Genomic DNA, 70,118 nt, shown 5'->3' on the forward strand with positions numbered 1-70,118 from the left:
AGTGATAAGATTGCTGGGCGATGGTGAAAGGGCATGCAAGGCAGGAAGGGATGGTGACAGCAAAGAGATCAGGGAAGCAGGACCTGATCCACCTGGGCTAAGGGTCCTGCCAAGGGGCTTGACCCAAGCAGTGACAGGAAGGTATTTTTGGAAGGTTCCAAGCAGGAGTGGCATAATCAGAGAGTCACAAGCCCCAGAATTAAAGATGGGATGGAATGGAGTAAGACACGGGGCCAGGACACGTAGGAGGCTCTTGGAATAGACTAGGCAAAAAATGAAGAAGAGGGCATGAGTCAAGGCAACAGCAGAGGAAGAGGAAAAGTCATATTGGAGAGATTTTAAGATGTAGCAATGACTGGTGAGTCACCATTTGGACATAGGGTTGAAGGAAAGGGAGGAATCTAGACTGCCCCCCAGGTTTCTAGCTTAGGTAACTAGGTGAATATAAAGGTGAGTTCAAGGCACAGGATGCCCAGGTGGAGGGACCATAGGTAGGTGGAAACAGCAGTTAGGAAAGAGGCCGGAGGGGGAGATAAAAATGTGACAGCATTACTAGCTGGTAATTGAAGCCATGGGTTGGGACACAGTCACCTGGTGGAAGTGAGAATAAGACCAGAGAGCGCCACCTCCACCCCACTATATTACAGAAAACTAGGAGAAATCTTAATGGTACTCTCGCTCCCTTCTATCTATAGAAAGGAACCAAGGCTTGGGGCCCCTGGTATTTCCCAGGACAAGGAGAGCACAGGAGTGATGCTCCCACCAGTGGCTCATTCTTCTAGATAAATCCCTCTGGTTTGTTCCTTTACCACCTGGACCAGAAAACCAGTGTCCCAAAAGGCTGAGGAAGGACCAGAATCTGCCTGACCTCAGGCTGGGCTGCCAGGTCAGTATGAGGAGAGGCCACTCAGCAGCCATGTCAGGAGAGCCATGTAAACATAGGCAAAGCAGAAGTTCCCTGGGTTGAGGGTCACAAACTGGTCAGCAAAGAGAGCTGCAGATCCCTTTGAGTTCCAAACAGCAAGGTTGCCTGCCTTCTCCCTTGAACTCCAGGGCTTGGAGCCCATGTGGTCAGGCAGGATGTTCCAAGTGATGAGGAGGGGCTGACAGTGTCCCCTACAAAGCACTCAGTATCTTTCAAGGTGCCCGTGGCATTCCTTGAGTTGTCTGTTCTTTTATGGGGATGCTAAGGGAAAGAGACAGTGAAAGCCACCTGCCCCCATCTTACCTTCCCACTAGCCTGGAACCCTGGGGATTTATCTGTCAGGGTATTAGAGATAATCAGTTCTGCCCCCTCACTCAGCCTTGCTCAGAGACCTGAATGGCCCTGAAGGACCAAAAGCCTGCTACCCAGGCCCACACAGCATCAGGCAGGTAGAAGGCAGCTCCTGGAGCTTTTTTCTTATTTTATTTTAAAACCCTAGGGTGTGTCCCCTCCCTCACCACACCCATCCCCTACCCTCACCCCAGGACATGACGATGCCACACACACACACAAGGCTGTGAGCTGCACACAGGAACACAGGGGCTGCGCTCACGACAACATTGAAAAAATATACATTATATATAATACACCCGGGGCCCTCACTCTCTCTCCCATCCCCACAACCTAGCCACAAGCAGGTCATGAAGGAAGGGGCAGGAGCTGCAGGACCTCAGGACTGCAAAGGCAGGAGGAAAGAGGACAATGAAGGAAGGAAATCAGGAGAGGTGGAGGAGCAGGGATCCCCAGAGTGAAATGGAAATAGAAGAGGGGATCAGAAGAGAGCCAGAGAAGGCCTGGCCTTCCTCCCCCACAGAGCCCAGGGGAGGAGGGCATCCCTTGGACAGGATCGAGTAGAGAAGGACAGAGTAGAGGATCTCCCTCAATCCCGCCCTGTCCCAGCCATGGCTAATGCCACCCTCTCCCCAGCTCAGTGCATGACTGTTTGGGAGAGACAAAGACATGGTGAACTAAGGGCAGCTGCCACAGGAGGCAGAAAGGACAGGCAGAGTCATCCAGCCCAGATGCCACAGGGAGTGACCGCCCAGAGGCAGGAGGAGCAGGAGGGAGGAGAAAGGGTCGGGGTGACTCCAGTGGGGTCCACTGGGGTTTTGAGACTAAAGGACAGCTCTTTTAGAGAGAGCTCTCTCCCTCTTGGTCTCTCTTCTCTCAGAATGTCCTTCTTCCTTTCTTTCCTGGGCGTCTCTGTTCCACCAGGGCAGAATTCTTTCTTTCTCTGGTCCGGGATGTAGGCCTTAGTAGCGGTGTGGTGGGCTCTCGATGATGCGTCTCTCATCACTGCTAGGGGAGTCAGCTGCCTCTGAGTCACTGCTGTCCTCATCTTCCTGCTGGCCACCAGCAGCCCCTGCCACACAGGCCTGCCGACTCTGATAGGACTGGAGAGGGTGGGAACACAGAGGACAAGGATCACACCCCAGAGTCTCTCCTTTAGGAGCCACGCCTCCCTCAGTCCCTTTACCCCCTCCCCACCTCATCCCAGTCAGAACTTTCTTCCTCCCTGCTCATTATAGCTCTGCCAAGAGCTTTCACATGGGACCCAGGGGTCTTTACTGGGCATGTTCCAGGAGTGTCTTGACTCCCTAGACTGCCCTCGTTCCTCAGAGCCACTCACCTCCATAGGATTCACAATAATGGTGAGAGCAGAGTCATCCCAGAAGAGGTCCGGGTCCTTGGGGTCACTGGAGGCCCCTGGGGGCCCGCCAGTCCCTGAGACGCGGCGGTGAAGGGAGTGGATACGCACGAGGCCCAGGATGACCATGAGCACCAGGAAGCCCACACACACCACAATGATGAGGGTCGCGGCACTGGGGACCACTGTGGGGAGAGTAGGGAGAGTGGGGAGGTCAGCAGAACTGACACATGAGGGAGGAGTGGGGGGAGGTCTGGGGGAAGAGGCTTCCCAGCAGAGGAAGTTCCTGAGTTAGGACAAGACAGCATCCATGGTGGCCCAGAAGAAGAAACTGAGAAACTGGAAGAGAAACAGAGCCCACTAGATAGGGCAAGAAACAGGAGAGGGCAGGAAGCTGAATGGCTACTGCAAGAGCCAAAGGGAGCCATGGACAGTGGACTGGTGGGAAAAGGGAGGCAAGGGCAGGGGAAAAGAAGGCTCCTGATCCTGAACTGCCATGAACAACCCTACCATCAGCACAGACAGGGGACAAGGACTGGAATCTGCCTGGTCTTTCTGCCTGTGCCTTACACAGAGATCACTCAATCTAGAAAGGGATGGCCTAGTACCCAGAGGGGACAGAGAGGAGCACTACAGGAGCTTGATGGGCAGAGGGGAAGCTTAGCCTAGCTGCTTGAAAGGAGGTTTAGGCCCCAAGACTGGGGACAGGTCCCAGGGACAAGGAGTGGCCCCTTCTCTTACCCACCTGGACTGGGCTCACTTCTGCCAGGTGACAGCTCCCGTCTTCTTGAGGGCTGGAGGCTCCTGGAGGTATGGGGCTTCTTCTTCTCCCCAACCATCTCCCCCTGAGGCTTCACTGCCTCCTCCTTGGCCCTCCCATGCCTCTGGCCCTGCAGCCTCACTTTAATGCCCAGGTCCAGAGGGACACGGAGCCTAACAGGCAGTGAGAAACAGAAGGGCGCAAGCACTTTCACGTGGACCCTTGAGCTGAAGGTAGCAAAGAAGATGTGCATGCATAGGTACATGCCCATGAAGAGTGTGTGGGCACACAGCAGGACAAGGGTTGCCATGCCCCTCAACTGAGCCAGGCTTCTGCAGGCCTGCACACTCGCCCTCACCAGCCACCTGGCAGACTGGTCACACAGCGGGATTAATGGAATGTGTCTCAGAGTCTCCAGCAAGGCATACAAGAGCCATATGTGCAGTGTCACCCAGCTCCCTGCCAGCTGAGCAGACCAAGCAAGACCCTGAAGAAAGATATAAACAGTACAGACTTGGACCAGAAGGACTGCGGAGCAAACAGCCCTGTACACAACTCTGCCTCCTTTCTGCACACACACACACAGCACTTGGAGAAGCATGAGGAAGAAAAGAGGGAGAGCCCACAGTCCCAGGGACAGCAAGTGGAGGTAGAGACCCCACAGATGCAATACCAGGCCCAAGACCCTTGCGGGCATCTGGGTCACCACACGCCACATGGATTCCCACAGCTGCACGGCAGCTCAACCCTGGGCTTAGTCCATGTGTGTCTCACACACACACACACACACACACACACACACACACACACACACAATTAGCAGTCACATAAGCAAGCCCCTAGAGGTGCATGGGCTCACACATACACAATTATATTCCAGCATAGTTTCAAATTTACCCACATAACATGTCAAGAGAAGGAACAGAGCATAGAAAAGCATGTGGCACCAGAGCCCCCCACCACTACCACATCCTGCTGCAGACCCCTCCTCACCAGCAGTCAAACTCTCCTGCTGCCACCTGCTTTAGGGCCAACCAGGTGAGTGGAAACACACTGCCTAGGCAGGCCTGCCACCCACAGACCTCCCTGAGGCAACCCTGATGGCTCTCTACCAAGTTGATCCCCATCCTGACCCGACCCATAGCCTACTTGGGGCCACTTGCAAAATACAGCTGGCTCTGCAGGGGCAGAGCTAGTAGGTGCTGGCTCCAAGGCAAAGATCAGCCTGGCTGGATCAGCATTCCACCTGGCAGGGATCAGGAGGAGGGGAAAGGGGAAAGAGCTGCCCCAAATAGTCCCTCGAAGGTCTCCAAGTCAAAGAAAAAGACCTATTGGCAGGTGACCCCACCAGCAGATGCCCACTGTGGCTGAGCCCAGGCTCTAGAAGGAATGGCAACCCTATCCTCAAAGTGGGGCCACAGCAGGTCAACTAGCACTATGGCCACAACAAGAACAAGCCACAGTTTCTGGTGAGCACCTTAATCAAAAGCTTTTGTCCTGTAATCCCAGAGGCTCAGGAGGCTGAGGCAGGAATATCACAAATTCAAAGCCAGCTTCAGCAATTTAGTGAAAACCTAAGCAACATAGTAAGATCCTGTCTCTAAATAAAAAATAAAAAGGGCTGGGGATGTGGCTCACTGGTTAAATGCCCCTGGGTTCAATCCCCAGTACCAAAAAATAAAAATAAATAGATAAATAGATTGATAGATAAAATTTATCCCTCTGAGCTCCTGGCCTAGTAAAGGAAATGACAAGTTAATTACTAGAAGTAAGAAATGACCACCAGAAAGAAAATGTAGATACTTTTCTCTGTAGGCAGACAAGTCTGATTAATTAGGTTAGGATAAACCAGGAGACCAGGAAGATGGGAGGATTTTTAGCTACAGATAAAAATTAGCATTTAAGAAGTCCAACCAACCTTTCTTGCTGCATTAGATCCTAGAAGATTCTGCCCTTGAATGGCCTCTGTGGCTGACCTTAAGGGGTATTTTAGCAAACGGCCCATGTCATCAGAATGGCACTGTTGAAAGCCCTGTCCACAGCCCCACATGGTACCTTCTATGAAGAAAAAGCCTCAGTAAAGAATTCTTCTGATCTCAATCCCAGGATTTCTCTTGCAATACCAATTGGTCCCTGTTCTATGACTTCCAAAACTCCTCAAGTTTCCTTTTGCTTTAGCCCCAAGGAAGTTCAGAATCAAAATTCTGCCCTACCCTTACAATTGTGCTGTTTCTCATAGTATGTATTTTATGAACTGACTTTATTCTTATTTCATCTTATTCTTCTTTCATCATTATCCTTTCCTGTTTATTGCCTAATTCGTATCCTTTTTATTACATATTGTTTTTGTTTGTTTTTGTTTTGCAGTACTGGGAATCAAACCTAGGACCTCATATATATTAGGCAAATGCTATACCACTGAGCTACAGCCCAAACCCTTTTTATTTTATTTTTATACAGGGTCTCACTAAGTTGCCTAGGTTAGTTGAAATCCTCCTGCCTCTACCTCCCTAGGAGCTGGTATTACAGGAATGTCACCACACCCGTTGTGTTGTTGTTGTTTGTTGGTTGGTTGGTTGGTTTGGTTAGTTGGTATTATTTGTTTTTTGAAATATGGTCTTACTTTGCTGCCAGGCTGGCCTTGAACTCCTGGATTCAAGTGATCCTTCTGCCTCAGCTGCCTGAGGAGCTAGAACTATAGCCAATGCCACTGTGCTGGCTCATTTTCTTTTTCATCCTATTTCTTCATGGGTCTTTCAGCAAACTTTCAGATACTTGAGGAAACAAAGTAGAATAATTCCAGACTTTGCTGCACACTGGACTCAAGTGGGGATCTTTAAATCCACTGATACCTGGTGCTCTTAGTCCTAGACACTCTGATCTCATCAGTTGGATGCCACTTAAACACCAGAAGTTTTTAAAGCTCCCCAGTTGACTCTGATGTACATCAAAGTTTGGGACAACTACATAAATAATGTCTTCATCATCTTGTCTCAGACAACCTTGCTCTTCCTAACCATAAACCCTCATAATCACCCTCCCAAATTCTCAAATTTGCATTCTCTCTCATGCTTCTCTAGTTCGGAGACCTTCTTCTTCCTGTGGTCCAAGTGCAAACTTTACATATGCCATAAAACCTTCCCTGACTATCTCAATACACACCAATCTTAGGAGCTGCAGAGAAATGAGCCTTAAGATCACATGTCTAACTGCTTCTGCATGTTTATAGTTTGATATTGTGAAACCACAGTTCTGCAACACACTTTTGGACTTGGGAGGTAAAAGGGAGGGAACACCTTGGGGAGTCAGAAAAGGCATGTGAAAAGGTCACCTGAGGAGCCAGGCAATGTCCTCAGGGAAACTATGAACCCTGTGCCCATTCAGGTGGAAATAAGGGAAGAAGGAAAGGCAGGCTGCTACGCTATTTAAAATCTTAGAGGAGCCAGGTGTGGTGGCGCATACCTGTAATCCCAGCTACTCACTCACAAGGCTGAGGCAGAAGGATTGAAAGTTCAAAGCCAGCCTCAGCAATTTAGTAAGACCCCAAGCAACTTAGTGAGAACCTGTCTAAAATAAAAAAGGACTGGTGATGTGGTTCAGTGGTCGAGCACCCCTGGGTTCAATCCCTGGTACCAAAAAATAAAATAGAATAATTAATTAAATAAATAAAATGAGCTGGATATGTGGCCGAGAGATAAAATGCCTCTAGGTTCAATCCCCAGTATCTCCGCACCCCAAATCTCCAGCAGAAAGCTCAGCTGACCTAGACACTGGCTCAAAACAAAAGACAGGAAGCCTAAGCTTTGTCATGAGGAGAAGGAGTTAACATCTATAAACATCAGTCCCACCCCTGGCAGCTCTGGGGTATGGTGGGTGAGAAAAGCTGCTTATGGGACCAGTCACTGCAGGGCAACTGGACACCCTGGGGAGGAAGCTCTGTAACATTAAGAACAAGGATTGGGATAGTGGGGGGTTGTGGCTCAGTGCTAGAACGCTCACCATGCATACAAGGCCCTGGGTTCGATCCTCAGCACCAAATAAAAATAAATAGATAAAATAAAGGTACTGTGTCCAACTACAACTAACAAAAAGAACAAGGACTCCCTCATCTGGGCCTTCCTACCAAAGGAAAAAAAAAAAAAAAGATCAAGAACCTTATTAGGCCCAGAAGCATACCCAGATCTATCTTGAGCCTAATTGTAATAGCAGGATCCAATATGCAACCGGGAAAAGATTGAGTGGGATGATTCCAAGAAAAGAACTAGAGAAAGAACTAAGGAGACACAGGGAGATATATATGGCTATTCCCAAGTGTTTAAAAAAAAAAAAATCCTAAACACACACACACACACACACACACACAAAAAAAAAAAAAAAAAAAACAAGTTTCATTTGCTAATAAATCTAAAATACTATGTGAGGTAAGGAGTCACAGGGAGATATATATGGCTATCCCCAAGTGTTTAAAAAACAAAAAAAAAATCCTAAACACACACACTCACAAAAAAAAAAAAACAGGTTTCATTTGCTAATAAATCTAAAATACTATGTGAATTTGTCTTTGAACCTTTGCAACTTGATTATGCCTTATATCCCCTCCTCCCTTCTATTCCTATCTACTTTGCTGTAACAAATCATAGTAGAACTGACAGGAAGGACTCTGCAGTTGTTTGTGGAGACAACCAGAGACACAGAAACCGTGTAGGTGGTGGCCATTGCACAAGGAGAGGAAACCAGAATGAATCCCTGGGAGCACCAGGGTAGCTAGCCTTTGGTAGAGATTCTGGGAAGCCTGAGGAGAATGTTAAGGGCCATGGTTAGTGCACAGGCTCTGGAATCATGCTTCTTGAATTTGAATCTAGCTCCACCTTTTTTCTAGCAATGTGCCCTTGGGTAAGGTACCTGACCTCTTTGTGCCTCTGTTTCCTTACATTTAAAGGGAACAGTTAGAGCATCTATTTCGTTTTTTGTTTGTAATGGCTAAATGAGTTAATATATGTAAACCCAGTAACACAGTGAGAGCCCTATTTGTGGTATTACCATTACGAATACTGAGATGAGTGCTTACCTTCATGGTACTGTTCACTGACCCTGAATTTCCCTCCAGACGGCATTCATGGAACTCCCTAGGGAGTTGGTTTCAGAGCCTGTGATACAATCCTTTGACATTTTTCCAAAAGTGACAAGTCTGTGACCTTTGGTAGTGATTTTAATACTTAAAAAAATAGAATGATCTCCAGAGCCAACTCTGGCAAAAGTAGATGATGAAGTTAGATGATACTGAACCAGGCCAAAAGCAAAGTGTGCCCCAAAAGTGACAAAAATAAATGCACCTCCTGAGTGAGGTTTGAAAAAAATTCTAAAGAGGGATTCCAAACATTACTTTCAGCAATGTCGGCATCATTTTTCATTTTTCAGTAATGAAGACTTGTTTTATGGTATTAAGTATAGCCAGGTGCAGAGGCACACACCTGTAATCCCGGTATAAACATCAGATTACAAAATAGATCAATCTCAATTTTATAAAAAGAGAAAAATAGGCATAGAAAAAAGGACTAGAACATTATACACCATATTAACAGTGTTCTCCTCTCTCTGGGATGAAAGTAAGGAAGATTTTTCTTCTGTATATTGGTATTTTCTAGTTTTTCTACAGCTGAGCAATTTGTATTGGAAAGTAAAAATTATACCACTGGAAAGGTTCATGGCCAGGAACTGAGATTGCTTTAAAGGCAACATCCCATCTGGAGGTGATACGTTCCATATTTTGTTCTAGAAATATTCTTACTTCTTTACAGAAAGCATATAATGACACATGTAAAAGTACCAACTTATTCCTTGAAGACAGGAATTGTATCTGTCCTATAATATTTTATATCCCAAATAGCATCTTAGGACAGTGCGAATACCTTGTAGGCACTTAATAAATGCTTGACAGCTCCACTGCAGAGGATCTCTAAGCCCAGAGCTAATTTGGGAGAAGGTTGGTCAGCAGGAATAACAGACACCTATACCACACACTGACTTATGATTCCAGGCACAAATGTCCTTTCAGTGACTCAGGGCACACCTTGTCACAAGGGAGTTAATGATTCAGTGGGATAAAGGGATTAGTCCACAGCTGTCAACTAAAACAGGTACCACAGGAAACAGAATCAACTGTTCTTCCTTCTCCTTTCCTCCCAAGGATGGAAGAGATGCTAGTGCCCAACCCTCACTTGCCACCCACCACTCTCGCCTGGACCCACTTAGCCTTACTTACTGGAGTTCCGGTGGGAGCTGGCCAAGCTGTGTCCAGCCATCTCAGGAGGAGGCTGGTGACCACGGTGCAGGAACTGCTGTGAGCTGAGCACATGGCTTGGGTGGGCAACCCGGTTCATGCTGTGCAGGACATTGACCTAGGCAGAGGGAAGGCTCCATGGGCACCATGCTTCTCCCCAGACCCCTCCTCACCCCTTTAGAGCCCAGCTCCATCTCTGAACTGCTGTCCCACATCTCCTTCTCTACCCACTGCCAGGTCTAGAAGTCCTCATGCTGCCATGTCCTGCCCTTCAGGGCCCTTCACCACTATTGAGTCGATCCCACCCTGGCTCCTTGCCAGGAGATAGTAGCTGTGGAAGGAAAGAGACTTTCTGGGTACCTCCACGATGAATTCATTGCTGGAGTAGCGGCCATTCATTTCTGAGCAGGAGAGACGGAATTTCCTGGCGTAAAGGGCAGCTCCATGTCGTAGCCGATAATGAGCCTGCCTCAAGATCTCTTCATACACAGTGATACTCTCCACCCCTGGGGACAAGGAAGAGGCTCAGTGCAGGGCCTGGGGACATGGCCCCTCTCTTGGGACTCCCACCAGCTGACAAAGCCATAGAAGGGGTTCTCCCCATCCCTCAACCGGGAAGAAATTCTCCCCCACTTTCCACCCCACTTGGATGGACTTGGGTAAAGCAACCAAAGCTGTTTTCTGCTTTGCCCTTCTCAGCTAACTCAGTGGTTTCTGGATAAGAATGGAAAGGAGAAAATAAGGACATCCTGAAAAACAGAAGGGAGGAGGCCAACAGAAAATAAATGGGGAACACACAGCCTCCATGAGGCCCTGGGAGAGAATGACAATAGGAGGGAATTGGTATTGTATCTGTCCTATAATATGTTATATCCCAAATAGCATCTTAAGACAGTGCTAGTACCTTATAGGTGCTTAATAAATGCTTGATAGCTACTTTCTCCTGTTCTCCCTGAGGAGAGCCCTTCAGAGAATAGGAGATTTCTTTTGCAAATGACCAAATCATCACTTCCCACTACGAAACAGCTAGATGAGCAAGCTAGTCTGGGAAGACTGAGCCAGAGGAGGAGAGGGATGAAAGAGATCTGAAGGAGAACAGAAGTGGAAGCAGAAGTAGAGCTGACCCAGACTATGGAGAGGAGAAGGGGAGAGAAATTGCTAGAGCTCACACCCCAGCTCACTTTCCCTATGGGCAATCTGGAAGCCAAGAGATCTTCTAGCTGGGAAGGTACAAGCTGACACTGGTCACATCCCTGGGCCTGGAAAAAGGACCCTTTGGATTTCCTAAGTGCTTAATCACAGGGAGAGGCTCCCAGGCCCCACTGACCAGCAATGGTGAGGTAGGCTGACGTGTTGGTGAGCTCCAGCCCTCGCTGCTGCAAAGATGCCATGTCCAAGAGCAGGCTTTCCCGCTCAGGGTCCAGGTCATCCCCCACCAGGGAAATTTCACAGCCATCCAGGTTGTGCACGATCTCATCTGACATTCGCGTGTCTGTCACTGGGTAAAGAGAGTCAGAGTCTGGGTCAGAGCTGGGTCATCACCTTATGGCCACTGCCCCCACCCCAAGGGACATCCTTAAGGGTAGTCAACATTTGTTTTCACGATTATTCCACAATAGTTTCCTCATACTCATGGGCCTCCCACCACTCCATTTCTTTCCTTTTTTTTTAAATTTATTTTTTAGTTGTAGATGGACACAATATCTTTGTTTATTTTTATGTGGTGCTGAGGATCGAACCCAGTGCCTTGCATGTGGGAAGTAAGCACTCTACTGCTGAGCTATAGCCTCAGCCCCTCATCACTCTATTTCTTAAGGGTAAGTTGTTCTAGTCACAGAAACACAGAAGGAAGTCACTCTCCATTTCTAGCCCCAGACTTGTTTCCTTATTCTGGTTCCAGACATTGTCTTCTTCTCTGGATGATGTCACTCCCTGGATCATCCTCACCTGTGCCCTGCCAACTCTCGTCCTTCTTGGCTTGCACCTGGTGAGAAATGGAGCAAGTGATTTGAAGATCAGGGAACAAAGGGACCCCCTCAGGTCCCTCAAAATCCACAGCTGGGCGGGCAAAATGAGTGGTGCCACTCAGCAGGATCTGGGGTGCGTCGGGCTGAAGAACCACCACGTAGCCCTCCACTTCAGGGATGGAGACACAGGATTCTTCGCTGAAGCATCTATGTGAGAAAAGGGAAAGAGGCAGCTGGTGACCCCAATGCCCCCTCCTTTAAAAATCGATATTCTGTTTCGCCCCTCTGGGCCTCCTCCTCTACAGTGGAGCGCCCAAGTTAGAGAGGGGTTGGGGAGGGATTGTGTCTCTGCACCCCAATCCCCACATCAAAGCTGGAGGGAAGGTCTCCTTCCCTAATAGAATGTCACTGAAGGAAAAGGTCAGGGACAGAAGGGGAGATGGCCCCAACTTGTGGGCATGATCACATCATCAATTTGCCATGCCCCAAAACTATGGAATGTCTGTCAATTATATTTTAATGAAAAATAAAGTGAACTGATAAAAATGTGTATACACACACAGTTCTTTATCAGGGAGGTAAAATGTACATGGGTTCAGTATAATATCTGGCAGATATGTGCCCTGAAATATAAAACATGAGGAAAGGTGGAAAAATCTGTCAAGGGATGTCCTCTTCCTTGGTGTGTCTTCCATTCCCTGATATGAGAGAAACTGACAGGGAGGTGAAATAATCTGACCTTGGACCTAGATCCACCCCCTGCAGCCTGGGCTTCAGTCCTGTAGGACTCTGCTAAGCCAATTCAAACTACAGGACAGCTGCTCAGTAGCTATTCCCAGAGCACCTCCAACCCCTCCTTTTGCCAATATTAATGACACCTCACAATCACATAGCATTAGCCAGTTTCTAAGCGTTTTGCCCACAGTCTTTCATAACAAACTTGCTTCAATGCCATAAAATAGGGAGAAGGCACCAAAGCTCTTAGATCATGCATCTGGCCACACAAACTTGACAGTTTAAGAGTCAAGATTTTAAACTGAGGTCCACTGATCTTTCCACTAAACCGAAGCCACCATTTAGGGATCAAGTTTTCACCAACAAAATTTATTTATAAAGAAGTTCCATAATATAGTTTTCATATATTTCCAAAAGAGTATGTGTTGGAAACTTAATCCCCAGTACAACAGTGCTAGGAGGTGGGGTCTAACGGAAGGGGTTTAAATTTGGGGGGCTTCATCCTTATGAGCAAATTGATGCTGACTATAAAAGGTTTCATACTATAAATTTGATCTCTTCCTCTGTCTCTCACTCTTTCTTCCCTTCTGCCATAAGATGATGAAGCAAGACAGCCCTCACCAAATGCCAGTCCCTCAATCTAGGACTTCCCAGCCTCCTGGACTGTAAGAAACAAATCTCTACTATTTATAAATTCCCTGGTCTCAGTTGTTCCATTACAGCAGCACAGAACCAGCTAAGGAACTTAGTAACAGAAAAGTGGGGTACTGCTTAACCAATTCCTAAAAATATGGAAGCAGCTTTGGAACTAGCTAATGGGTGGAGGCTGAGACAGTTTTGAAGTGAATCCTGAAAAAAGGTCTTTATTGCTATGAATGGAGCATTAAGGGTGATTCTAGTGGGGGTTCAGAAAGAAGAACTATAGGGAAAGTATAGAACTTTTAGAGATTATTTAAGAGGACCTGATCAGAATGCTTGTAGGAATATGGAGAGTAAAGCCTTTTGGATGAGATTTCAGACTGAAATGAGGACTATCTTACTGGAAACTGGAGTAAAGGTAATCCTTATAGATTGGCAAAGAATTTGACTGAGCTGTATTCATGCCTGAGGTTTTGTGGAAAGAAGAATTTAAGCAATGAACTGGAATATCTGGCAGGAGAAATAGCTAAGTTAAATATTGAAAGAGTTGCATAACTATTTTTAACCACACAGAGTAAAATGAGAAAAGAAAGAAATTGTTTAGAGATGAATTTATAATCAGGTGCAGTGGTGCACATCTATAATCCCAGCAACTCTGGAGGAAGAGGCAGGAAGATCAAAAGTTCAGGGTCAGCCTCCTCAACTTAGCAGGGCTCTGTCTCAAAATAAAAATTTTAAATGGCTGGAGATGTAGCTCAGTAGTAAAGTATCCCTGGGTTTGATCCCTAGTACCAGAAAACAAATAAATAAAGATGGAATTTATAATCAAAAGGGAAAAAGAACTAAGGGATTTGAAGAATACACAGCCTGGCCAAGTAAATGAAAAAGCATGCAAAAGTATGACCAAGTAACCCTCTGAAAAAGGAATTAGCATGAATAGAAAGAAATAAGGTAACCAGGTGCTATGGCATAAACCTGTAATCCCAGCAGCTCAGGAGGCTAAGGCAGGAGAATTTCAAGTTCAAAGCCAGTTTCAGCAACTTAGCAAGGCCCTAAGCAACTCAGCAAGACCCTGTCTCTAAATAAAATATTTTTTTAAAAGGGCTGGGGATGTGGCTTAGTGGTTAAGTGTCCCTGGCGGGGGGGGGGGAGAGAAAAAAAAAACAAAAGTGTCCCTGGGTTCCATCCTCAGTACCAAAAAATAAATAAATAAAAGAAAGAAAGAAAGAAAGAAGGTGCTAGGCATCAAGACAATGAGAGAATGTCCCCAAAGGCATTTCAGAGATCTTGAGGCAGCCCCCAAGTGAGCAACCCAGGGTACTCAAGAGAAATCATCACCCTCAGCTCTGTGCCACCACATGTCTTTGCTCCCCACATGTTGGTGCAGCACCTTGGCCGTGGCTCAGCCATCCCAGACACAGCTCAGACCACTTCTCTAAAGGGCACAAGCAATAAGTCTTGGTGGCATCCACATGGTGCTGACTTTGCAGGGGTTCAAAATGCAAGAGCTTCGGGGGCATGGCTTCCTCTGCCTATATGTCAAAGCACGTCCCAGACAGCAGGGAACTCAGGAAGCTATAGAGCCACTACAAAGAGCTAAGTGGAATTGCAGCTCAACACCCCTACAAGGAGTCCCTACTAAGGTCATACCTAGTGAAGCCATGGAAATGAAATCACCATGGAGACCCCAGAACTACAGAGCTACCTGCCTCCAACACAACCTGGGAGAACACAGGCATGAAACTCCAAGCTGTAAGAGCTCCACATGGGCTGGACCCAGCAAAGCCCTGGGAGTGGGACTACTCAAGGCCTTGGGAACTGAATCCCCACCCTAGTGTGTTCAGGAGGCAGCACATGGAGTCAAGAAACTATTCTGGATTCTTAAAGGTTTAATGTTGTTTGTCCTGTTTGCTTTTGGACTTGTTTGAACCAGTTACCCTTTTTCCTTCTTGTTGCTCCCTTTTGGAATGGGAATGTCTATATTATGCTTGTCCCATCAGTGTATTTTGGAAATAGATAACTTGTTTAATTTCACAGGTTCACAGATGGAAGGGAATTTGCTGCAGATGAATCATGCCTTGAATCTCACCCATCTCTGATTTAGATGAAACTCTGGACTTTAGACTTTAGAATTGGTACTGGAATGAGATAAGACTTTGGGACTGTTGGGAAGGCATGAATATATTCTGCATGTGAGGAAAACAAATATGGGGGGCCAGAGACAGAATGCTATAGTTTAAACATGTCCTCCAAAACATATGTGTTGGAAACTTATTCCCCAAAGAAGCAGTGTCCAGAGGTGGGGCCTAATGGGAGGTCTTTAGGTCATGAGAGCTCCATTCTCATGAATGGATTAATGCTGATTATAAAAGGGTTTGAGGCTGTGAGTTTTATCCCTTGCTCGCTTGCTTGCCCTCCCACACACACACAACTGTCCTTCCAACATGGAATGATGCAGCAAGGAGCCCTAGCCAGATGATGGCCTTTCAATCTTGGACTTCCAAGCCTCTAAAACTATTAAAAAAAAAAACTCGATTCTTTATAAATTATCCAGTCTCAGGTATTTTGTTATAGCAGCACAAAATTAAGACATTCCCCTTTGAACAAGCAATCTTCACAAGGCAGTGTAGGGACTCCATATGCTTGTACTAATTGAAATGATTTTGCAGAGAGGTTGTAATTATCAGTATTACTGAGCATGCCCAGGTTGGCTGTTGGAGCCAAAATGAAAAAAGCATACTCTCAACAGGTATGATTAGCCCAGAGTCCCTGAAGTTACCAATGCCCAGAACTTACTGAGTTCCTATACCTGAAAAATAACTGCAGCAGGCATCTCCAATGCAGTGAGCAATCCTGTGGTACATTACTGCTCTGGGGCACCCAAATAAGAATAAGAGGCTGTCTCTGACCCAAAGGTACTCACAATCTGGTAAAGAGATTAGATCTGGCACACAAACCTTAGACCAAATGGACCAAAGGGGGAAAAAACCAACAGAGGAAAGGGAATGGAGTAGGGCACTTGAAAAAGAAAGGTAGGAATAAGTCAGGAAAATTAGTAGTTGAGCTAGCTTTAAAAGAAGGTTGGACTTTGCCAATGCAAAAGGTAGAGAGGATGGTGATGAGCACACCACCGGAGCAGAGGGACATGAGGCAAGGAAGGCAAATCAGAGCCAGATGGCTCGGAGCCTTAAATGCCATGATAAGAATTCAGTTTATAGCTTCATGTTATGGACAAAATGTCATTAATATCTTTTTCATCAGGAGAGCATGCTGATCAAAAATCAGATTTAAGATCACTTACCTAGCTTCAGGGTGCAAGGTGTACTAGAGCTAGTCAGTTAGGAGGCAATAGGCCAGGTGAGAGGTAAGGAGTGTTTCAGTGGGAGGGGTGACAACAGAATGGGGAAAAGATAAAACAGATTGCAAACACCAGCATGCTAGATGACTCTGGAAACTCCACCTGGCATGTGGAGGATAAAGACAGGGAGGAACCAAAGATGACTAAGGGGTTTCAAGCCTGGGTTATGTCAAGGACAGACGTCTTTAGAAAGAGAAGTTAGAGGGAGTAGCTACTTTGGGCAATGATTAATTAAAGTTAATTATTTCAGCACTAGCTCATTTGGGTAGAGGTGCTGGCAGATCATCTGGATAGAAGTTACAGAAAGCAGGTGTAAATTCTAAAAATATGGAAAGAAGACAAAGTTGGAGAAAAAGATCTGGTTTCCATCTGTTCCAGGGTTCAGGCCATGAATCGACAGGCCTCCTTAAGCAACAAAATTAAAAAAAAAAAAATTAAACTTAGAGGAAAGTTGCATTTAAGTATTAACCAGTCATACAAATCTGGTTTTAAATGGACAGAGATCCAAGAACTGAATACTAGAAGTTAGGGAAATCACATGGGCAAGGATAAGCATATGCATCTGAGAAAGGGAGGCACTGCTATGCTCTGTCTCTCCCTGTTACACACACACATACACAGATTTTTCTCCCACAAGGGAAGTATAAGGGTAGCACCAACCATGTGGTAGCCTTAGAAATGGAGAGAAAAGAACTCTCATTCTTAACCTCATAAAGAAAATGTCAAGGCCCCTTCCCTCTCCTGAAGAACCAAAGTCGAGATCAAAGCCCTTGGGTAAGCCTCTATCCTAGACATGAAAGAGGTGGAAGGAATTCAAATAAGACAGTCAACAAGAAGGATGTCAATTCTTCCCCCTGTGCTAGCAGAGCTCCACCCTGGATCAAAAAGACAGCCCCCCCCCCCTTCTGATGTGGCTCCTGAGCACAGTGAAGGGAATGGGACAATTCCTTGGTCTCTGATGGATTAAGCCCTTCATAATCAGATGGCAACTCTTAACAACTAGAGAGCTGACTAGGGCATGGTGGGGTACACACTCAGCTCTCTCATCTGTGCCACGTGACCTGTAACCTTCTCCTTCCATGACCACACCATGGACCAGCAGCCAAATTCCCCAAAGCCATTGACTCTGCCTTCTCTCTACAGCTCTAATTGTGAAGCCTGTTATAATCTTGCCCAGTCACTGCAGAATACGGAGCCCTCTCCCCTCCAGTCCCTACCAACATAAGGATACCTCAGAGATGTTGATCTTCAGACAGCTTATGGAGAAGCTGAGGGGCAGCTGTGAGAACACAGGAGTCCTGACTCCTAAATCCACACACTAAATGGCAGTATCTCCCCAAAACTGCCCCATAGACCATAAGGGGTAAAAACACCTTCATATAATAGTCAATATTTACAGAAGGCACTCTGCTAGGCTCTACTTGGCATTTGATCTGGGATTTATCATTTCATTCTCATAACAATCCCATGAATTAGATTCTATTAATATCCCCACTTTATAATATCTGTCAAATGCTAAAAAGCTAGTAACAAACCTTGTGTCCTTAACTATTATGTTTTCATTGCCTCTCAATCTTCATTTTCAAATTCCTAATAAGTATTTAAATCTTTAAATAATCTAATTCATTTAAGAAATTCAAAATAATTTACTTATAATTCAGAGGTCAGCAAAATTTTTCAATAAAGTACCAAATACTAAATATTCTCTTAGTTTTTAATCATATAGTCTCAATTCCAACTATTGTGAAATCAGCCATGGAAAATATGTCAATAAATGGGCATGGCTGTGTTCCATTAAAACTTTATTACAAAACAGACAATAGACCAGATTTGACCTGGGTCCAGAAGTTGCCAACCCCTAGCTTGGATCATCCTGTTTGACTTTGCAAGAGCTCAGTGAAGCAACTAGAGCTCACTATTTGCCCAAGGTCATCCAGTCAATTAGTGTTGAGTCATGATTAATGTCAGGTCCCCAGCTCCCAGTCTTCTTGCTCCTACTTAATGCATCTGCATAAAGGTATGGAGAAGAACAAAACCTAAAAATCCCGAGAGTGTGGCTTAGTGGAAAGAATAATGAATAGGTTGTGAATCTAGACCAGACTCTTTTACCAACACTACTATATGACCTTCAGCAGACCAAATGTCCTCTGGGGAGGTGGGGGCAGAGAGGGAGGTACTAACTCTAGGTGACATCTTAGGCCCAGGAGCTGAGAACTATCTGACTATGCTCCATGATTTGCCCCGCCCACCCAACACTCACTTGACAGCAGTGGTGAGGCGCAGGGGCCTGACGCCGGGCGTGGCAAAGCGCAGAGTGTTCATGTAAGCCACATGCTGCAGGGCATGGTTGAAGGTCTCCACATCATCCCCCTCCAGGGTGAGCAGGGACTGCGAGGGGTTCACGTGGACCTGGGCCCCAGACACAGACACAGCTAAGAGCGGGACCAGGAGGCAGGAGAGGTAGGGAGCAAAGGTAGAGAGGTGGGCAAGGGGAGGGGCAGGGGCATGCCGGGAAGGAAAGGATCGGGGGAAGGGGCTATACCTTCATGCCTTTGCCCAGGCTCTCGAAATCCCTATAGTCCAGCCCCTCCCGACATGCATAGAGGCACTCGATGACCTCGCGGCTCTCCAGGCGACCTGAGCGCACGCTGAAACCAGCCAGGTAGCCATGGAAGTAGTGGTGGATCGGCAAGGGGTCTCCTAGGGCAGGAACACAGGAGCAGGCCGGGCAGTGAGAGGAGGAAAAAAGAGGAGGGAATCAGGACAGGGGCTGAGAGAAAGGGGAAAGGGAGTGAGCAGAAGACTTGAGGAAGAAGATCAAAAGGAGAAATATGGAAATGGAAAAGAAGGAAAGAAAAGAGATGAGGAGAGAGGAGTGCAGATAAGGGGCAGGATGGAGAAGGGAGAGAGATGAGAGAAAAGACAGGAGGGGGGTGCGGCTCCGTGGTAGAGCTTGCCAGGCATGTGCCTGGCCCTGGGTTCCATCCCCAGCACCACAAGTATGAAGACAGGAGGAAGCTAGGGGAAAAAAGGGTAAAAAATAGAAGCAACTGGAAATGAGAAAAGCTTCTGAGAAGGAGAGAGAGAGAGAGAGAGAGAGAGAGAGAGAGAGAGAAGGAAACTAGGAGGAGGGGGTGACCGGTGGAAAAACCGAAAGGATAGAGGGAGACTGCAAGAGAGGGTGTGTTTACAGTGGCATGCAAGGAGACCAGGAGGGATGTGTGTGAACTTCACAGATGCCCAGCTCTTCCCCTTCTGCATGTCTGACTCCTGCCACCTCCTTTCTGCCATGTGAAAAACCAGCAAGAGAAACCCTTTCCTACATTCTGTGGGCAGGAAAAAAAACAGAATCCAGGCAGGCTACATCCAGCTTCATGGCTCCAGGGAGACCCTGCCTTGCTGAATTTCTCTGCGGCTCTGCCCCCTGGTGGCCGTCAAGCAGCAACTAGACAGGCTGGACAGGACTTGGGTGGAAAAGGGAACAGAGATCCGAAAGCTAAGATGAGAACTCCTGTTCCTACACACGGAGTACCTTGGGTGGTGTCTGTGCTGTTGTCTCCTCCCTTTTCCTTCTCTTTGTTCTTCTCCTCTGAGGACAAAAAAAAAAAAAAAAAGAGGTGACAGTGAGCTTAGGTTGTGAAGAGATTGATGAGAAGAATGAGAGTCTTCCTCTTCTTTTGTCATGTCTCAATTTCAGGCCTCTGTTATAGACCATCCCCCAAATACATTGCTGGGGAAACACAAGGGTCTTGGTCAGACACACATGTGTGCCCCCAGAAGAAAAAAAAAAGAAAAGGAAGAAATGGCTTAGAAGTTAGAAGGTTGATGAGGCTCTGAGGGGTAATACCCTCCAGCAGGGGCGTGGAAATCACTGTCAGTTCAATGGAACAAAGTGGGAACTGGCTGAAGTCACAAAAAGAGAGATTCTGGAGACACTCAGAAGGAAATTCCACCAAGTCAGAGGTAATGACCCATGGAACTAGAGGAGATGTGGAGGTCAAGATCTCCTCCAGCAGAGACCATTAAGAGTCATCATCCTGCCCAATCGCAAGGAGATGCAGGATATGGCCGTAGCTGCAGTGTCAGGCTGCTCTCTTGCTCCTCACCAGCCTATGTTCCCTCACCAACCCCAAACCACTGAGATGATCAGAGGGACCTACCAGTCCAGCAGGCACCAATCATGAGTGCAGGCTCCCTTCGGGGTGGGTGGATGAGGCCATTGTCATGAATGAGAGCAGGGTCAAAGGAGATGCCATCAGCATAGAGAGTGACTGTGGGGAATTCCAGGTTCAGAGCGTAGTGGTGCCACTCATCGTCACAGACCTGGGGGAGCAGGGGTGAGGGCAGGAACCTCTCAGTTACTTCCTTTTCAGGGAACTAACCTCAAGTACCACCTCATCTCCTGAGGAGGACAGTCCAGTATGTTCTTAGTTTTACCAACAGAGCTGCCTTCTCAGCCTTCCCTTCCGTCAAGGAATAATATTGACCAAAATCTTATCAGGTAGCCAACATAGTATGGAAAATTCCACTAAGTCAAGTAAATCTTTAAAACTATTGCGAGTGAAATACCGTGAGAACTGAGCTGGCTTTTGTTGGTTTTGAAGATGCAGGAAGAGGTCACACCAGGGAATGTAGGAAGCCTATAGGAACTGGAAAAGTCAGGGAAATGACTTTTTCCCTACATCCTCCAGAAAGAAGGCTCTGCTGACACTTGATTCTTTGCCTAGGGAGACTCTGTCAGATTTCTGACTCATGGAACAGTAAGATAATCAATTTGTGGGTTTGGGGGGGTACTAGGGATTGAACTCAGGGGCACTCAATCCCTGATCTACATCCCCATCCCATCTTGTATTTTATTTAGAGACAAGGTCTCACTGAGTTGCTTAGTGCCTCGCCATTGCTGAGGCTGGCTTTGAACTTGTGATCCTCCTGCCTCAGCCTCCCGAGCCAATGGGATTAAATAATGTGCCGCCACACCTGGCTCAATTTGTGTTTTCTTAAACTATTAAGTTTGTAGTAATTTGTTACAACAGCAACAAGTAACCGATAAAATTTCAATGAAGTGCAGTTAAATATATATGCATAGAACCAGAGTCCCAGAAGCTGAGGCAGGAGGAGCTCTCCTGAGCCCAGGAGTCAAGGCCAGCCTGACAACACAGGGAAATCTCATCTCAAAATACTATAAATATAAAACTACGTTGTGAATAAATTTTTCCAGAAAATATGTATGTATGTACGGCACTAGAATCTCTAGGGTAGTTTCTAATCCAACAGGAACTGCCGAGACCAATACTGCTCTCCTTTGCATTTTCTCCTGTGTCAGTCAGCTGCAGATGAGGATGGCAGAGGAAGAGCAGAGAGTTCTCTGCCTTATCAACTTCCAAAGTTCAGGTTCCCTCAAGGCTCAGACCTAGGCTCTCTCCCTCTTCCCAGGATTTACCTTGTCTATTCCCCATGGGTTCAGTACCATGTTTATGTTGATAATTCCCCAGTCTTCATCCCCATCCTAGGGTCTCCATTTGGCTGTCTCGAAGTTCTCGTGAATGTAACGTGGAGGATGGAAGTCCATGCCCCTTCCCCATTCCCTCAGTTTTCCCCAGGTGGTATAGACTCTGCCCTCCACATGGTTGCCCAAGTGGTAGCCTAGGAGACAGCTTCAACTTTCTTTTCCCTCACCTTCCCATCCAGTCCATCAGTAGCTACTGTGGATCTCAGGTCCAAACAGAACGGACAGCTGTGGATTCCTGTGCTGGTCTCTGTATCTCCATTATCATGTGCCAGTCAACTCCCCAGCCCCTTTGTGGGGACTGTTTGTTTACTCTCACTCTCCAGCATAATCCTCCCACCATTGCCAAAGGGATCTTGTTAAAATGTAAGTCTGATCAGGTGCCATTCCTCCTTTAAATCCTTCAAAAAAGTCTTCCTATCTCTCACAGGACAAAATCTACACTAACCCCAGTGGATGAACTGATTATTGCCCGTCTCTCTAGTCTTTCCCTCTTGTTCACTGTGCCCCAGCCTCACTGGTCTTGCTTCCAAGCTTGGAAAATGCTCATCTCTTTTCTGCCTCAAGACCTTTGTATCTGCTCCCCCCACTACCTGGAATACTTCCTATTATCTTCTCCAGTCAGCTAGTTCTCCTCTAGCATTAAACTAAAATTTCCCCTCAGTCAGGCCTTCTCTAGACATCCGATCTAAGTTCCTCACACTTATCTTCCCCTACATTCTATCCCAGGTCCTTGTCTGTTAATTTTACAGCACCTATCATAATTGATGGGTTTTTATGGCTTTAGATTTGTGGGTTTTGTTTATTTGGTGCTGAGGATTAAATCCAGGGCCTTCGGCGTACTAAGTACATACATACCCTATCACTGAGCTAACACAGCCCCATTTAGTTTTTAAAAACCTATCTTCTTAAGGGTCTAGAGGTATGACTCAGTGGTAGATCACTTGCTCAGTATGCACAAGGCCCTGGGTTCCATCCCCAGCACTGCAAAATAAGAACAAACAAACAAATTTATCTTCCCAACCAAGAAGCCATCCTCTGAAGTGAAGTCAAAGATTTTGTTCCATTTTCTATTCCATTATATCCCCAGAACCCAGCAGAATAACAAGAACCTAAATGACATTTAATTGATTTTTTTGTTTGTTTGTTTGTTTTTTGGTTTGTTTTTGTTTTGTGGTGCTGGGGATTGAATCACGGTCTTGTGCTTTCGAGGCAAGCCACTCTACCAACCCTGCTATATCCCCAGCCCTAATTGATTTTTTTTAATATTTTAATTTTTAGTTTTTTCTAAAATAAAATATCTTTATTTTGTTTTTATGTGGTGCTGAGGATCGAACCCAGCACCCCACACATGCCAGGCGAGCGCACTACCGGCTACCACTTGAGCCACATCCCCAGCCCCATAATTGATATTTTTTTTTAATTGAGTACCAGGGATTGAACTCAGGGACACTTGACCATTGAGCCACATCCCCAGTCCTATTTTGTATTTTATTTAGAGACAGGGTCTCACTGAGTTGCTTTAGTGCCTCACTGTTGCTGAGGTTGGCTTTGAATTCAAGATCCTTCTACCTCAGCCTCCCAAGCCTTAGGATTACAGGCATGTGCCACCATGCTTAGCTTAATTGATTTTTTTTAATGATTACATGATTATATCTGAATACTAATTACTTTTTTAAAATGCTTTTTATTTTCTGAATTTTCCACAATGGACATACGCTTATTTTTTTTTTTTTTAAATGTGGTGCTGAGGATCAAACCCAGTGCCTCATGCATGCTAGGCAAGCGCTTTACCACTGAGCCACAACCCCAGCCCCTTAATTGATGTTTTAATAAGTGAGAGTAAATTAAAGAAAAATTGGAAGAGCAAAGTAGACTATTAGCAATGTGGGGGAAAGATCAAAAAATAGCAATGGCAGACTCTGTCTTTAAAAGAGTGCCACCAACAGTGAAGCTTTTGCACATGTCCTGAATTATCCAGTGTGTAAATTTTCTAAGCTTTTATTTCTCTTCTCTCTCTCTTACTTTCTGCTTTTTTTAAAAGCCGTGTGCTTATTCAGGCACTCTATTGTGGCTTGCAAGAAAAATAGAAGATGGCAACTCAAATTAGTTTTCACTGGTCCTTATGTTCAACTTGGAGAAAAAAAAAACTAAGTAAAGAAAAAGCTATGGGGCTGAGGATGTAGCTGAGTTGGTAGAGTGCCTGCCTTGCATGCACTAAGGCTCTGGGTTCAATCCCCAGCACCACAAGAGAGGAAAAAAAAAAAAAAAGCTACAACTGTTGGCTCAAGAGAGGATTTAAATTTTTTGTTCACTTTTATTAATTCCTCATAATTTTGGACAAAAAAGTGAGAATTACCATGTATGGAGTGCTTTTTAATCTATAAAGTTCTGTTATATCATCTAACCCAACAACAACCCTGGAATATAGAATTTTTTTTTTTTGTCGTTGATGGACCTTTATTTTATTTACATGTATGTGGGGCTGAGAATCAAACCCAGTGCTTCACACATGCTAGGCAAGCTCTATAGAATTCTTTTTATCTCTATGTAATAGACTTACAAACGTTTAGACATATTAACCAAGATTTGATAGCCAGCAAGTACCCCAACAGGGCTCAAAACTAATGTGTGTACTTTGGCATTATTTATTTTCTTGGTTGTAACTCTTGAGAGTCAGGGACATGGACTGCTAAGGTTCTACCTAAGAGAGATGAAATAAAACAATGGGGCAGCCTTGGGGTTAGTAGTAATTTGTTGCCTATTTCCTTTGAATCCAGGAGTTCTTTCCCTAAGGCACAAGCCTTGGAGAAGAACCTAGGAGTAGAATGATTGAAGAGTGAAAGAGGGGGCCTAGGGCAACCCAGAACATGCCAACCCCTCCAGGGGACCCTCTCTCCCTGAACATTAGTTACATCCACCTGGCCCTCCCAGGAGCCAGGCACCAGCCTCACCTGCTCCAACTTCCACAGGAACTTGACTGGGCGTGCGCTCTCAAGCAGGGGCCAGTAGAGGAAGGCAATTCTGCAGCCATGGACGGTCAGTGAGTAGTGAGAGAAGCCATCCTCTGAAGGTACAGAATGAGGAGAGGAGTCAAGCACAGACCAGAGGCAAGAACAGCAGTAGGAAGAAGATGCTGGATGCTGTTGATCCTCTCATAGGCTCTCATTTCGCCCCTCTCTGGTGTCCTCTCCACGATTCCCCCTCTCCCCACCCATACTCCAGTCCACGTGATGACTAGAGCTTCTCAAGCACTGGTTGGGGAACACTGGCCAACCTGCTCCTACCCCTGGTCCAGCTCTTCACTGGTCCTTTGATTAATACACACATCATGAGAGACAACCCTTTTCATATCAGGAAAATGAGCCCAGAGAAGTGGCTAGAAAAAAAAGAGTGGGGCTGGGGATGTGGCTCAAACGGTAGCGCGCTCGCCTGGCATGCGTGCAGCCTGGGTTCAATCCTCAGCACCACATACAAACAAAGATGTTGTGTCCGCAGAAAACTAAAAAATAAATAAATAAATATTTTTTTTAAAAAAAGAGTGGATCAAGGCTGAGAATCCCTAGGGGGCTGTGCCACCGCAGATGAGGAAGAGGGGTACTTGGAGTCAGTTAGCCTTAGAGGAGGAGAAGGATGGCATGAGGATAAAGAGAAAGAAATGGGCACACCATTACCCAAACTTTTCCATTGCAGTGGCTCATGGGAGTAGAGATGGGGGCAGTCAACTATCGGGGATGCAAAGGGATCGATCGAGTAACTACAAATGAGAATGGCAGTGGTCACGAGGAGTCCCATGACACTCAGAGCAGTAGGATCTCAGCATGCCATGTTGGGGATTAATCACAGAATTTCAGCAAATGTAAAAGCTGGCACTTTTATCAAAGCGTGTCATAAAGGAAGAGAGAGGAGGTGACCAATCCACAGTCAAACACTGGACAGTGACAGATTGAGGACAAGAAGCTAGTCTCTCACTCTCAATCCCATGCTCTGAGGAAGGCTCACCATTCTGGACTGTGTTACACACAATGGTTTCCTCTTCTTTCTTGCCCTTGTTGGGAGTTATACCATGCTTCATCCAGAAGGACAGGGTAAAGTGGTCACTGAGGCCATCTTGGGGCCCGGAGCCCAGGCCAGCTGTGCCACCCAGGGGCACCTGCACAGCTTGGGTGCCGTTGAACCAGTAGATAAGGCTGCTGTCTTGGCTGTAGTGCACCGAGAGTCCCGCCGTCCAGTTGGCATTGGGGCCTGGCATAGGCAAGAGATCCACCTCCCCAGTGGCAGCACCTGCAGGGGCCCCAGGAGGTACAAGTGAAAGATTAGGGTCAGCAGATAAGGAAACTGGAAGGAGACAGGGAAAGAGGGACTGATGGAAAAAGATTTCCCACAACCAGTCTCACTCCCTCTTGTGAACTTTCAAAGACAAGAGAGGGATGGACCTTTCTTCTGGGGATAGCTCTCCAGTTAACTCAACCCCTCCTCTACCTCTTCATCTCTCCCTACCATTGTTCTATAATATATCTGGTGGCTAGTGCAACAATTATAATCTTTGCCAAAGACATGTCTGCTACCCTTAGCCCACAAGAGCTAACCACATACCACAACTCCCGTGGGAATATCCAAATGCAAATGGCCAGAGGAGACATAAGGGGATTCTTAGGAAAGCAACAGAGGAGGTGCAGATGGTTGGGAAAGGACAGGCCTGAGGACTGCTGGGGGAGGGAGCACACGCACCACACAGTTTCCGCAGTGCCCGCTCTGAATAATTGTCTCGGTCACAGCCCTTGGCCACATGGCTGGTCTGCAGCTCTATGGTGGCCTGAATGTTCCAGAGTGGTTCATCACAGGTCTCCAGGCGGATACCAGGGAACAAAGCCAAGCTCCCAGCGCCTGGTGCATATTCAATCCTTTTGTTCCAGCCTGCATGACAGACACAAAGAGAGCAGTGGAGAGAGAGAAGGTAAGGCAGCCTCTCCTACCCACTCCCCTCTGGCCATATCTACTAATCATCTCAGGCTTTTAGGAAAATGGCTTGGCTGGAGTACATGTCTGGCTGCAAATATGTCCCCCAACCCCTAGCCTAGCCCCTTAGATGTAAGAGGGACAAAAAGAGAAGCTAAGGTAAAAGAAAATTCACAAGACAAAAATTCACAATTCACAGGGCTGAGCACCTCACCTTGCCAGCTGGGTTTACAGGTGGGCTTCACCTGGATCTCCACCTCAGCATCATCTGCTGCCCGCTTCTTCCCACAGTCATAAGCTGTCACTGTAAACTTGTAGAGCTTCTCACCACTGTATTGCAGCTTCTCTGTGTTCTCAATGTTCCCTGGGGCACAGGAGTTGGGGAGGACAAATAGGGTTAGGAGCACTACAAAAAGCCCAGGGGGACAAGGGGAAGTTAAGGCAGCAGCTGCATTTATCAGCAGAAAGTAGAAAAAAGGAGCCCCATAAAAATGGCTCCACATTTTGGAAGAAGGATGCAGTGAGGGTTCAGGGGGCAGAAGTAGAGAGCACAGGGCTGGGTTGTCCTGAGGGACGTGGGTGCACAGGACTGGCAGCTGGGTCACGGAGAGCGTGGACTCACCATCATTGTCAATTAGGAAGGGGGTGTTGGGCGTGAGGATCTCGTAGTAGCAGATCTGGCTATATTGCGGAGAGCAGTCACCATCGATGGCTTCCACCCGCAGGATGCGATCATATAGCTTCCCCTCCGTCACTGCAGCACGGTAAAGACGCTCCACAAACACTGGGGCAAACTCGTTCACGTCGTTGACCCGCACGTGCACCGTTGCCCTGCATGCACCAGAGTGGGAGGAGAGACGAGGAAGTATTAGCCAGTCTCTATACTCTGAGCAAGGTACAAGCAGAAATCCAAATGGGGAGTCGGAGCTGGAGGGAGCCAGTCTATCCCTGAGACTGCTCACCCCTGCCCCACAGAGCACAGGGCTATGCCAAAATCATGCCAGAGATAGGGAAACAAAAGGAAGAGCCCAAGGAAAGGGTAGCTGAAGTGAAGGATAAGGAACGCCAGGAGTGAAGCTGGATGACTTCTGTACAAAATGCTATGGGTTAGGTGGCCATGACTAGAGGTGGCTCAAGCCCAGCAGGTCCTTCCTTCACAGCAGTCAGATTCAAAGGTATCATCAAGACACAGTGAAAAGCTGGGCAGGGTGGCACGTGCCTGTAATCCCAGCGGCTCTGGAGGCTGAGATAGGAGGATTGTGAGTTCAAAAGCTAGCCTCAGCAACGTCGAGGTGCTAAGCAATTCAGTGAGACCCTGTCTCTAAATAAAATACAAATTAGGGCTGGGGATGTGGCACAGTAGTTGAGTGCCCGAGTTCAATCCCTGGTACCGGAAAAAAAAAAAAAAGCACAGTAAAAGCCAAATTAAAACCAGCCAAAAGAAGAGAAGTGGCATTTGTACAAGTTATAAATCAGCTGGGTACAATGGCAAATGCCTATAATCCCAGTGACTAGGGAGTCTGAGGCAGGAGGATCACAAGTTCAAGGCCATCCTCTCAGCAAGTTAGCAAGACCCTCAGCAACTTAGTGAGACCCTGTCTCAAAAAATAAAAAGGACTCAGTGGTAAAGCACCCCTGGGTTCAACCTGCAGGACCAAAACAAAAAACAAAAGTTGAAAGTCACCTGACATATCTACATAGTACATGTGAGCCATGGGCTGCCTTCCCGCATGTGCATGAAATGTGTGTGTCAGCCGTGGCCCCTCTTCACTCATGCACTTACCTGGGCAAGCAGGGCTGGGTCTAGGTCCTACAAGCTGAGCCCTGCCCTCCTCAGGATCCAGACCCAGAGGAAAAGGTCCTATCTCTAAATGGGAAACTAAGTCACAAAGAGCATTTTATCTCTAATACCTCTTAGTGGCCCAGGAATCCTGACTGCTGATCTTTCTCGTATTCTCAAATGAGAAGTGAACTGGAAACAGACGTAGGTATCGGGGACCCAAACCTCTTTACCACTCTAAATACCTCCTGCCCCTTCCTCTCACCTAAGGCTGTCTGTGTATTATGAATTGTGTGCCATGCAAAAAAACTGGAGGGGACAGTTGAAAGGGACTTGAATGTTTGCTGAATGTGTTCATTCTCTTCACCTTGTTCTCTTCCTCTTCACAAACCACCTCCATTAATCCTCACAGCAACTACTCTTCATTTTACAGATAAGAAAAAGCATGTCCAAAAAAGCTAAATTGTCCAAGCTCATAAGAGGCAAAAGAAGAATTTTATCCCAGTAAACTCTGCCATACTGATGGTCCTTAAACTTTTTGAATAGTGGGGGTTGGGGTAGACTTTCAATGAGACATGGACAGAGGATGGTGAGGGGCTTGGGAGCAGGAAGGGGGGACCCCACAGCACAGCAAATGGAGTAGGGGACAAGGCCTTCCTCACTTGTGGGACTTCTTGGTGTTGGCGCCGTCAGGACCCTCGCCACAGTCATAGGCTTGGATGGTGAAGGTGTGCTCCTTCTGGGCTTCACAGTCCACCGGCTCTTTGGCCCGAATCAGCCCTTCTCCTGTTGCCTTGTCCAAAATTACAGCCTCAAATGGCACCCCAGATCCATGGAGCCGAAAGCCACAGATCTCACCTGGCCAAGTGGGGAAGAGACGGGGTGAGGCTCCTGCCCTACCTGGTACTTCTTGGCTGCCCTCAGCCTCCCCACCTGAGACACACTGACACATCAGGTGGATCCAGTACCACCTGTCCTCCCAAACTCCTGGGAAAGCATCGGTGATCAGACATACAACTCCAACCCCAGCTTCTCCAAGCAGCAGCCTCTCAGAGCCACCAGGCCTGAGTTCTGGCAAAATTGGAATGTGCTTAACCCCTGCTTGCCCATGACCTTCTCTGGCACCCTTTACTCGATCTCCGTCTTCAGTGGAGCCCATGCCCCTCCTTGAGCCCACTTCCACTTTCCCCAGGCCTCCTCTCCACTTTCTTCCCTCCCTCCCTTGCACTCTGCTCTCCCACCCACTTTTCTCTGTCCTGCCCCTGCATTGCCATCCCCAGCCCCAATTACCTGCATAGCGCAGGGGGGCGTCCTTATCCAAGGCAAAAAGCGGTGGGTTCAGTAGGACAGTGTTATCATTCTCCATGACGATGCCCTGGTACTCCGCCTCGATCCATGGCTTATGCTTGTTGGCTGATCCCACCCCAGGGAGAGGAGAGGAAACACCTGTGAGCAGGACCACCATTCCCACCCGAACCCTTCCCATCCCAGCAACTCACACCACAGCATCATAGCCCTTTCCTTCCCTGCTGGAGGGCCTTACAAAAGGGAGGACTAAAGACAAGAAATCAACTATAGAAGTCAGAAGGTCTGTGGGAGATCAGAGCCTTCTCCTATGGCAAGTTGGACTGTTTCCATGGAAACTGCCTGCCCTGGGGGAAGGGGGCCACTATCTCCCCTGGGAACCATAGTTAGAGATGGAGAATCTTCTTTAGGGACCTCCTATGTTTAGAGGATGGAGACTGGGGACTCAGGAAGCAGTAGTGAGCCCTCAGAAGGTCCTGGAAAGGGAAGGGATAAATTACAGGAAGAGTTAAGACTAGAAAGAGAAAATCTAGAAGTTTCCTAACATCCTGATTGTTTATCCTCCCACACACACTCCAAACCCCATTTCTATTCTGATCCCTTCATTCTGCACTTTTCCCAGTCAGACCCCAACCTCAGGCCGCTCTCTCAGAGCAGAGGAAGAAGAGAAAGGAAAGAAGAGAAGATATATAGGACAGAGGGAGGGGGACAGAGAAGGGCAGGGATGGAGCAGAGGAATCAATGCCAAATGACAGGACCAGCAGAGCTGACATCCTAAGGGATTATGGAGGTGGCCTAGAAAAATGCCAAATCCCCTCCCTGTTTCCCATCCCCACACCCAAGAGAACATTTACAACCAGCTCATCTCTATGTCCTCTATAAGGCCTCCAAACCCCACACTCCCTGGACCCCACTTTCTCTTGCTGTGGTGGGGATCAAACCAGGGTCTTGTTCTTGCTAGGCAAACACTTTACCACCTAGCTACATCTCTAGCCCAGACTCAATTTTTTATACAGACCCATGATTTAATCCCAATTCTTGTCTACCCCAGCCCTCTTTCTTTCATCCACCAGCCAATTCAGGATAAATGTGGGATTCAGCCAGACTCACATCTCCCCATCTCCTACCAGGCTCAGCTAAATCACATCTCCTTCGCAGGACCAATCTCCCACTTGGCCTGGCAAGGAGCTGTGGGGAAACCGAAGCATGTTCCTTGAGCTCAGCATGTTCCCTTCCCCCTCTACCTCACCCCCCATCCCCAACCTCCGCAGCTTATTCTATCTAATCTTGTCAAGCAAACACCCAGGATTTAAAGGCCCATTCACTTTGGCATATTGGCTGGACACGTGTGTGGGAGGATGTGTCACCTGAGGGAAACTGAGTCACCAAAGGGCATCTCACCCCCAGTAATGTGGGTGAGCAAGAAATCCTGATTTCCACTCTCCCCTCCAACCACATCTCAACACACTTCCTGGTACCTGAATGCCTGCCCCTTTCTTGCTGATAACCACCATAACCCCCTTCCCTAATGGCTGAAGAGAAAGCCACAAGATGGTGCACTGAAGGCCGCACAGGAAGTGGCAGGAGGCTCAGAAGCCAGGCTGAGGTCCTGAAGAGAGAAAAGAGCAGATGGAAGGGATGAGGCATGGCAAGGGCAGGGCTGGGCACCCTCTCCAGACCTCACCCCTCCAATCCCGCATCTCCTCCTGGTCCCTGAGCCTCTGTTCCCCTGTTGCTCTCTTCTTGGTCGCCTTCCGTCTCCCTTCCTTCCTTCCTTCCCTGTCACTCATTCTTAGGCTCCCTGACTCTTTGGCTGTATGCCTCCTCTCTTCTCACTTTTCTTCCTGATTTTCCTTTCATTCCTCCCTCTCTTCTGCCTCTACCTTTACCCTTTTCCATCCCCTTCTCCTCCTCCTCCCACATCTTACCTCCCTCTCCTCCACCTCAGCTTTCCTTCTCACCACTCACTTGGCACCCCCACACACCCACTTCTGCCCTTCCCTGCCTTTCTCCCTTCCTTCCACCTACCTGAGCCCTCTGCCCCAACCCCTCCCTCCCACCCTCTCTCCATCCCTCTGACAGCCTCACCCAGCTGAATTTATCTGCTGTCTGCCAGAGAGGGCAGCTTTGGTAACCCACAGCCCAGCGGATGCAGGCACAGGGTATGGATGCAGAGCAACACGCAAAAACATACGTGCTTGGAATTGCTGAGCTGCAACCAACAGTTTTTCCCCAGGATGGGATGGAAAGGAACCAGATGGATCTGCCACACACCCTTAGGGTGTGCGCACTCCAGTGAGAAAGGAAAATCATTGAGATAAGTATACCACCCCTCGGGGCAAGTCTTTCTGAGACCTAAGATATCTACTAGTATGGAGAAATTGGGGGAGAGAGGAGAGAAGCAAGAGACACCCCCCCCCCAGACAGGAATGGTAACCAAATAGGAGCAGGATGACTGGCAAGAGAAGCACATGGGTAGAGATGGGTTAGAGAGGAAGATGTGGCTCTGGGAAGTGAGACAGAGGGGTAGGAAACAGTCTGAGAAAATGGATAAGAACAGGGATGGTCAGAGAGGAAGGGCCACCTGTCAGGTGCCAGAGAGTCTCAACACCTTCTTCCCACCCCACCCCCACATTGCTCTGCTTGATACCTTCATTCAGAGCCCCCACCCCCCACCTCACTCACCTTTGTTCCCAGAGCTGGGTGGGAGCAGAAAGGCCAGCAAGAGGGGCAGCAGCAGGAAGGTCATGGCGTGGGTGTGGGGCAGGGCCAGGCCAGGCGATCGCTGTCCCCAGGGAGACTCAAGTCTGCTAATTCCACCTCAGAGGAGAGATGTCGGGGCTCTCCACAGAGGGGAGGGCAGCAGGCAGTGACAGAAAGGAGCCCGCTGCCCACGCTAGTCCATAAAGCACACGCTGGCAGACCCCAGTCTCAGTGGCTGAGATGGGGGACTTGCAGTGGCTTCTTCTCTTCCCTCTTGAGCCCAGCGTCCTCACTCTCTCACTCCCACCCCATCCCCGCTACTGCAGGATGACGTCAGCACAGCCAGGCAAGGATTGATGAGGCTGCTGGCCAATCGCGTGACTGGGGGTGCCAGGTGCTGCAGGGGGGGGAGGGAACCAATAGGACTGGGGAGCAGGGGCGGGAGAATGTGTTAGGGCTTTTTCCCCTGACTGCAATTTGGGGGAGCAGAGGAACTGCGGGGGCTGGGGAGGAAGCAGGAAAGCCATACAGGGGATGGGAGATAAGGGGGACATTGAGAGAAAGGAAAAGCTAGAAGCCAGGGATGGGGAAGGGAGACATCCACCGAGACCCGAGGTGGCCAGAAGGGGCGGTACCCACATCACCACACCCCCAACTCTGCATTAACCTCTTTTCTCAGCACTTTCCATCAGCAAGTCCCTGCTGTGTGCTTCTGGGAACTGCTAAGTAAAATCTTCAGTCTGAACATGAGAAATCCTAGAAATTTTAAGCCCCAGTCCAGGTCTCTGTAGAAACCATAGGAGAGTCATCAGGGTCATGAAAAGCTCCCTGGGAGTGGAGCAAGAATGAGATGTTTGTGCATGCCTCCCAACACTCACACCCCTGTTGGGACAGTTCGTCAGCAGCTTTTGGTACTGCCTACTCTCTCTACCTCCCTCTCCAAATTTCCCAACTTAATCCATGATAGAACAGCCCAGGAGATTCTGAAGCCAGGGAATTTGGCAGGTTTGAGAGAGAAATGTGCAGTTGGGGGTGGAACATACAATAATTTAGGGGTCCTCTACACCATTATGCGAACACATTTGGTAAAAATGAGCTTTTCAAGGGCGGGGGGGGGGCGGTGGTATCATTGGCAACTCAAGACAGAAATTCTGGGTCTTAAGCCAAAGAGGATAAATTTCTTCAGAATAATCAGACAGATCCCTCCCACACCTGCTCCAGACCTTGAACTCAATACCCATGAGGATGCTGACAGCCAGTTTCTCTGCCACCCTCTCTACAACCTCACAGGACCAAGATCCTAGAATGCCAGTTTGGGGTCCCAGTTCAGCCAACTGTCTGAGGGAGCTGTGAGACTAGGGCTCCAGGGCTTTCTCCACTGTGGCTCCTGGCCAGCTGGCTGTTCCCCTCCCTCCTCCCCCCATGCCTTTCAATATCCCTGACTCAGTCTCAGGATCTCAGGATACTCCTAGAACTCATTTATCCCCATCTGACTGAGTCAGGGCAGCCATGGCTGCATCCTCTGGGGAAGGCTGTCCCCTCAGGATTCCAGGAAGGTTCCAAAGCCTGCTAGAAATGGGGTGGAAGCCAAAACTGACTTTTGGAAAGGCTCAAGTTTTAGATGATTGACAGTCCCAAATCCTGCCCCAAGTTCCTTCCTCAGGAAAAGCTGAGATCAGGCTGGATTTTGCCAAGTCCCAGACTTTCCGTCAAGCTGTAGACACCAGCCCCCAACTCGTCATGGGGGAGGGAAGGCTGGTAAAGACTCTTATTGCAACAGGGCCCAGCCCTATAAAACCCCTGGCCAGGGGACCTTTCCACTCTCCTGTGTGTTTGTGGAGGACTGGCCAAAGTCTGTCAGCACTCTTTAGCCTCTTCGCCCGCCCGCCTGCCTGTGTCTCCTGTATTCTCCTGAAATCTTGATCTCCATCTGACCAGTGGAACATGCCTCCCAACCTCACTGGCTACTACCGCTTTGTCTCCCAGAAGAACTTGGAGGATTACCTGCAGGCCCTAAGTAATGACCTCACCCTCCCATACCTGGTTCACTTTCCTTCTCTCTCCCTTGCTACTTCTAGGTCCCCCTAAGAAGGGGGCACACTGGGGTTGGACTTTGTGGAAAGGCTCTGTCAAGTGGCAGCTGACTTGAGATTTGTTTCCAACCGAGGGTGGGTAAATCCCCAGTGCCAGACTCTACTAAGGGAGTGCTCAAAGCCACGGGCCGGGCCGGGCGCTGCTACAGCAGGGGAGTACCTGGCTGGGTGGCAGGTACCTTGCTAAGACTTAACCCCTACAGACATCAACGTGGCCCTGCGGAAAATAGTGTTGCTATTGAAGCCAGACAAGGAGATTGACCACCAGGGCGATCGCCTAATAGTGAAGACTCTCAGCACCTTCCGCAACTATGTCATGGAATTTGAGGTGGGAGTTGAGTTTGAAGAGGACTTAAGGATGGTGGATGGACGAAAATGCCAGGTACTTTCTCTCGGGCTGAAGGGGGAGAGGAAGGACAAGCAGGTGCCTCCTAATAGTGTGGACCAAAACAAAGGGTCCTCTCTCAGACATCAGAGCCAGGGAAAATGACCACCACAGCAGGCCATGGGGTCCTAGGGTACCAGGCTCTGGGACTAGAAGGCTCTGCTCCTCCCCTCATTCCGTCCTTCTTCCCTGCTCCCTCTGATCATTTCCCAGAGGAAAAAAGAGCAAGCCACCCAAGGGTAAGCAAACATTTGTTCTATCCTGTGACACTGTGGGTCACCACAGTCTCTTCTCTATAACCCTAGTCTTCTGTGGCTTTCCCTACTTCTTCCAGGGTCTTTCTTGGTCCCCTTAGTTTCCTTATTTATCCCTTAAACTGGGGTTTTCCTCACAGTGTTTCATTCTTGACCTTCTTACCTGTACACCATCCATGGGCTAAATCACCTACACCCAAGCTTTCTGCTACCATCTATAAACTGTCCTTGACATTCATTTCCAGCCAGAGCCATCTCCTGAGATCCAGGGTGATGTTTTTAACTGCCTGCAAAATATTTCCATTTGTATGCCTCAAGGTCAAACTCGAATTCATTATCTTCCTATCCAAACCTACTCCACTTTTATATTTACTTTCTCTGTTAATGGCAATAACCAGTCAACCAGGAGATGCAGTTGGTGTCTCTTGTTTCCTTACTCCTATGCCCCCCAAATCCACAACCTCCACATCAAGAAGACTTTACAGGGTTGGGGCTGTAGCCCATGTGAGGTACTAGGTTCAATCCTTAGAACCACATAAAAAATAACAAATAAAATTCGGTCCATCTACAACTACAAAAAAAAAATGTTTTTAAAAATAAATCTTTATAACTTTTTTGCACTGTCCAATATAGTAGCTATTAATTACATATAACTTCTGCACAATAACATGGAAGTAGACCAAGTGGAATTGTGCCATGTGTGCAAAATATACACTGGATTTTAAAACAATATTTAAAAAAATGTAAACATCTCAAAATACACACACACACACACACACACACATTTATACCAGGGATTGAACACAGGAGTGCTTAACCACTGAGCCACATCCCCAGCCCTTTTTTGTATTTTATTTAGAGCTGGGGCCTTGCTAAGTTGCTGAGGCTGGCTTCAAACTTCTGATCCTCCTGCTTCAGCCTCCTGAATTGCTGAGATTACAGGCATGTACCACCATGCCCAGATTCAGAATATTTTTACTATTGATAACATGCTGAAATTATAACATTTTGAATATTTTAGATTAAATAAAATGTTATTAAATTTAAGTTAGCTGGGTGTGGCCATGTACTCCTGCAATTCTGAGCAGGTCTACTCAAGAGGCTGAGGCAGGTGGATCACAAATTCAAAGCCAGCCTGGGCACTTTAGCAAGACACTGTCTCAAAGTAAAGCAAAAAGGCCTGGAGGTGTGGCTCAGTGATAAATCACTAGACTTGCATGCCTGAGGCCCTGGGTTTACCCCAGTTCTGCAGAAAATAATTAATTAAGTTTTCCTAATAAGTCTCATATAATTGATAATTGTTTTGTAAATGTGGCTTTTTTTTTTTTTTTTTTTTTTTTTTTTTTTTTTTTTTTTTTTTGGTACTGGGGATTGAACTCCGGGGCACTAGACCACTGAGCACATCCCAAGCCCTTTTTTATATATTTTATTTAGAGACAGGTCCTCACTGAGTTAGTTGCTTAGTGCCTCACTTTTGCTGAGGCTGGCTTTGAAGTCACAATCCTCCTGCATCAGCCTCCTGAGCTGCTGGGATTACCGGTGTATGCCACCCGTGCCTGGCATTAAATGTGGCATTTTATTTCTATTGTTCATCATTCTTCTAAATGTGTCTTATCCATTCCCTCCTAGTCTTTCTCACTATTAGCACCTTAATTTTCTCACTGGATGCCCCAAATTAGTCCCCAATCTTAAACCCCCCTCGAAGCCATTCTGTGTACTATAGCCACAGGATCCTCTAAAATGTAAAAGTGACCATGTCTCTCCCTGACTAAACCCTTTGGTGATGATCTATTACATTTCAGATAAAGCCCACATGCTTCACAGAGCAGACCAGCAACTCATTGCTTTCCCATGGACCGAGTTAGGGCCCTTGAGAACTATCTGCTCTCCGTTCTTAATTCTATGCTATTTCTTTCCTTGCAAGAAATTTCCCATTATCTCCAATCTACATAACTCCTAACTTCCTTGAAGATTTGCTTTTTCCCTCCCTCTTCCATCCTCAGGTAATAGATACCTTGTTTAGCAGACATATCCTCTGGGAAGGCTCCATAAATGTTGATGAAATGCCCAAGCCTACAGGGGATGATCCTTCAGTCCTAAGGACAGGTTAACTAAGAATGAGAAGAAAGGAGAATACCTAGGAGTAACTCTCAACCAATCTTTCTTCTTTCTGAAAAGATAAGTCAGTGGTATCCAGAGAACAAAGTTTCCATTCTTCATCATGCCCTCCCCAGTTTCACCCTAGTTATCCTCCTCCTCCCCTGCTCTCCACCAAAGGTTGCCATAGATAACTATGGGCCCCTCTGAAGGCTTTTAGGATCAGGGGGCTGGAGTCCTGCTGAATCAGAGCATCTGTCTCAGAATGAAGGGACCAGAGAAAACAGAGTAAGTTGAGAAGTCTTTGGGTGTCCTTCCCCCCAATTTTCCTTTATTCCTGCCTTCCCCTATAGACTATAGTAACCTGGGAGGAGGAGCAGCTGGTGTGTGTGCAGAAAGGGGAGGTCCCCAACCGGGGCTGGAGACACTGGCTGGAGGGAGAGGAGTTGCATCTGGTAAGTTGGCGGGGGGATGCTGGGAGAGAGACCCCCAGCAAGGATGTGTCCTCTTGTCCAAAACCAGAAAGTTTATTCTTCTACCCCAACCCACCCTCACTGTCTGCTCCAAGAAAGTAGGGCGGGACACTTGTAAGAGTAGGGAGAAGAAGATACAGAGTGGCCAAGGTGGGTCCTGGCTAAAAATCAGATGAATACCCACAAATCATAACTGGAGATATGGAAACCACCATTTCATCCCCTGACCCAGAGACCTTCCTTCCTCTGGGGTGAAAAATTGAGGATATGAAACAATGATTCAATTCCCCATATATCAAATGCTTTAGCTGCTGTATCCTGAGGGATTAAGTGAGGTCAGGGACTGTGAGAAAGTCTGAGTCCCAGCTGGTGAGAACCCTCTCTCTCCTCTTCACTGTCCTCCTTTACCCCCAGGAACTGACTGCGAGGGACGCGGTGTGCAAGCAGGTCTTCAGGAAGGTCAGATAGCCAGAGAGGAACCAAGGCCCTCCCGACAGCACCAAACCAGGCCCCTCTTGTTTGTGCCATTTTCAAGCCCAGCTTGTGCCAGGTCAGCGTCCCCATCTCGGCCACTATCCTCCCTGTGGGTCCCTCCTCACCCCATGTTAATCGGTAACCTGCAGCCCCTGGTCAAAGTCTTTTCTCTCACACACTCCACTGCTCAATCATGGCCCCGCTTCCAGTTCAAGGTCTAGCCTCCTGGATGGCAGAAGAAGGCAAACGGGGAAGGACCCTTGAGAGTAACTGACCTCCATTCTATAGTTAATTTGGCCTCTTATTTTCCATCTAAGAAAAAAAACTAGACTTTGGGCATTCAAATGTTCTTGAAAATTCTATCCCGGTAGAACTTTTGGAAAACTGTGACTGGTTCAAGAGTTTAAATGTACTCCGCTGTTAGAGACTTCTTGTTTGTTTCTTTGTCTCTATTCTCAAGAAAGCCTCAAGTACTCAACAGAACCCAGTCAGAGGCATGGCCTCAACCACTCTGTCCCACGGATCCACCTTACTGACATCTGAAGACATCCTGGCCAGTTTCCTCCACGTTTTGGAGAAAAGGGATGGAACTGGGTGAGAGTTTTGGCCAGTGCTGGGGAGTCTGGGAGCTTCCAAATAGTGCCCTGGCCTCTGTGTCTACTTTGGGAAAGACAGGCAGCAAGAAGGACTGGAAAGGGAAGCAGGGGCTGGAGTTGTGGCTCAAGTGGTAGAGCCTAGCACGTGTGAGGCCCTGGGTTCGATCCTCAGTATCACATAAAAATAAAATAAAGATATTGTGCCCACCTATGATTAAAAAATAAATATTAAAAAAAAGAAAAGAAAAGGGAAGCAGATAGAGGATGCAAGGCCAGGGGATAAAGAGGTGAGGAAAACATGCAGGTGTGCAAGCAACAGTAGCAGAAGTGGCTGGAGCAACCTCTGCTTGAAGACCAGCAAACCTGGAGACGGAGCACAAGGGAGAGAGTTGAAGACAGCAAGGCTCCTCCCCAAGGGTCCCAGACTCACGGACTTGGGAGACTGCCCAGAAGGGTGGAGCTGGTAGAGGGTCAGGGCCAGCTCCAGCCTGGTCTCTTCCCTGTCTCCAGGGGCCTTGATTCTTTCAGAATAAAAATCCTATAGAGAAAGTGTCAGAGAGTCTTCTCTGACATTTCTCAATATGTGGGTGGGAACAGAGCCTGGTGGAGGGGTGGAAAGTCCCTGGCCCTCAACAGATGCACACCCTTGTCTCCTCTTCCTGCAATGGCTAGGTCCCCTACGCATACAAGAATTACTGGGGCTCTGGCAAGGAAGGAGGCCAGTGCTATTAACCCTACCACATGCCCTGGAGTGAATTTGGAAAAGAACTCAGAATTGGACTAATAGTATATTCCCTGCCCAGCTTCTCCACAGATGTCCCCAGCAGAGTGAGGAATAAAAAGTCCTTCACTTTTCAAAGCCACCTAGCAGAGGCTCTGCAGGCTACTGGATCCTGCGCATCCCTCCCCAAAGCACAGGAACATGTTTGTGTGTACTTGCACATTGCCCAGGTCATGAGGTCTTCTAAGTATCCTGGTTCTCTGAGTTCACAGTGCCTGTCCAAGCCTCTCCCCACAGGACTGTCCTCGGTGTTCTTGTCAGTTCAGTGTTCCTCAGTGCAGTCTTGTCAGAGGTCCTGACTCGGGAGCTGTAGGCCTCCAACCCATGCTAAAAAGGGCTCAGTCCCTCAAAACTCCTGTGACATGGGCATCCAGAATCCCCCCAAATACACACTGCAGGTCCACATCCTCCACTCAACCACATCCCTCCAGGAGCCAGAATCCAATGAGAGGTCCCCCCAAAGGAACACAAGCATCCTAGGGATGCTGAGCAGCTTTAGAAGCCAACAGGAGCCTTGGCCTGCTGAGACTGGGGGAAGCCAGAGCTGCTGTTTCCCTTGTGGACAGCAGGGGGCACTATGCACTGCAGCAGAAGTCACATCCTTCAAATTGAACCCCCTCCTCCACCATCTTCTTGGATATTAGCCCCGCCCCGCTACACACACACACACACACACACACACACACACACACACACACACACCAATTCCCAGCCCACAGACTCACTCTCACAAGGCCCTTATCCCTCATTCAAATCAAGCTCCATCCAGCAAGGGAGGGGGCAAGGGCCTTAGACGGTTGGATCTCGCTCCAAGGCCTTCCTGGAGCACATGAAACTGTAGAGTTGACTTTGTTGACCACAGTCTTAGACCTTAGGGATATGATCAGGAATCCAAAATGTTTATTGATGAAGCCAGACTAATTCCATCTTAAAATTGGGAGCCATCTTGTCACAATGTCATGAAAAGTTCATTTCTGTTTTACTATAAAATACTAAGATTTCTATTTGGCCTGACTATAATTTGATGTTTTAAAAACTTGCTTGGGATTTCTGCCCAGGCTTTGAACTTACCAGTGCCCGTCTCTCCTTGACCAGATAACAACCCTCCCTGAAATCCCAGCTGCTCCTCATTAACTTTGATGTTGGAATCTGAGTTTGTTCCCTACCTTGAGATGTAGATCATAAACCTGCTATCTGCCCTTGTATTATGCTTGCCAGAACCCTTTTAGCTGTAAGTTCCCAAGATACCCCCCTTTGTAACTTTTTGTGCTATAAAAACCTTCTTTTCCCAGAGAGCCATGGCTGTCCTCTGGCCCTGTTTTTCCGGGTGAGGTAGCCGCTGGCCAGCTCTCTTTTGTGAACACAATATAAGCTTGCTTAAATTTGGTTTAAATTGGAGTCAGTGGTCTTTTTGCATCATGATTCAACATTTATTTCCATATGATATGGAACAACTGCACTTTCCTAAGCCGGGTCCCTACCTCACTTCCACTCTACCAGACCCTGAGGCCAGGATACAAGCAATGCTGCAAGACCCTAGCTCACAGAATAGGCAGGGTGCAGAATAGGCAGCCTCCAGGTTCTCTCCTGTCCTCAGATCTCAGTCACCAGGATGGACATGGACCAGCACTTTGGGTATCTATGCTCCTCACTAAGTACCCACCTCCACCACAAGCCACTTAGGTCTTGGAGGACTGAAATGAAGCTGACCTTTCAAATCACTCTTCCAGCAAGAGCAAGGGGGACCTCTGGTTTTCTCAAGGGCTTCCAGGATCACTATCTAGCTGGAGGTGAGACTCCTTCTCCCCTCTATCCTCATTTTTACTCTGGCCACTAGAGAGAGGGGACAGTCCTCTGGTTCTCAAGAATAGTCAGGCCATTAGGCTCACAGATAAAGTACTTGCTTCAGAGCCTCTAAAATGGCATCCAAAATTGATCATGTGAATAGGCTTTGGTGTCAAACTATTATTAGCTATGTGAGCATATACAAGTCTCCAACCTTCAGCTAATAAGCCACATAGGCCAGTCATCCAAGGAAGTACTGAGAGTACTTCCAACCTCCAAGAAGTTTCATGAAGATGCCATAAACCATCACCCAGCAAAGCACCAGGAATAGAGTAAGCAAAGCACTGATGAATATTCAACATCACTGCTAGTATTGTTCCCTACCTCTGCACTTGGTGACTGAAATTTCCTTAACTGGAAGCAAAGCCTTGTATTCTACAGTTGAGGATAAGGTGTCAATTGCCAATACCTCTGAGGTTACACAGTGATGTATCTGTACCAAAGTGTAAGTGACCGATAGCAGACAAGTGGGGATGATATAGCTCTTACCCACAATGGGGAGTTGTTGCTTTCCCCTCAGCCTCCAGAACCAGGTTCTCCCACTGAATCCCACCCCTTATTCCCAGGAGAGGACAAGAGTGTTGCTCGCAGAGCACCTGTGCTAGCATTAGGGAGGCTACTTCTATTCCACCCCTGTTCTCCCACAATGCACACTAAAGCTCCTCCTGGTGCTGGTCACAGGTGACCAGGCTATGTCCAGGCCCCAGGCTCCTCCAGTCACCAGCTGCAGGCTCAGTCACTTTTCCTTGACCCTCTTGCTCCCAGATCTTTGTCCCTACTTGTAACCAAAAGCTCAATCCTTGTCCCCAACGTCAATTCGATAACAGGAACACGATTTTGAGAAAAAGGAAAAAGAAGTTTTATGGTTTTGCTAGCAAAGGAGAAACACAAGGGACTCCTGTCCCAGAGGCTGTGATTCTGCCCATCTGGAGGAACAGGGGGATTTTAAAGGCTACATTCAAAGGCGACATTCCAGGTGTGTCCTGACAGGGGGTCCCAGGGGGCCTGGTGGTGTGTTAGTATTCACTTGTTAATTTGGGAGATATTTACTTGCTAGATCCTCTAGCTGACATCTCCTTCCTGTGGAGCACAGATAACTCAAGGTAATCCTGTTCCCAGCCCCCAGGTTAGGAAGGGGAGAGGGAAAAGAGGAAAAGGAAAACATGTCCCTTTTAAAAATAAGCCTCAGGGCTGGGGCTGTAGCTCAGTGTTAGAGAGGCACTGGGTTAGATCCTCAGCACCACATAAAAATAAACAAATTGGGGCTGGAGATGTGGCTCAAGCGGTAGCACGCTCCCCTGGCATGCCTGCGTCTCGGGTTCGATCCTCAGCACCACATACAAACAAAGATGTTGTGTCCGCCGAAAACTAAAAAATAAATATTAAAAAAATTCTCTCTCTCTCTTTAAAAAAAAATAAATAAAAGTTAAAAAATAAAAATAAACAAATAAAATAAAGACATTCTGTTCATTTACAACTACAAAAAATTTAAAAAATAAATAAATAAAATAAGCCTCAGGGCTATATTCAAAAGATGAAGCAGACCACTACACACTGACAACAAACCAGCACCCTTACCCTGCCCTGGAGTTGTTTCTCACCCTTTCCTCTTAGGAGGCTTCCACCCTCCTACTGACCCTGATTTGCAGAATGTCTTACCTCCTGTCTACACTAGCTCAAGCCTCCCCTCCTCTGGTTAAGCCTGGTTTGAGCCTCACCAGCCCTAATCCTCAAATGAGTGGACAGGCCCAGGGTCTACATAAGTGGATCCTGAAGGATCTTCTTTCACATATATGTGCATAGTCTGTACGAGTCTTTCTGGTACACACCTCTTCTACATACTATGTGTGGGGACATGTGTGTATCATACATAGCATGGCCTTTTTCCTTCCTTGTCCCGCAAGCCTGCTGAAAGTCAGCATCCTCTCTGCTCTTTCCTTGGTGCATAAAACAATGGCTATGGCTTCTTCCTTGACCTAGGCAGGTGACACAGAGCAGAACGGAAAGCATCATTGAGGGATCCACTGTGGCTCTCTCCTGTGTGATCCTGAGCAAATAATTTTACTTCTGTGTGCCTTTGTTTCCTCACAGGACTGGTCCTGTCCAGTTCCTACATTCTACAACTGATGTCTCCTGCCTTCTGTACCCACCCTCTCCCCTTGAGTTTCTCTTTCCAGATGTTTTCAGAGGAGTCTTGCTCCATATCCTTAACTCAGTTGCAAGGAAACTATTGTCATCCTTAATGTAACTGGGGCTTCTGCTGGGTCCCCAGTAGAGAGAGAACCCACACAGGAAGGGGTAGCTAGACGGCAAAGCCCCTCTCCTTGAGGCTGTCCCCACCCTGTGGCAATCACCACCCCTTTTCTGTCCCCCTGCAGTCCCTTTATCTTTGAGTAGCACAGATGGGACAAGGTACATGGTTTGAATAAGTGTTTAATAAAATCTTGGAGAAAACAAAAGGGAAATGGAACAGAGTAATATACAAGCATAGCTTCATCCATGAACCCATTGTCAAAGGAAAGGGTGTGCAGGATAGAACAGAACTGCTTTGCTCTTTTGTGAAAATGCCATACACCAAGTGTGCCAAGATCATGGGCCATGTGTTTAAAGACTTTGCTGCTACATAAAAGTCTGCACAAAGCCTGTGGGGTGTGGGAGGTTTTGAAACAGGCCAAATTCACCCCACTCCAGACTCTCAAAAGGAACTTCTCCTCCAAAGAGAAGGAAGCTGGAGAGGCTGCAACACCCCTCCCCCAACCCTGATAGGCGCCAAAGAAGATGGGAGCCAAGGTGGCCCCTGTCCCCACTAACTCCAGCTAATGAATCTGCGACTGCAACTTTCCCAGCATCTATGTGGCTGACCTACAGCTGCCTCTTCTCCCCGGCCTCCTCTCCTTTAAACTTCTGCTGATTTTCAGGAATTGTGGAGATGGCAACTTTGAAACGATTAAGTTCTTCCCTCTTCCCTCAAAGTTGGCTTTGAAAAAATACCTACTTTCCTATCAACCCGACTCCACATATTTCTGGCATAGTGAGCACTAATGGCCCAGCCTCTTTCTTCCCTGGGCAGGATTTTGTGCTGCCTGGTAAGTTCAGAACTTGTTCATTTGGGCCATCTGCAGGAGTGGAACCTCCTGGGATTCTCAGGATGAAGAATTGCCATTAATTTCCCTGAACTGGAAAGGGCGTTTACCTATGGCTTTTTTTTTTTCCTTTTTTTTTTTTTTTTTTTTTGTATTGGGTATGGAGCCCAGGAGGGCTTTACCATGAGTTACATCTATTTATTTATTTATTTATTTATTTATTTATTTATTTATTTATTTATTTATTTATTTTTATTTTGAGACAGGTTCTTACTAAGTTGTTGAAGGTTTTGCTGAATTGCCAAGGCCCTCCTACCTCACATAGCCTAGTTGCTAGGGTTACAGCACTCACTGGGCTGGCTGGGGCTTCCCTTTGAACCCTTTGCTATCCTCCCAAAGTTCCACCATCTCTCAGGTTAGCCTCCTGCAGGTTACACTTGGATCTATCCAGGCCTACCACTGGATGAGAATGGATATTGGGCCCTTCAGATATAAAGGTACAAAGAAAAGATCAGAGTCCTCCCAACTCTCTGGATTCAGGTTAATATATCTGAAATACAAAGAGAGCTAGCAAAAATAACATCTTTTATATATATATAAAATATATATATATTTTTTCCCAGTTGTTGATATTTATTTATTTATTTATTTATTTATACGAGGTGCTGAGAATCGAACCCAGTACCAGGCAAGTGTGCTACTACTGAGCCCCAGCCCCAGCACCCCCGCCAAAAAATAACATCTTGATAAATGTACTAAAATGAGGTCTGCTTCTGTGACAGCCAGCCTTCAATGATCCCCTTCCTGGAATTCCTGTCCTTGTGTTGTCTCCTCCCACATTGCATCAGGGTTAGTCCAAGTGACTAAATGAATAGGCAGAAATGGTATATTATGTCACTTGTCACTTTCAAGGTTATATTACAAAGGACATCTTGGCCTCTGCCTTGGTTTTTTCCACCTTGAGTCACATTTTTTTTTTTTTTGTACCAGGGACTGAACCCAGGGGCACTTCATCACTGAGCTACATCCCCAGCACTTTTCATATTTTATTTTGAGGCAGGTCCTCGCAAAATTGCATAGGGCCTTGCTACATTGCTGAGGCTGGTCCCAAACTGGTGATCTTCCTGCCTATCCAGCCTCAGGCTCTCAAGTTGCCGGGGTTACAGGTTTGTGCCACCATGCCCAGCTCTATCTTGGGTCACTCTTGAGAATACTCAAGTGTCCTATGAAGAGGGCCTTGTGGCAAGGAACTGACTGAGGTCTCCTTCCACAATCATGGGAGTGCGCCATCTTGAAGGAAGACCCAAGATGGCCCCAGTTAAGCCATCAGATGACTGTAGCCCTGGTCACACCTTGATTGAGACCTTGTGAGAGACCCTGAGCCAAAAGGACCCTTCAAGCCACTTCGAGATTCCTGATGGTCAGAAACTGTGTGAAATAATGCACATTGGCTGTTTTAAACTGCTCAGTGTAGGGGTGATTTGTTACACAATAACAGTTAGTTAATACATAGTCCCAATCTTGAATTTCATCACAAGTAAATCTCTCCTAGAACCATAGCTTCAGTATTTGTCAGGCTGGCAAAAAAATGGGGTATGACTTGAAGCAATAAAAACATGTCCAGGCACAAAAAGATATGATTCTCTTCAGTATACACAGGCATCCCATCCTAGCTAGAAGCCCAGATACCACCTGACCACTCGGTACAGGGGCTCACATTTCAGCATCAGCCCCTCCACACATCTAAAGAGAAGGAAGGTCAGAGACAGGCAGCTGTCCTCTTTCAATCCTCTGTAAGCTCCTCCTGCCTAAATGCTATCTGAGAAGCCCTGTCTTCCCTATGTAATTGATCTGGCATCTCAGGTGGTACCCACCCCTTTCACTGGTGTGCAGCCTTATTCTCTGGCTTCATAAGGCAAGTATATCAGAGCACCACTCAGTAAGCTTCAGGTCATCAAAGAGAGGGCATAACTGGAGATGGGGAGCATACTCACATGGCATCTGGTCTTTACTGGGAGGAAGCAGGTGACCAATTCTTCAGAGGATCCTGAAGACCAGCAGCAGTGAGGAAGAGGTAGCATTTCAAATACACAAGGCAAAAAAGGGCCACACCTAGAGATTCATATTTACCTCCCAGTGGAAGGAGGTTCTGGGTCCTCCCTACTCCTCTAGGGCCAGCACAGTGATACTGGAGCCAAAGTTTCTCTGCTGAAAATAAGATGAGTAACATGGGGAGATGCAGATGGAAGAAGGCTTGTGCAGGGCCCATCAAATGTAGCCAAATCTGAGCTGGCGTGGTGGTGCATACCTGTAATCCCAGCAGCTCAGTAGGCTGAGGCAGGCGGATTGTGAGTTCAAAGCCAGCTTCAGCAATTTAGCAAGGCCCTAAGCAACTCAGTAAAACACTGTCTCTAAATAAAATATTTTAAAAAGGCTGAGGTGTGACTTAGTAGTTAAGTACCCCTGGGTTCAATCCCTGGTCCCCTCCAAAAACAAAAACAAAAACAAAAACAAAACAAACAAAAAGCAACGATGTAAATCTAATTCTTGAAAGGAGAAGGATTCCAGGGAAAGTGTGTGGAGACACTGTCCCTTTGTGCTCTCCCAGACAGAGACTACAGGCAACCCCAGTCTGCCAACTGAGAACATCCAGGAGGAGCAGAACACACACCAGTCCCAGATATAATTGCTGCCAAAAAGCTGTATCACCAGATGAGGTGAGGGCCAGCTGGGCCCCCAGAGGGGCAGAATCCTTCTTCCTTTCACTGGGTTGCTCTCTCCAACAAAAGGTGAAGAGCGAGGTCACGTGGTGAAGGTCAGAACTCTCACTAGGGAACAGCAAATGGAGCAGGGCTATGCTCAGACCATCTGCCTCCAATGCCAATCCTAGCTCCCAAACGCACCTGTTCACCACCTGCTTCTCCTTCAACAGGAACTCCAGTACATACTTAGTACATACTTCCTGCTCTGCCCCACCAGAAACACAGGTGGTACCTAATGTGCCAGGAAATGTGCTCAGTCCTGGGGATGTTGCAACCTGCAGGACAAATCCTCCCTCAAGTAACTCATGGTCCTGTGGGAAAGACAGACAAGTGGACAGGTGGTTATCATGTATCGAGATATGCACAGGGAAAGTAATGGGATCCTGAGTCAAGAAGGGCTTCCCCGAGGAGGAGACACATGCAGAGAGAATCATAATAATGTCTGGCACCTGTGGCATGATTCCCACATACCAGGCACTTACTCCTCTCAAGAACCCCATCACATATTATTATCCCATTTTACAGATAAGGACACTAAGGAATGGTGAGTTTCGGGAACTTAATAAGGTTATATATCAAATAAAAGGGTATTATGGGGTTTGGACCCAAGCAGATTGGAGCTGACCACCTAACCCAGGGTTTCTCATCCTTGGCACTATTGACATTTTGAGCCAAATCATTTTTTGTTGCAGGGGTAATGCCTTGTAAATTGTAGGATGCTTGGCAGAGTCCCTGGCCCCTGTCCACTAGATGGCAGTAGCATCTACCACTTGTAAAATCCAAAACCAAAAATCTGTAGATATTGTCAAATATCCCCTGGAAAGAAAAATTGATTGAGAACCATTGACCTAACCTCTTTGGCCTCTCTAAGCAAGTAATGATGATTATGATGATGACGATGATGATGATGATAATAATAATTTACAATACTGTTTGCCAAATGCCAGGCACTCTCCTAAACAATATCGGTTATTAACTCATTTAATCATCACAATAATCTTCTGATATGGGCACCATCATTCTCTGTTCCAAAGAGGAGGATGTTCGCAGAGAACTTATGTAAATTGGCTATGGTCATACATCTTCTATGTGGTGCCTGGCTTTGAGCTTGGTGAATGTAGCATAGGATCCCACCCATTTTACAACAATGCTATACTGTTTTTTGGTCTCTGTTGACTGAAGAACATTTTATTGAGCTAGGCACCCTTAATGCATGCCTATAATCCCAGTGACTCAGGAGGCTGAGGTGGGAGGATCACAAATTCCAGGCCAGCTTCAACAACTTAAGCAAGAACCCACCTCAAAATAAAAAATAAAAGGGATAGAGGAGGTGGCTCAGTGGGTTCAATATTCAGTCCAAAAATATAGAACAAGATATTGGCCAGGGAATCATGTGTGCAAATGTGAGACACATTCAGGAAACCATATCTTCAATGTGACTGGAACACACATGTGTGGCAGATGCCAAAACACAAAGAGAGCATGGTTACAAAGGAATAAACTGCATGGTCCACATATAGCTCAGGCTGCATCTTTTGGATTGGAAGATAGAGTCCTTGAAAATTTTTCAGCTTGCAAGGGGCATGATTGATGAATATGGACAGATTTGACCAGGTAAGAAGGGCGGGCTTAACACTCCTTTGGATTGACTTGGCCCCTGTCTGAGTGTCCATAACCAATGGAAATCAGAGTCCTAATTTGCAAACCTGAGATGACATGGGTGGTGGAAGAGAATGCAGAACAAACCCCAGTCTAATTGGGGTCATCCCGTCCCCTAAATCCCTGCCCTGCCTAAATCAGTACTGGCCATTCAGGACAGAAGCCCAGGCTCCCAACTCAGCCCACTCAGGCTGCTTATCCTGCTGCTGTCCTCTATCTTCTTTCCTATGTGGTGCTGGGTGTAGAAGTCCCACCATGTCCTGGCCCTGAACAAGGTGTCTAAACACAGGAAAACCATGGAAAGGAATAGCTATTGTTGCCTCCAGGGCCCAGGGTCTTCCATGGCTGTTTGGATTTCAAGAGAGAGCAAATTCTTCTTTAAACAAAGGCTGCAGAAAAACCTCCCTGGCCAGAACACATTCCTCCTCTGTTGGGCCCTTCCCCCTTGCAGGACAGCAGATGGCAGCACCAACAAGATTGTCAAAACCAAAAGTAAAAGCCCCAATTTCAAGTGTGTTTATGCACTTCCTGCCTTTACACGCATGTATTATTTCTGCTTTTGCTCTCCACCCACCCCCGCCCTCTGCTCCTCCTCAGTTAATGAGAAACAAAATCCAATGGACCCAGATGTAAGTTTAGAAAGTGTGAGAACTAGAGGCAGGGGAGGAATATCACTTTGTCTTTAGACAAAGCCCAAGTGTATTCCTGGTCCCTGGGGCACCCTTGTTCTCACTTATCCAGTTCCCCAGGATTAAAAGAATCCACAAAGAGCCAGGTGTAGTGGCACACGCTTGCCTGTAATTCCAGCTACTTGGGAGACCATTAGGAAGATCTCAAGTTCAAAGCCAGCCTGGGCCCTTGAACACTGTTTCAAAATAAAATAAAGCGGGGAAGACTAAGTGTGTAGCTAAGTGGTTGAGTGTTTGCTTTGCATATATGAGGTCCTGGGTTCAATCCCCAGTACCCTAAGGAAGAAAAAGAAAAAATGGACAATTCCTAGTAGAGCAAGGAAAAGGAAAAAAGGATCCACAACTGGCCTCCTGAGGCAGAAGGATCGAAGGCTTGAAGAAGCCAACCTTGGCAATTTAGCAAGGCTCTAAACAACTGTCTGTCTCAAAAATAAATTAAAAAAGAATAAGGGATGCAGCTCAGCGGTAAAGTACACCTGGGTTCAATCTCTGGTACTGAAAGAAAAAAAAAAAATCCCCAGAGTCAGAGTCTCACACAATTTTCAAGATCTGTGACTTCATCCTTCTAATCCTCTCTGGCTTAGAAGGGATGATCCAGTCACGCTTATAATTTTAAATGTCTTTATTTTGTAACTAGTAAAGTGACTTAATAACATTACAGAGATTTCACTAAGCATCCTTTAAATCGCCCATAACCCTGTGCTCTAATACGACACAGTTGTTGGGGGAATTTGCTCATGGAGTTTTTTATAGTTGTGAATATAGTGTACTTGCAATTTGTAGCTTGCTTCTTTTCATAGCTAGCCTGCAGGAATCTCAATCCTCCTACCTATATTTGGGGACCTTAAAACAGACCAGATATGGCTTGTACTCTCTAGGGGCTCACATTGGGATAAGGGAACAGGGGCCAAAGTGAGTGAGTGACGCATTAGAATAAGGTGACCTACTGTCCTGGTTTGCCTAGGATTGACAGGTCCATGTTTCAGGAAACCCCTCAGTCCCAGCTCAATCATGATGATTTCTAATTGATCACCCTGTTAGAAATAAGTCCCCCTGAATTAGACCAGTTCGGAGTTCAGAAGTCCACTGTAATTTATATATTGTCCTTTTAGCTAGACCTTTTTTGCCTCTCCCCACCTTTGTTTGCCCTAGGGTAGCTGTTTTTAAATTTTATAGACTTTAAAATTATTGCAGGGGCTGGGGATGTGGCTCAAGCGGTAGCGCCGCTCACCTGGCATGTGTGCAGCCCGGGTTCGATCCTCAGCATCACATACAAACAAAGATGTGTCCGCCAAAAACAAAAAATAAAATAAAATATTAAAAAATTCTGTCTCTCTCTAAAATTCTCTCTCTCTTTCTTAAAAAAAAAGATTTTAAAAAAATTATTGCAAACCCTGAAGAGCATTTGCTTATGTAAGTTATTTCTATTAATATTCAATGTTTTCGAAATTAAAACAGAAAGCCAGATATTGTGGCTCATGCTTATAATTCCAAAGTTGTAGGAAGCTGAAGCAGGAGGATCACAAATTCAAGGTCAGCCTCAGCAACTTACTGAGTCCCTAAGCAACTTAAGGAGGCCCTGTCTCAATATAGAAAATAAAAAGGGCTGGGGATGGTGGCTCAGTGGTAAAGCACCGCTGGGTTCAATCCCCAGTATCAACAGAAAAAAAATTTAAAAGAAAAATTTAAAACACAAATATACACAACACACATTTCAATAGTTATCAGGTGATAAATCATCACAGATCATGTAGCCTCTGGTATGCTCCACTGTATACTCATGAGAGAATGAGAGGGAAAAAAAGCAAATAGTATCTTAGTGCTTTTATAAAATCATTTTGACCTAATAGACCCCCTGAAAGGATATTAAGACTCTGGCCCCAGAGGGCTTCCCAGACAATGCAGAGAGCAACTGCTCTCCAGAGAAACATCTACCAGGAATTCAGAATACACCCTTAACTTCTAGTCTTAAAGTTCATATTTGTTACAGGTAACATGAAGGAAATTTGTAACCTTCTGAGTTCAGCCACTCATCCTATATGCTATAGTTTCCGTATAGATAGAATCTACACATATTTTTATTTTTAATTTTTTTTATGTGTGGTGCTGGGGATTAGAACCCAAGGCCTTCTATATGCAAGGCAAGCACTTTGCCAACTGAGCTATATTCCCAGCCCTTTAATTTTTACTTTTTAGTTTCTTTTTCTTTTTTTATTGGTGCATTATAATTATATAAAAGTGGGATTTGTTATAATATATTCATACGTGCACAGAATAAAACAGTATAGTTTGATCAATTTCATTCCCCAGTACCCCCACTTTCCCTCCCCTCCTTCCCCCTAATCCCTTTTCTCTATTCTACTAGTCTTCCTTCTATTTTTTTCTTTTATTTTGTTTTTAATTTGTTATAATTAGTTATACATGACAGTAGAATGCCTTTTGACACACTGTACACAAATGGAGCACAACTTCTCATTCCTTTGGCTGTACGTGGTGTAAATTCACACCAGTAGTGTAATCGTACATGTATATAGGGTAATGATGTCTGTCTCATTCTACTGTCCTTCCCATCCCCACAGCTCCAACCATCCTCTCACTCCCCTCTGCACGATATATTTTATTTTTATTATTTATTTATTTATTTTGGTACCAGGGATTGAACCTAGGGGCACCAAACCACTGAGCTACATCCCCAGCCCTCTTTTGTATTTTATTTAGAGACAGGGTCTCACTGAATTGTTTAGGGCCTCGCTAAGTTGCTGAAGCTGGCTTTGAATTTTCCATCCTCCTGTCTCAGCCTCTGAAACTGCAGGGATTACAGGTGTGAGCCACAACTCCGGGCACATCTCTACATTTATAAACCTTACAATACAGTATGATAATTTTTGCTTTAAGGCTTTTTATGTATTTTAAAGACCTTGATAAGGAAAATGTATTTTACATTCACCTACAAATTTACTTCTTTATTCCAGCCTATGGCTCTGCTCTTCCATCTAGCATCATTTCCCTTCAGCCTGAAGAACTTTATTCAGCATTCTTCACAGTGCAGGTCTGCTGCTGACAAAATATGTGGATTTATTTCATCTTCATATTGGAAAAATATCTTCACTCGAAAAGAAACTTGGCTGCCTTTTTTTCTTTCAGCCTTTTAATGATGTTATTCCACTGTCTCCTAGTCTGCCTAGTTGTTGATGACAAGACAATGACATTGAAAATATTCCTCTCTGTTTTGTTGTGTGTCCTTTTTCTCTGACTACTTTCAAGATATTTTCTTTATCTTGCTTTTTTTTTTAAGTTTGACTATGATATGTCAATGTGTGCTTTTTTTATTTTTTACTTTCAACTCTGCTTTGGGGTTACTAAGATTCTTGAGTCTAAAAATACGTATCTCTCACTAAAATGAGAGAAAATTCAGTCATTGTTTCTTTGAATATTTCTTCTGCATCATTCTCTTTCTCTCTCTCCTGAAATTCCAAGAAAACACATATTTGGTGTATTTTTTTTTATATTGTCTAAAGGTTTCCTGGAACTTCTGCTCTTTTAAAGAATATTTTCCTCTGTTGGTCAGAGGAAAGTTCACTGACTCTTCCTTCTGCCATCTCCACTCTTCTGTTACGTGTGTGTGCTTCCAGTAGGCTATTTACTTAAGCTACAAACTGTCTTGAGATAAACAATAGCTCAAATGTAAGTTCAGATCTTTTCAGCTTAGTGGAGTCTGTTCCATGCATGCATTATTTAGAGAAGCAAAGGTAGAAATATCTGATACACTCAAGCCGCTTCCAGCCTGGTTATGAGCCAAGCATCACACAATGAGAGGAAACCCACTTTTAGAGGTTGGAGCTCGAGGGAGTGGCTCAGAGGCCCAATGCTACAACCTTCACAGCCTATTCTAGCATCCACCTGTGGCCCCAGAGAGATCAAAGTGAGCAAAAGCTGCTGGTGATGAAATTAAGGAAGGAGTGCCAGTTCTCCCTTGGTCCTGCTCCGTCCCCACAGCTCTAAAACCCACATCATCAACTTCTCATCTTTCCTATCTCCCCACCCAGACATGGACAAGTGTGCCATCCTGCACTGCCAGCCCTAAAAAGCCTGTGTCTGCATCTATGCCCATAATTACTTAGGTAGCTATTCTGCTTCTCCTGCCCAGGCTAGAAACCAGAGAGCAACAGCCACTTCTGTGTCCCTGCAAGCTGGAGAAGAAGCCTAGGTGCAGGGGAGGTGGTGCTGCAAACAGGATAGAAGCACAGTTGTAGGCCTCACACCAGCTACACACAGCTGTCAGGCTCCATCTCCAGGGCCAAGTCCCTGGAGACTGGACCCTGGACTCCAACACCCTGCAGCCACACCACTTAAGTGAGAACAAAGCAGATCCTCATATTCAAGTTGTCAGATTCACCCAAACAGGGACCCATACATCTAGCCCCAGACTGCCACAGTCACCGGCTCTAGGGATGTCACTGTCTCTTTCTCTTTTGGCTTCCTGTCCTCTTTCCATCCAGCACTTTAACCCCTGTCCATGAAGGGGCAGCCAATGTCCTGGTTTTCCCAGAACTTGCTTTGTTATAAAACTGAAAACCCAGGAAGCCCCTCAGTCACATGCACATCAGGACAGCTGGGCCTCCTATGTGCTCTGGAGCCTCCTTTAAAGGCCTTTTTCCTCATTTCCTCCAGAACATCTCCAGGGAAGTCCTCTCATACCTGCTAAACTAGTATTCCAGTCCCCACCCCTCTTAGGAATAGCTCAGGAACCGAGGATAGTTCTGACCCTCCCTGATTTTTCGGGGGGAATAAGCCCTGACCTGAGCCACACTGGTTTCTCCCCAACAGGTGGGTTGTGGGATTGGAACCTTGAGCACCCCATGAAAGCAACTCTGGATTTCCAACTGCTATATGTGATCCTAAGAGTTAGATGACAGAGTGGGTTTCAGTGCTTTGGGGGGGAGGAAGAAATCGCAGCCAGAAGGGCCTGTTCCTCAAAAGATGAATTCTGGAGATCATCCCCAGGTGTATTTGGGGTTGGGACGTGGTGCACAGGGTAGAGTAGATTTCTAGACTTTGCCTGGGACATCAGGTATGACTGACCATCTCTGCCATCCCCTTATAGCTATGGACTGTGGCTCTTTCAAACCTTTTTAATCTGGAAAAACCAAACATCCAGAACATACCCTGTTAGGGTTTATAACTTGCTGCCTTTGTGGAAAGCCAAGTTACTAAAAGTAAAATGGAAGAAACAGTAGATTCTTCTCAGACAAGTATGTGTCTAGACCTTTCATACAATTGCTTCCTCTGAGGACTAGACCACCTACCTCCACAAGGGCTTCCTGGCCCACTGCCAAGCCATGAGTGACAGTCCTTCCCGGGAGTGTAGTGAGAGAGCCTCTGACCCCAATTGTCCTCTTGTATCTGCTTAAGAAATTTGAAGTGACAGCTGAGCTGATTCCTAGGGATGTGGGGATACTTGAGCTCGCCTGTGGCCCTGACCATGGTAGATAAGGAACTTCCAGAGGTTATGGGAGGATTTAAAAGACTATATAAGCCAAGCAGCAAACACCTGTAATTCCAGTAACTCAAGAGGCTGAGGCAGGAGGATCACAAGTTCAAGGCCAGCCTCAACAATGTAGCAAAACCCTGTCTCAAGATAAAAATAAAAAACCGCTGGGGAGTGAGCTCAGTGGTTAAGTACACATTAGTACCAAAAATAAATAAATAAAATAAAAGATGATGTAAGTCAAATGACCCCAACCCATCTTTGGTGAAAAGGGAGAGGAAAAGAATGTTCAAGTTCATGGGTCACAGGTTCTCCAAGCTGCAGGATGTTAATGTAAGTGAGTGGGAGGGAGAGAGATGACTAGTTAAAGGCTCAAGCCATCATACCACATGTGATACACAAACAGTAAAAATTAGTTTTTACTGTGTACAAAAATTTTTTTTAAAAGTGTCAAAAGGTGGTGCCCTCCACTCTGATGCCTGAAGGCCAGCATGGTTTTGGAGATTGTTTTTCCCAGTTGTGGTGGATGAGCTATTGGACAGCAGGTGGCACTCAACCCAGAGAATTAGAAAAAGGGAACTAGTTACTCAACTCATTTCCAGTAACTTCTCCCTCCTCCCCACAGGGCCTTCTCCAGCCCCACCTCCTGTTCCCTGGCCTGGGCCAAGTCCTCTAGCAGGTTCCAGATGTCTGGTCCCAGAGTTGGGGAGCTATCTCTGGAGAAGCCCTCCCTCCACAAGCTGCCCAGGCAAGATGTGAGTGTGCCCTGGAGAGAGGCCTGGAAGAGGAAAAGGGTGAGGAGAGGGGGGATAGGACAGGGGATAGGACACACGCAGCCTATGTACACATAGCCCACGCACACACGCACAGAGCAGTTAGTCCAGAGGGAACTGGAGTTTGCTTATGGCCTCTAGCAGCCTTCTTCCCTGGAGCTGGTCAGGCTTAATGCTCTGAACAGGAAACATTTAAATGTCCCCCTCTTGTACCCTCATTGCTGCTTCAGATCCGGGCAGAAGGCAGCCCTTCTGCAGATGAGACTCTCCAGGGAGAGGAGCAATGGCAATGTCCTCAGAGGGTGGAAAACTGAGTTCTGCAGCTCAGGCTGAATGGGAGGCTGTAGGAATTGGGTGGGGAAAGGGTAATAATGAGGGAGTAGACAGGAAGTGGCCAGGCCTCAAAGGCCGAGGCCAAAGTTACTGGCCCTGCCTTTGCCACAGGCCTTCCTATTCCTTATTGTCACTTGGCCATGGATATATGTTACCTTCATAAATCCATGGCCTCCCCTACTCACAGATGCTGGCTCCTCCTCTGGGGAGTCCTCCAGTCTTACCCCACACAGGGCTCTGTGCCCTTGGCCTAGTGACTCCCCAAGGAGATGACATCTCCTGGGTACCCAAAGCCATATCTTAAAGGCCAAGAGAGCAGCACTGAGGCTCCAGAGGGTTTTACTGTGAGGTTAGTCTTCCAGGACTTCGACTTGGAGCCATTTCCAGAAGGGGATTCTGTCACAGTGAGCTCGGGGAGAGGGCTTTCAGGGACCCTGGTGAGGGAGACTCCCAGGGGCAGTGGGAGGTGAATCTGCCCTGAATCGCCCATCTGGGGGGGCGGGGGGGATGAAGAGTGCAAGTCGGGGAAGTGGCAGTCTACCCAAAACATGGCTTCCTACCAGTGTCTCTGTCCCTGGCTACTATGGAGTGCTGGAGGACAAAAGAGAAAGTGGCAGAACAGGTCTTGCATTTTAGACTTACAAAAGGAAACATAAACATTGCAGCTCTAGAGGAAAAGGTCAAGGACTCACACATCAGCCATTGTTGAGTCCCTGGGAAAAGGGAAGATACCCCAAGACTGGGTGAAGATACCCCAAGACTTCTTAGGGCATGGGCATTATTCAGAATGAGGACATTTTTAGAATAGTACTTTATATTGTCTTTTGGCTTAAATTTTGTTTATATCAAAATAAAACATGCACATAATTTTTTTTTTTTAAAAAAAGCAGGGTCTTTCAAGGCTTCTAATGAGAAATAGCAGTCTGCAGTCTACTCCTCTCGCCCCCTTTTAAATGCTGCTCCCCAGGAGCAATCCTTTCCAATTCATGTAAGGGTTTCATTTGGTATTTACCTTCATATATATGAATAATGCTTATTATATTATGCATTGTTCATTTTCAGTCTGTTACTTTTCAATTTTAGTCTATTATTCATTTTTCATTATTTCTCATTTCCTATTAATTCCAACCATAGAAAATAAGGACTGGTTTTATCTTTCTTAGTCCTTCACCATCCACATTTCCCTTGCCCGATTTTCCCAGTTTATCAATGTTATCATTATTAGTTGAATCTATACTTATTATTTCACATTTGTGCACATAGTATTCAGTAATTATATTTCCTTCTCTAACTTTTGGGTTTCCCAGGAGTCAGTAATGACATGGAGTTCTCTAAGGGCGGGAAGGTTGTTGGGTTTTGTTTCAATTTTTAGTTTGCTTAGTTCTCCCTGTAACTAATTTCTTCCAAACTCTTATCCAGGAATGTACAGCTTTTCTCAAAATACTGAGGCACAAGCTGGGCGCCGTGGCACCCGCCTGTGATCCCAGCAGCTTGGGAGGCTGAGGCAGGGGGATAGCAAATTCAAAGCCAGAGTCAGCAACTTAGTGAGGCCCAAAGCAACTCAGGGAGACCCTGTCTCTAAATAAAGTATTAAAAAGGCCTGGGGATGTGGCCCAGTGGTTAAGTGCCTCTGGGTTCAATTCCCAGTACCAAAAAAAGAAAAAGAAAAAGAAAGTGTGGCCTTTGAGTGCCAGAGAGGTGCAGACCTTCTAGGTGGGACTGGAGTCACACACCAACTAACCCAGAAGTGACCCTGTGTCCAACAGTGGTGCAGACTCACTGCATACTTACCCGACCTCTCACTCCTCCGTGTCTTCCTTTCAGATCTCAGCTAGTAGGATGGATCTGAGCCAGCTCTGTGGTAAGCAGGGCTCCTCTCTGGGCAGCCCCCCTGGTCAGGGGGAGTTTGTGTCCACAGGGAGGAGATTTCGGCTGACCTTCCGTGCACACACTTCCTCCAAAGACAAGACCACCCATCTCCACAAGGGCTTTCTGGTCCTCTTCCAAGCTGTGGGTGAGTATCCCTTCTTGGGTGCAGGGAGAGAGCCTCTGTCCCCAGCTATGGTCCCGGTGTTGTAGGACAGATGAAGCTGGACACTGAGGAATCAGCAGGAAGCAGTATTGGCTGTAGCCCAGGTCCAGAGGAAGGCTTTCACCTAAATCAGTTCATTTCTCTGAACCCAAAGTTCAGAAATGTTTAAAACTTTATACCCAGTGTATAGGGGGAGGGGGAGCTCAGAGACTCACAATCTGCAGAAGTCCACATAAAAGTAGGTTTTTTTCTATTGTTCTAGGCAATCAACCCAAGCCTGGATACAAAAATAACTCTAGGACACTCTCTGTGAAAATCAGTGCCTGGGAAAGGGACAGTTGCCTCCCCTTCTCCCTCCCCACACCCCACCAGCTGGTTTTTCCAAGGAACCTAATTAGCACCAGCACCATCTACTCATCTACTCTTTTGGACACCCCTCACTCCCCCACCTCTCCACACCCCCACCCCCACCCATGGGGGCATAGGCTTGTAATCCCAGGGGGTCTCCGAGGATCCAGTTCAAAGCCAGCCTCAGCAAAAGCAAGAAGCTAAGCAATTTAGTGAGACCCTGTCTCTAAATAAAATACAAAATAGGGCTGGGGATGTGGCTCAGTGGTCAAGTGCCCCTGAGTACCCTCCCCCCCAAAAAAGACTTTCCCCAGAATCTAACTACTTTCCTTTGAAATGTAAACAGCCCTGTGAAGGCTTCCTGGCTAAGGCTAGAGGCTGTGTTAAAGGGGCCTGTGCTTCCTTCATCACACTCTGCTTTTGTAAACACACTTTCCGCCTAAAAACTCTTACAATCATATGTAATTTTAGACTAGAGAATTTACTACACTAGATAGCCCATAAATGTTGTGAAAAACTAGTAAAGGGGTTCTCAACATCTGGAGTGCTGATCTCCTCCGGGCCCACAAGATAGTTACGACAAGATAGAGCAACAGGAAATAGGAAGCTTCACCACTTTTGAAACTCTTTTGCAGAAATTCTTGCTGATAGTCTAAGAACAATTATGGTGAGGGTCTCTGGAGAAGCTTAATTAAAATTTTCTGTGGAGTAGGGGGTGCCACTATACTGGTATCTTGAAGGGACAAGTGGAAACTTGAGTGACTGCTGAGGCTAGGGGTTCAGGGACATCTGGGCGGACCCCATCCTTGACCCTACTAGCAAGCAGTCCAATTAAGAGGAAATCATTGCTTAGCTCCAGCCATTGTTTCCAGGCAGATTTACAGTCCCAGTATTTACAGATCAAGAGAAGCCAAAAAGAGTTTTAAGTAAAATTCTAGATTTTTCAAATGGCGACTCAGACTTTTTTTTTTTTTTAAGTACTTCCATGTGTTAAATTAAAAGGCAAAAACACAGTAGATAGTGTGATAAGTGTTCCTCTGATCTCTGGCCCTTAGGTCCTGGTTACTTTCTCCAGAAACAACTTTGCTTTCCGTTTCCTGGGTATTCTTCCAAAATATTCTATACACTTTGAAGATACATTGTGTGTATGTGTGTTACATACTAAATACAATGTTCTAAATTGTTTTTTCACTTGCTATATCTTTCTTAAAAATTATTTAATTATTTAGTTAGTTAGTTAGTTAGTTGTCAAGGGACCTGCATTTTATTTATTTATATGTGGTGATGAGAATCAAACCCAGTGCCTCACACACGCCAGGCAAGCCTTCTACCATTGAGCAACAACTCCACCCTCTCACTTGCTATATCTTAACAATCATTCCATATGCATAGGATTAGCATTGACTCATTCCTTTTTAATGATAACAGAATATCCCTTTGATTGACATGTCATAATTATTTAATCAGTTCTCTGCTGATAGATATTTTGCTGCCATAAACAGTGATGATGTGGATAGCCTTATATATACATTTCTGAGTGTGTGTAAGAGAGCATCTTTAAGTCTTAGAAATTGAAATGGTCAGTCAAAAAAGACTTGCATTTTTATTTTTGGTATTGTTAAATTCCCCTCCATAAAGGTTTTACTGATTTACACTCTCACCAACCATGTTTGGAAGTCTCTGTCTCCCCCATATCCCACTTAGCCTTAGTTATTTTTGAAGTCTTTGCATGTTGACAATCAGTTAATAAGAACTAGCTCAATTTTTTTTTTGGGGGGGGTACTGGGGATTGAACCCAGGTGTGCTCTACCACTGAGGTACATCTATAGCCCCTTTTTATATTTTATTTTGAGACATGGTCTCACTAAGTTGCTGAGGCCAGTCTCAAATTTGCCATCCTTCTGCCTCAGCTTCCAGAGTTTCTGGGATTACAGGTATGTGCCATGGCACCTGGCCTTCGAATACTTTTTTAAAAGCACTGTTCAAGTCAAACAAAATATAGTTATGGCTAGAACCAGCTCCTGAGTTGCCACTTTGCAAGTCTGTGTGAGGCCTAATGACAGCTATTTTCCTATAGTTGTGAGCTGCAGTCAGCCCATCAACCAGGCCAGTGGAGGCTCTGAACCCATCATTGCACCGGGAGCCAACTCCTCCAAGATCCATAGACACTGCCAGGAACCCTATTACCAGGCAGTGCCAGCGGGTGAGTCCCCATCTGCTGAATAAGCAATTTCCATCTGCCTCACTCCCACCCAAAGACCTACTAAGGCCCTCGAAGGACCTAATCTGTTAGCCTGACACCTTCCAGTTCTGAGTCTGCTTCTTTGCTCCCAACCCCCATTTTGCTCCTCAGGGACACTCAGCTGCCCATCCTGGGGGACCTGGAAGGACAGACAGGATGGGGTGGAGATTCCTCAGTGTGTACCTGGTGAGTAGTTACCTGCCCAGTGCTGTTCTCATGGTCATTCCCAAACAAGCCTCAGCTGTAACTTGACCTGTGGGACACAGGGTACTAAAGGAAAGCCTTGGGGTGGAAAGGGGAGATGAGAGTAGATGAGCATGGTGGTGCTCGCCTGGAATCCCAGGGCCTTGGGAGGCTGAGACTGGAGGATCACAAATTCAAAGCCAGCCTCAGCAGTTTAGTGAGGTCCAGATCAACTTAGGGAGATCCTATCGCAAAACAAAAAGGGCTGGGGATGTGGCTCAGAATTTAAGTGCCCCTAGGTTCAATCCCCAGGACCACAAAAGAGAGAGAGAGAGAGAGAGAGAGAGAGAGAGAGAGAGAGAGAGAGAGAGAGAGATGTGAGAACAGAAGGTGAGGAGGAAATTAGGAAGGCCCAGAAAAGAAGAGCCAAGGAGCTTGTCCCTTATTCTTCAAGGGTCAAAGTATGTCTGAGAAAAGAAAAGCACAAGAGGATAATCAGTTGGGTGAGTGAATAAGGAAGAAAAGGAAAGTTGAAAGAAGAGAAAATTCTCTTTGTATGTATTTAAGGGTACAGACAGGCTTTCTGCCTGCCCTCCCAAAATCTTCCTGCCTAGATGCTGCACTGTGGCAGACGTGTGTGAGTGTGTGTGTGTGTGTGTGTGTGTGTGTGTGTGTGTGTGTGTGTGTGTTGGGAAGGGTGCCAAGCTTCAAGCCCAGGACCTTGCACATGCTAGACAAGTGCTCTAACCAGTAAGCTATGCCCTAGCCCTCTACCTTTTTTTTTTTTTAACTGAGACAAAATTCACCATTTTAACCATTTTGAAGTGTACAATTCAGTAGATTTTGTAAAAACAATACCTCTAATTCCAGAACATTTCCACCATCCTCCATCTGAAAAACCCAGTATCTCTAACTCTCTGTTCCTCCATCCCCTGGAAACCACTCATCTACTTTCTGTCTCTGTAGATTTGTTTATTCTGGACATCTCATTCAAGTAGAATCACACAATATGTGTCTGGCTTCTCCCACTTAGTAGAATGTTTTCAAGGTTCATCAATGTTATAATATGTATACTTTGTAGCAGTACTTTATTCTTTTTCAGGGGACAGTGGTACAGGGGGGGTTGAACTCGGGAACACTGGACCACTGAGCCACATCCCCAGCCCTATTTTGTATTTTATATTTTGTATTTTATATTTTGTATTTTATATTTTGTATTTTATATCAGGGTTTCACTGAGTTGCTTAGTGCTTTGCTTTTTCTGAAGCTGACTTTGAATTCAGGATCCTCCTGCCTCAGCCTCCTGAGCTGCTGGGATTACAGGCGTGCACCACTGTGCTCCACAGGGGACTTCATTCCTTTTATACTTTTTTTTCTTTTTTGATACCAGGGATTGAACCCATGGGTGCTTAATCACTAAGCCACATCCCAGCCCTTTTAATTTACTTATTTAAAGACAGGGTCTCACTAAGTTGCTTAGGCTGGCTTTGAATTTCCTCCTGCCTCAGCCTCCTGAGCTGCTCTTATTACAGTTGAGCACCACCATGCTATGCCCTCAGCCTTTTTATAGTTAAATAATATCCATTTGTGCCTATATACCACATTTTATTTATCCATATATCAACTGATGGGCATGTCATGTGGATTATTTTCACTTTTTAAAATTTTTTGTAGTTGTAGATGGACAGCATGCCTTTATTTTATTTGTTTATTTTTATGCAATGCTAAGGATCAAACCCAGTGCCTTACATGTGCTAGGCAAGTGCTCTGCCACTGAGCTACAGCCCCAGTCCCTTCTTTCCACTTTTGCCTATTATGAATAATACTGATATGAGTGAAGTGGCTGGATCATAAGATAATTCCATCTTTAACTTTTGGGGGAACCACCAAACTGTGTTTCATAGCAGCTGCCACATTTTACATCTCACCAGCAGCAATATGAAGGTTCAAACCCATCACTTGTAATTCACCTTTGTTTTTCCAGTACTGGGGGTGGAATCCAGGGGTACTTTACTACTGAGCCACATACCCAGCCCTTTTTATTTTTTATTTTGAGACAAGGTCTCACTAAGTTGCTCAGAGTCTCACTAGATTACTAAGGCTGGCCTTGAACTTGAGATCTTCCTTCCTCAGCTTCCCAAGTTGCTGGGATTACAGGTGTGCACCACTGCACCTGGCCACATTTTCAACCAAAGCATTACCTTCCAAATCCAATAGGATCCACAGAAAACCATAGGGCAAGGCTGAAGTTTCCTGCTCAGGGAGTGGGTTGGAGGACAGAAGATGCACATGATATAAATTAGAAAATGACATAGAAAACAGGCAAGAGGTACTAAAGACAAACTCTGCTGGCACCATGATATGGCCCAGAGGTAGTCCCACCAAGAGTCTAGAGGAATGGCTTAAAGATGGCCGAGGAGGCAGGAAAGGGAGCCCCACAGAGTCAGTCCCAAAAGTGCTCATCCAGGCTCCCCACCTCTCAGTCCACTGTCCTGAGTCCCATACAGGTTATGTGCCCAGTAGTGTCGGAGTTGACTCACTGCTTCCGTCAGTCCCTGTGGTCTACACTCATGGGTCTGTGTCATGGTAAGGTCCTGATCCCATGCAGAGCCATACCTGGGGCCTTCTTTCTGCATCCACCACAACACTCACAGAGCAGCGCTGTAATCCATGTGTCTGGTAGCAGGGCTGATTGTTCCCTTCTCCCTCTCTCTCTCCCAGTCTGTGGACAGCCAGTCACCCCCATTGCCCAGAACCCAAAGATCCTGGGTTCTTCCAAAGCTAAACTGGGCAACTTCCCCTGGCAAGCCTTCACCAGCATCTATGGACGTGGGGGCGGGGCCCTACTGGGCGACAAATGGATCCTCACTGCTGCCCACACCATCCAGCCTAAGGACAGCATCTGCCTCAGGAAGAACCGGAGCGTGAATGTGTTCCTGGGCCACACAGACATAGCCAAGATGCTGAAAGTGGGGAACTACCCTGTCCGCCGGGTCTTTGTGCACCCAGACTACCATCAGAACGAGTCCCACAACTTCAATGGGGACATCGCCCTCCTGGAGCTCCAGCACAGCGTCCCCCTGGGCCCCAACCTCCTCCCAGTCTGTCTGCCTGATAACGAGAGCCTCTACCTTGATGGCCTGTGGGGCTACGTCAGTGGGTTTGGTGTGGAGATGGGCTGGTTGACTGAGGAGCTGAAATACTCAAGGCTGCCCGTAGCTCCAAGGGAGGCCTGTGAGGCCTGGCTCCGGGAGAGGCATCGAACTGAGGTGTTTTCTGACAACATGTTCTGTGTTGGGGATAAGATGCAGATGAACAGTGTCTGCCAGGGGGACAGTGGTAGTGTCTATGTGGTGTGGGATGATCGAACCCATCGCTGGGTGGCCACAGGCATCGTATCCTGGGGCATTGGGTGTGGCAAGGGGTACGGCTTCTACACCAAAGTACTCAACTACGTGGACTGGATCAAAGGAGTGATGGACAGCAAGGACTGACCCTGGAACAATTGAGCAGTGACCAGTCGACACTGTGGAGGTTGCAGTCAAGAGAGGGTTGGGGATGAGGACGGAGCCCTGGAGGGAGAAGCAGAGAACCCCTATTTAAGTCATTGATGCAGTCAGCACATGGGAGAGAAATCCTCTCCCATCAACCTAAACCATCCCAAACAGGAAGCAGCACCCCACAGCCCCCTTCTCCCCACCCTCTACCTTCTTGCATGTTTGCACCAGGGAAGCAAGCTCTGGACATCTCTCAGCACTCACCGTGCATGTCTTTTTTTTTTTTTTTTTTTTTTTTTTAATTGGTTGTTCACAACATTACAAAGCTCTTGACATATCATATTTCATACATTAGGTTCAAGTGGGTTATAAACTCCCATTTTTACCCCAAATACAGATTGCAGAATCACATCGGTTACACATCCACATTTTTACATAATGCTTTGGCATCCCTTTCCTGTGCTTCATCTGCTGATGCAGCCTCTCCTGTAATCACCTATGGACAAGTCACCTTCTCATCCCTATTCAGAGGAAATATGGAGGAAGGGGTCTAAATTGCAATTTTGTGAGGATCACGAATTTGAAGCCAGCCTCAGCAATTTAGCAAGGCCCTAAACAACTCAGTGAGACCCTATCTTTAAATAAAATATTAAAAAGGGCTGGGGATGGGGCTCAGTGGTCAAGCACTCCTGGGTTCAATCCCCTGTACCCCCCTCCCAAAACTGCATTTTTTTTCTGAACTATCCCAAAGACCCTTTAATTGACCTTCAAATATTCAAGCTATGGGCTTCATCACCTACTACAACTCCTAGATGTAATTATCAAAATATCCCCTTTTTTATTTGACGTCTTCTCTATGCCAGGTGCTTCACATGTTATTTTACTTAGTCCTCACACTATTTTTGCAAAGAATGTGCTATTATCCACATCTTACAAATGAGGAAGCTGAGGTTCAGGGAGCTACGGTGACCTGTGTTAGTCCCACAGCTGGTGTTTGACTGCAGAGGCTGTGCTCCTTCGGGATGCCAAGATCCTCCCAGTTCTCCTCAAGACCTACCACATCACCCCCTTCCTTGTTCCGGTCCCTACATCCTCACAGATTCTCCCTCCCTGAGAGGCCTTGCTTCTATGTAGATGGCATCACCTGCTCACACTTCCTGCTGGCCTGTCCCATGCAAACACCTAGGTGAGCCTGGTGCTGGATTGGAAGTTCCTGCAGACAGCCTGGTTGGTGCTCCTCTCATCATGAAGGTACAACTACCCAGAGAAGACCAACTCTTTAATTTTTAGTAATGGTTTGTGGTGCTTTATAGTGGAATACAAAAAGTAAAATACAACTATTCAGTGGAAATAGAAAATGAATCACATAAAACAGAGAACAAATTTGTTAGTGTTGAAAGTCAAGTTCCCATATGGTCAAAGGTTATATTTATCCTGGCAAAACAGCAGGATTCAAAGTTGTACATACATATAGTTACTTCTGCTTCTATTTTATAAACCTATAGGCAGTACAAAAGACAATAAAAATATTCTCAGGTGGGCATGGAGTCCCATGCCTTTAATCCAAACTACTGGAGAGGCTGAGATAGGAGGATAAGCACCTCAGGCTCGATCCCCAATACTAGGAGAAAAAAAAAACTCAAAATATTAAACAGAAAAAGAAAAAAATAAATAATCAGAGGTGTTTTGGGTGATATGATTTTGGCTGTTCATTTCTCCTCCATTCTGTATTGGCTAATTTTTTTTTATTTAGGGAGCATGTGTCATTTTTATTTATTTCATTTTACTTATTTTTTTTAGTTTTTTATTAAAAATAATATGAGTTTCTCCCTACCATGGCAAAAATAGATATCTATATTCATGTGGGAATGTCTAGATCTGTATCTATTTATATCTCTAAATGTAGATTTAGGTCTATGTCTAGCTCCAAATCTATACATATAAAACTATAACTAAAGATGGTGAGGATGATCCAAATCTAGAGAAATAGATATGGATGATGAATTATAGAGATATAAACACAGCAAACCTACCATTATTTTAAGAAAGAAACTTTTTTGTGGAGCACAGTGACATATGCTTATAATCTTAGAGACTGGGGAAGCTGAGGCAAGAGGATCATAAGTTCAAGGCCAGCCTCAGCAACTTAATGAGACCCTGCCTCATAGTAAAAAAATTAAAAGGGCTGGGGATGTAACTCAGTGATAAAGTGCCCCTGGGTTCAATCCCAGTACCAAAAAGAAAAGAAAAGAAAAAGAAAGAAATTTATTTCCTCTAGAACCAAGTCCTAAAAGGAATGAACAATATAATAATATCTTAAATAAATGCAGGCACAATCTTCATCTGGCTTTTTCTTCTATTGTTGGTATATGGTAAAGGCATACCAAAAACATGTAAGTAATGGTTATTTTGAACAGGTAGGCAGAGTGGAGGTGGGGCCTAAGTGGATAAGGTCCAGGTTTGTCATTTTCCAGTCATATTGCATGACAGAACAGAACTCAGAACCCCTAGGATGTTACATGACACCAAGACAGAAATCGGAATTCCTAGGGTGGATGAGAAAATTTCAGCTAAGACTTACCTCTTATATTGTTCCCTCCTCACCTGTTCTCCCTGCCCCCATTATGAACATAACACACACACACGCACACACTGCTATTAGGATACTATTGTGCAATTACAATTGTAATTATGATAGACAAAAATTCCCCTTTCTCCTCATGTTCTGATCTGGTCCATCTCCTTCTCCCTATCTTCTGTCTTTCCTGATTGACAGGTCCATAGATCATGTCATTATTAAATCAGCCCTGCTACCAGATTCAGTTTTCAACTCCAACACATAAGCCTGGTGTGTAAAGCCTCTAAACCTTAGTTATTCTTGCATTTTCCATGTGCCTGCTCTCTAACTGCATTTGGTAATGACTTGATCACTGCCAAATGGGCAACTGGCCCATCTTGGTGAGCGCTTGCAATCCACTGTCTGGCAAAATGCTTAGCACATTAAGTAGGTAACCCGTAAAGGATGAGTAGGTGGGCAGGCAGATGGATGGAGTGATGGAGAAGTCAATATCATAAGGAAAATAAGCAGGACAGCCTACAAAGGTATAGGAACTGGGAGGGCTGCTCTGCAGGCTGAGCCTCCTATGGGACACGGTACTACAGGGTATTTGGAGCCATGAAGAGTTAATGACAAAAGACTCCCCCAAAGAGCAAAAATTGAAAACAGTACACCATGTCCTGGTGGACAGGAGAGCTATCCCAGAGGCCAGGCTTCCTCTTGAAAAAGACCAAGTCACTCTTGCTCTGCAGCCACACCCTTTTGCTTAAGCACTAAGCAACTGTAATCATCAGGACTCAAACTTGACCAGATGCTGAGGAAAGAGAACTTTTCTTGCCCCTCCGAAGCTATCCCCATTTTTCTAAGAGGAAAGTTGGCAAGCCTGTGATCACTGAGGTGGGAGGGAGGATTTCACCACCTAATACTGCTTTAGGGTCACCTGATATAATAACCCTCCTTCTCCACCTAAGTGTCATTCATGAGTAAAAGAGGCCAGGGCCCCAACACAACCAAACCCATTTCCCTCTGGCCACTCCTACAGGCCCTCCCCTACACCACTGTTCCTGTCACTTCATTCCAGGCATTTAACCCTGAGTGCTCCTGGACAAGGGCTGATGGGTGAATAAGGACAGGAAGAACAGGGTCAATAGAAAAGAACAGACTTTTTGGTGATGCATCTGTAATCCCAGCTACTCAGGAGGCTGAGGCAGGAGGATTGTACGTTCCAGACCAGTCTGATCAAATTAGCGAGACCCTGTCTCAAAATAAGATTTTAAAAAGGGACTGAGGTTGTAGCTTAGTGATAAAGCACTTGCCTAGTATGCATAAGGCCTTGGATTCAATCCCCAGTCTTGAAAAAAGAAAAGGAAGGAGGGAAGGAAGGAAGAAAGGAAGGAAGCAAAGAGGCAGCCCCCAAAAAGGAGTCCCCAACAGTCTGTGATTCCCTGTTTGCCTGTTCAATAGGAATTTTGAAAATACAGCAGAAGCTCCTAGGAAAGTCTTTGAAGAAATATCGATCAGATTTAGAAACTGAAGTGTCTGAAGTTCCAACCAAAGTCTTCCTGATCCTTAAAAATTCAGATCCACCTCCCTCCACAGCTCTTCCCCAAATATACCAGCAGGTGGCGCCACTACCAGGGATTTCAAAACCAAAACCAAACAAAGTGGAAACTCAGATTTTTTTTTTTTTTTTTTTTTTTTTTTGCTTATGCAAATAGTTCATTCCCTACAACATTCCTCCGGGAATGGTCCCCCCTCCACCTCCACAATCATTCCCTCCCCCTTCCCTCCTCTGCACAACTGCTGTCTCCCTCAACACACCGTGCATCAAGACGCTGTCAGGAGAGCTGAGGACCCAAACACAAACGGGCCTTGAGAAATGTGAGTAAGGCTAATGGGCACTAAGTTGGGAGGGAGAAGCTTGGGCAGAGGAGGCAAGCCTGTATCCAGATTTATTCAGGGAGACAGAAACACCCTTCCCCACTTGTATACCTCATCTATCCCAATGCACACATGCATGTACACACATGAACACATACCCTTGTCCCTCCTCTAGAGACCAGAGGAGTCCTTACATTTGTAAGCCAATATGATCCTCCCCTTCTTTTGATTTTGGGATCATTGAGATCTTCCCAGGAGGAGGATCCCCCATGTGTGTTTCTCAGACTCCATGAAGGGTTGCTCCCAGAGGCCTTTGCTGAACCTTTGGGAGTCCTTTAAGAGAGCCAGGTTTGGAAACTCTCACCCTCAATGGACTGGTCCCAAGCCAGCCTTATTCCGGGAAGAGAAGGGGATGGAGGGGGCAGGGCAGGGGAGAAGGCTGGGGAGGGAGCACGATGAGAATGTGGTGACCTCTGGACTGGACACTGCCCTGGGAGGGATGCAACAGCTACCAAGGCCAGGGCCCCTGCCCCACCCACCCCACCAAGAGCATCTCTATTATGTCTAGAAATGGACAGAGGGGATAAGGCAGAGAAATATGGCCATCCTGTCCCCCACCCCAGCCAATGCCTAAATAGCAAGGGTGCTGCACCCCTCCACCTCCACAGACACCCTTTTCCTTTTTGGCAGGTGGCTCTTCTTCCTCTTGGTGTCAGCCCTGTTCTGCAGGGCAGGAGTCTCCACCCCCATCCCTCAGAAGCTTTTTGGGGAAGTTACTTCCCCTCTGTACCCCAAGCCTTACCCCAACAACTTTGAGACCACCACTGTGATCACAGTCCCCGAGGGATACAGAGTGAAACTCGTCTTCTGGCATTTTGACGTGGAGCCTTCTGAAGGCTGTTTCTATGACTATGTCAAGGTAGGAGTCAGATTGGGAGGGCAGAGGGGGGAAGGTCCTAGCCCCTTCT

General features: G+C 46.4%; 4 protein-coding genes across 5 annotated transcripts in view; 3 read left to right on the forward strand and 1 right to left on the reverse strand.

The window, feature by feature from the left end:
• Window positions 1–2,238: 2,238 nt before the first annotated feature.
• Clstn3 (calsyntenin 3) lies at window positions 2,239–32,671 on the reverse strand. Its single transcript, XM_026403276.2, has 18 exons — window positions 32,608–32,671; window positions 29,908–30,030; window positions 29,280–29,475; window positions 27,460–27,668; window positions 27,052–27,201; window positions 26,610–26,795; window positions 25,881–26,162; window positions 24,833–24,945; window positions 20,533–20,695; window positions 19,905–19,961; window positions 18,915–19,072; window positions 18,633–18,781; window positions 11,621–11,847; window positions 11,001–11,171; window positions 10,034–10,179; window positions 9,656–9,791; window positions 2,616–2,818; window positions 2,239–2,379 (listed from the first exon to the last, which is right to left on the reverse strand). The coding sequence occupies exons 1-18, from the start codon at window positions 32,669–32,671 to the stop codon at window positions 2,239–2,241; spliced, it is 2,874 nt and encodes a 957-aa protein (XP_026259061.1).
• Window positions 32,672–34,505: 1,834 nt separating this feature from the next.
• Window positions 34,506–39,554, forward strand: Rbp5 (retinol binding protein 5). 2 transcript variants are annotated; one of them, XR_003302085.2, is made up of 5 exons: window positions 34,506–34,642; window positions 34,922–35,100; window positions 37,808–37,909; window positions 38,342–38,477; window positions 38,862–39,554. XR_003302085.2 is itself a non-coding variant. In XM_026403296.2 (4 exons), exons 1-4 carry the CDS (start codon window positions 34,570–34,572, stop codon window positions 38,393–38,395), a joined length of 408 nt encoding a protein of 135 aa, XP_026259081.1. In that variant the 5' UTR covers window positions 34,506–34,569; the 3' UTR covers window positions 38,396–39,554. The 2 variants fall into 2 exon arrangements, 1 of the variants encoding a protein (XP_026259081.1); XM_026403296.2 differs by having other exon boundaries at window positions 38,342–39,554.
• Window positions 39,555–55,589: 16,035 nt separating this feature from the next.
• C1rl (complement C1r subcomponent like) lies at window positions 55,590–64,941 on the forward strand. Its single transcript, XM_077799085.1, is given in 7 exon segments — window positions 55,590–55,641; window positions 55,930–56,059; window positions 56,598–56,814; window positions 58,235–58,424; window positions 60,868–60,993; window positions 61,144–61,218; window positions 63,937–64,941. Coding segments are annotated over 7 exon segments (1,563 nt in total). The 3' UTR covers window positions 64,710–64,941.
• A 4,074-nt stretch (window positions 64,942–69,015) lies between these two features.
• Window positions 69,016–70,118, forward strand: part of C1r (complement C1r) — a 10,576-nt gene continuing 9,473 nt past the window's right edge. Inside the window, exons 1-2 of the mRNA XM_026403254.2 lie at window positions 69,016–69,150; window positions 69,841–70,069. Of these exons, the coding sequence (XP_026259039.1) occupies window positions 69,149–69,150; window positions 69,841–70,069 (231 nt within the window). The 5' untranslated portion in view covers window positions 69,016–69,148. The remainder of the gene's footprint in view (window positions 69,151–69,840; window positions 70,070–70,118) is intronic.

Source organism: Urocitellus parryii, chromosome 5 (genome assembly GCF_045843805.1).
Source record: "Urocitellus parryii isolate mUroPar1 chromosome 5, mUroPar1.hap1, whole genome shotgun sequence".
Taxonomy (NCBI): Eukaryota; Metazoa; Chordata; class Mammalia; order Rodentia; family Sciuridae; genus Urocitellus; species Urocitellus parryii.

Excerpts from the sequence above, each read along its gene's own strand:
- Rbp5 (XM_026403296.2), top strand. The coding sequence starts at position 34,570 with ATGCCTCCCAACCTCACTGGCTACTACCGCTTTGTCTCCCAGAAGAAC. Across the intron at positions 34,643-34,921 it reads GGATTACCTGCAGGCCCTAA|ACATCAACGTGGCCCTGCGG; the intron begins GTAATGACCTCA and ends TAACCCCTACAG. Across the intron at positions 37,910-38,341 it reads AGGGAGAGGAGTTGCATCTG|GAACTGACTGCGAGGGACGC; the intron begins GTAAGTTGGCGG and ends CTTTACCCCCAG.
- Clstn3 (XM_026403276.2), bottom strand. The coding sequence starts at position 32,671 with ATGACCTTCCTGCTGCTGCCCCTCTTGCTGGCCTTTCTGCTCCCACCC. Across the intron at positions 24,946-25,880 it reads GTGTAACACAGTCCAGAATG|AGGATGGCTTCTCTCACTAC; the intron begins GTGAGCCTTCCT and ends CTGTACCTTCAG. Across the intron at positions 20,696-24,832 it reads TCCTGTGGAAGTTGGAGCAG|GTCTGTGACGATGAGTGGCA; the intron begins GTGAGGCTGGTG and ends CTGCTCCCCCAG.